Source organism: Cnephaeus nilssonii, assembly GCF_951640355.1.
Source record: "Cnephaeus nilssonii genome assembly, chromosome: 4".
Lineage (NCBI taxonomy): Eukaryota > Metazoa > Chordata > Mammalia > Chiroptera > Vespertilionidae > Cnephaeus > Cnephaeus nilssonii.
Genome location: NC_137075.1, coordinates 35002265 through 35074353, shown reverse-complemented (window position 1 = coordinate 35074353; position 72089 = coordinate 35002265). Strand labels below are relative to the sequence as shown.

The following is a 72089-nucleotide window of genomic DNA, read 5'->3' as shown; positions in this document are numbered from 1 at the left end:
GATCCAGATCATATATGTGAACAATGAAACCTTGGTCCTGTTATGGGCAAGAGTAAAAACCACAGACATCAGAAAAAGGCCAGCTTTGGGACAAAGGGCTATCCTTATCAATATCAAACATTGCCTCCTGGAACAAATCTTTAATCCACTCCAATGGGTAAATATTTGATCCAGTCATGTCCAGAGAAAAGGTGAATGACTCTTCTTGTTGTGCACAAGCAGTGTCCTTAGTTTTCCTATCTCTGCCAGGATTAGGGATCTTTGGAACTAGTTTCCCCACCCAGTTCATTTGATCACTATATAATCAGAACCAGAGGGGTCCAGTCCACACAGCTGGAACCCATCTCCAGAAACAAAGAGCTAGAAGCTATCTTCAGTTGGAGGGATTCTTCCAGATTTTTGTAAGATTCTTACCTCTAAGTAACCTATTGCTGTACTTGTTTATATATACATACTATTTCTAGCCATCTAGTCACTTCAATGAAACATCTTTTTCTCCCTTTAAAGATTCTGGATCCAAGCTTATGAATTAAGAAAAAAACAAATCAAATTCTAAAGTTTAAAATGAAAGCAGATTTCTTTTGGGATTGTCTATATATGTGTGTTTAAAGGGAGATTAGTGAGACTGGGAGCAAGTGGAGGTTTAGGAGGAATTCCTGAATTGTGATAAAATCCCCAAAGACCTGGGGAAACCATTTGCTGAAGGGCATCTGGATGGCCCCAGGGAATAGGCATTAAATGTGGCAGAGCAAGTAAAGAAATCAAGAGTATGCTTTTTTCTGTTTTCTTCTAATCTTCCATACTAATTTTTTCCTTTAAAAAGTTTTGATAACTCCTTAAGAGCCAAGTGGAAGGCATCCAACATCAAAAGAAGGTACACTGGCAGGTTGAAGGGAAGAAAGAAGGAAAAGAGATAAAGGGAGGAGTATGGGTGTTCGGCTTTCACTTTGAGGGGTATTGCCCTAGAATATATAAAATTGTAAAGTTACATGTATGGAAATTATAACCATAGTTACTCATTATAGACTGTCAAGTTAACTCCCTAGTGTGTAAAGTTGGATGGATCTCTTGAATACAAAACATTGCCTGTGGAAAGAGGAAGAGAATATTAATTCTTATGAAGATTAAAGAATTGTTTTGAGACAGATGATAAAGTTAGTCTGAAGAACAGTGGGGACAAATTTCACTAACAAAAAGTTGACACTATGTGCTTGAATATGGAAGGTATATGTGAGTGAGTGAGTTTGACCACCAGATGTGAGGCTCTAAACCAGTGATGGGCAACCTTTTGAGCTTGGTGTGTCAAACTTTCATAAATTTAAGGATGGAATTAGATTGGCTCTTATAAAGGTGTAGCTGCCTGGAAATGGATTCCTTCCTTTCATCCTCACTTTTTTCCAAGAGCTGGGAATGATTAGTTTCAAAATGTCTATTTATATTCCATGTTCTGCTTACTACCGTTTCAGTACATAGAACACAAAATGATCTGCCATTTTTTTCTATAAAGCCATACATCTCGGTCCATGTCTCTTGAAAGGGTCGGCCACTGCTACTACCACTTCCTTTACTTAACCTTAGTTTTTTATTTTTTGGGTTCTCCATCAGGGGGGCAGTGACAGAAGATAGAATTATAGATAGCTTGTTAGGCCTGCAGGCAATTAGGGGTTAACTAGCCTAAGTAACCACAAAATGGTGCATATAACTGTCTTTTAGGAAAGGGCAGGGTTAATAAGCAGAAATAGGGGTTAATAAGGATGCACAACAGTAACAGTGGTGAAATGGAGTCTGCACTATGGAGCAAGATGGTGTTCCTTATGTGAATTAAAATGGCTGCCGCTATTTCTAATGGCGGGAAACGGCACCCATAGCACACCACAAACCCTCGCCTCTCCCAGCCTCCCCGTCACTTATCTCAGTCATGATGGATTAGAAATCCATGACACCCCAGAACAGTAGATAATGGTTGCTGTGGTTAACTGTTATTTGGTTACTGGTAATGGCAGGGCCCCCAGAGATGCATTCCCCCGCTGCATTCCGCTGCTCCCTGCTCTGCCGGCGGAAGTGAGGGCAAAGATCCCGGCTTAACCGGAAGTCCCAGAACTAGACGCTCTGTGCCAGACTTCTGTTGTTTTGGCCTACAGACCTCTGGCACGGAGTGTCTAATAGGGGAGGATGAAACATTTGCGACTAGAGTCTTCGAGTTAACTCCAAGACTCTAGTCGCAAATGTTTCATCCTCAGGAGCAGCAAGTTTCATCCTCGGCATGCGGCCGCCTCAGCGGCTGCGTGTCATCAAAAATGGCTACACGTGTCAGTGCTGACACGCGTGTCATAGGTTCGCCATCACTGCTCTAAACCCTTGGCCTAGGCAGATTCACTTCCACACCAAAAATAATGTCTCATTCTTTTTTTCTCCCAAATTCATTTTACCTCTTTTGGGGAAATTTAAGATTGAATATATGAGTGATCAAGTTATGAGTGGGAGAGAAGATATTAGATACTGGTGGCCATGATGTGTACTAACTGGGATTTACTTTCTGGATGTCTTGGGAAGTCAAGATTACAGTAAGCCTGAGCAAAATTTAGTTTAGTTCTTACAGAATTAATGTGCAAGTTCTTCAAATTATAAACAAAGATTTTCCTTTACCTCTCCAGACTGGGGTGGGAGGCCTTCAACCTCCAGCCAGCAAGTGGCTTTGTAGAATATGAAGCCCCTGTGTGGCATCAGTCCAGGGCCTTAATTAACCCTTTGCACTCGCTTGCTTTTTTCTCGATTCCTTTATTCTAATGCTAACCGTGTCGAGTCACACTCGACATCCGAGTGTAAAAGGTTAAAGTTGGTCTGTGGGCTTGGATTATACACTAAGCCTTAAGAAATGATACATTTCAGTGAGATTGGATCACAGGTTTTCTTATCATCTACTAGAGGCCCGGTGCATGAAATTTGTGCAGGAAGGGGGTCCCTCAGCCTGGCCAGCACCGGCTCCAATTCAGGACCCCTTGGGGTATGTCTGCCTGCTGGTTTAAGCAGTCAGACATCCCTCTCTCAAACCGGGACCACTGACTCCTAACCGCTCACCTGCCTGCCTGCCTGATCACCCCTAACCACCTCTGCCTGCAGGCCTGATGCCCCTAACTACTCCCCTGTCACCCTGATCACCCCATAACTGCTCCCCTGATGACCTGACACCCCTAACTGCCCTCTCCTGCCTGCCTGATCTCCTCCTAATTGCCCTCCCCTGCTGGCCTGATCGACCCCTAACTGTCCTCCCGTGCTGGCCTGATTGCCCCCTAACTGCTCCCCCATGCAGGCCTGATTGCCCCTAACCAACTCTGCCTTGGCTCCTGCCACCATGGCTTTGTCTGGAAGGATGTCCAGAAGATGTCCAGAATATGTCTGGTTAATTAGCATATTACCTTTTTATTAGTATAGATTTCTTTCACAAAGTGCCTTATGCTACCTACCAAATAAACTTATACAACCTTGTCTCTATAATTCCATTAGACTTTTGCTAGTAAAACTGGAAAAGATTCTCTTATGCTTAATGAGAACCATGGAATTTCAGACTTTAGAGTTAGCAACTCTCTCATTCTATAGATGAACAAACTTAAGCCTTGAGAGGAAAATTAAGTCAATCACTGAAAAATTTAAAAATATTGTGGGTCCACTGTGAGGCAGGCACTGTGATTCAAGGTGAATAACATGGGCTCTGCCCTCCTGTAACTTATACACCAGTAGGAATCACTGACAAGAAGACAGGTAATTGTTTGTCTGGAATACATGGATAAAGGCTGGGAAATTACACCCATGAAAATTGGCAATAGATATATCTTTATTTTGTGATATCCTTGTGGGCAGACCCTGAGTTTTGTGACTTTTGCTTTGACACTTGTATCTAATGGGGTGTCCTTGGTCTTTATTATTTAACCATAGAGTGTTTAGACAGAAACTCCAAACAGACCCAGCAGCACAGACCCCCTTCTTTGAACAACAAACCTGTACAGCACGGGCACCTCCCACAAGGACCCCTGGTCTCCACTACAGCATGGAAGACATTGGCAAAATTTCCATCCACCACTGCCACCTAATGACTCTTTTGGCTACTACACCTCTGGTTCTACTTCCTGATTTTGAACTCTGGGATTCTGGCCCCAGGCAGAGAGGTGTTGACTTGGTGACCCTAAGGTCCTGTTCCATCTTGGGAGCCTGAGATTCTATAATTGCCTTTGATGTTAGAAGGCAATATTTGTCTATCGGAGAGCAAGAGACCTAAAATCCTAAATGAATCCAAATCAATAAACCTTTGATGAGGTCTTCCACAAAACTAGAAAAAGAAAACACACCCAGAAGACTAAAAAGCACAGTGTAAATGTAAAGAGCTTGGCAAATGGGGAGCCTGGCAGGCCAGCAGCTGTGTTGAAGCAGTGGCCATGTATGAATACTTGTTATTCTTTTAGGGCTGGCTTTTCCCTCTTTAGTCATGTATCATTTTTTTGCTCAAGTCCCAAGAACATGCTTTCACTTGATTTTATTATAAATTATAATTAATGTACTTAATGGAAATTTTTTCAGCTGCTATTCATTTCAGTATCATGGAATGACCAAAAATGTTCTTAGTGTATAATTTCGTATTCTTCAAAAGTGTGCCAAATTTGTGTATCGTTATTATGAAACAGACAAGATGTATCAATGCCAAATGATGATGAGAAAGAGTATTCACTTTGCACACTCTCTCAAATGCCTTCCCAGGAAACCATCAGAACCCTGGATTTACTGGTCTTTCTAGATTTACAGTCATACTCCAAGGGCTGTTTAGTAATACTACAGATTAATGCTAGAACCTGTGCCATCTTTAAGTGTGTAAAAATATTTGACATAAAAATGTTTATTGATGTACATATAAGTTCAAAATAAAGATTACTATTTAATTTAATGTCTATGAAAATGTACCATTTATTTTATTTTAATTTAGGATTTATTTGAATTACATCACACTTGAGATTAACTTGAAGGTCAAATTTTTCTTCCATTGTAAGAATTTCTTATTATGTGTGATGGTTGCTAAGAAATCATAGCCAATCATAAAGTAAATGAATTGCTCATTCACAAACAATTTAAAAAACAAAATTATAAAAATCATTTTCAAATTTATAGTGAAAAGTAATTTTTATTATTGGATGTGGGAATACTGACATATATTTGATATAATGTGGGGGAAGATTTGATGGTTTTTAAACGCTCTAAATGTTCTTTAAATTTTTCTCCAAAGAACTAAAAATATTGTCAGAAACTTCCAAATATTTTTCTGAAAACACCAAATATTCTTCAATTCTCAAATCTTCACATTTCTTTTTTTTTTAATATATTTTATTGATTTTTTACAGAGAGGAAGGGAGAGGGACAGAGAGCTAGAAACATCGATGAGAGAGAAACATCGACCAGCTGCCTCCTGCACACCCCCTACTGGGGATGTGCCCGCAACCAAGGTACATGCCCTTGACCGGAATCGAACCTGGGACCCTTCAGTCCACAGGCCGACGCTCTATCCACTGAGCCAAACCGGTTTTGGCTCAAATCTTCACATTTCTTAACACATAAAGTTTTTAACATTAATATGAAATTTGTTTTCTATTTTGTTATAATCTACTAGCAGCCCTGTGCACAAATCTGTGCATCAGTAGCTCACTTCTGCTTGCCTCAGCTGGCCGCCCTGCTCACCGCTGCTCGTAGCTCTCGGCCGCACATAGCTTGCTGCCCACCCCCTCCTGTAGCTCTCAGCTGCTTATAGCTCACTGCCCCGCCCTCCTGCTGTACGGTCGTTATGTGACAGCATCCCAACCAATTTGCATATTACCCTATTATAAGTATAGATATTTGTTTAATTCTCTTTTTAATAGCTATCATTGAGATAAAATCATACTCCAGAAAGAAGCATTTTGTTTACTTGATAGATATGTTTGAGTGTGTGTGACACACTGCCCATGGGAAGTGTCATTTCCACAGTTTAGACAAAAAATTCTTGAGAGATGATGGCAGCAATCCCCTTCTCTTTCTTATTCTTCTTTTGTGGAAGATGTTACAAAATCATTACAGGAAACTGTAAGGACTTTGGCTTGACAAAAGTTCTGAAGAGGTTTTCTTTGTTGTTGTTGTTTTATCACAGAGTAACATCACTTGCCTTTTGTGTCACAGTGTATGTACATTTATTGGGGAAACTAGAAAATACGAGTATTCTCTGAGAATAATCCACCTTTTCCTAAGAATAAGCTTCAATTCCTCTTCCTCCAGTCTTCTGTAAAAGTTGACCCAGACCCACTTCCAATCATTGCATCAATTCTCCCATGCTCCTCTCTGTTTTTTTCTAACTAGTATATAATCATTCCACCTTTAGCCACAAACCAACTAATTCTTAGGGAATTGCATCTGTATTCCTTCACCTCAGGGCAAAACTGCTCTCCTTATAGCCAGCTGATTTATTGACTTGAATACTTACAATCTTGTCTTTCACAAACCTCTGATTGACCCTTCCCTGGGCTCAGAAGACCCTCTTTGCCCTGGCCAGTGTGGCTCAGTTGGTTGAGCGTCATCCCACACTCCAAAACGCTGCCAGTTTGATATCTGGTCAGGGCATATACCCAGGTTGTGGGTTTATTTGGTTTTGGTGCACACAGGAGGCAACCAATAGATGTTTCAGTCTCACGTCAATGTTTCTCTCTCTCTCTCTCTCTCTCTCTTTCTCTCTCTCTCTCTCTCTTCCCCCTCACCCTTCCTTTCTCTCTAAAGTCAATAAAACATATTTTTTAAAGTCCATCTTCTTCATAGGTCTCCTATATTACTGTTTCATCTCAGTGAACTGGAGCTTCTATTCTTCCCTATGGATGCTACATCTCCTTTTAGGGAGGACTTGGTATGTCTTAATGGTCTCTGTGTGCCAGGACCTAGCACAGTACCTTATACCCAGAAGAGGTTATATAATGTTTGTTATTAAATTAATAAATAAATGGATTAGAGTGTGAATGGATATTTTAATGCTATGACTGATAGAAAGGTAATTACTCAGAGTCTTAAGGGATATGAAAGAATGGTTGGGCCAGGAAGTTGTGTTCAGGAAACTTAGATTGATTTTCCAAAAGAATGGATTGACAAGAAATATGAGATTAATGAGAAATAGAAAAGAAAAAATATAATTTAGGTGACTGAGGATACTGGACTCATGATGCCCTGTCACTAGTCCAGCAGTCCCTGTCCTTTTAGACTCATTTGCCCTTTTAGCCTAATTTGTCCTACCATACCTTTTGCCCTGGGCAGGAGCCTTGTTGGAAGAGATGATGATGGGCCTGGGTCCCCTTTTGTTGGTCTTCATGTTGGGGCTCTGTCTGACCCCACCAACCCTGGCTCAGGATGAGAGGTACAGACACTTCCTGGACCAGCACTATGATGCCAATCCACGTGGCCGGAATGACAGATACTGTAATACCATGATGAGGAGACGAGGCTTGACTTCACCCTGCAAAGACACCAACACCTTTATTCATGGCACCAGTAACAACATCAAGGCTGTCTGTGAAGATGAGAATGGAATGCCTTATGGGGCAAATTTCAGAATAAGCAAGTCTCCTTTCCAGGTCACTACTTGCAAGCACCATGGAGGGTCCCCCCGGCCTCCCTGCCGGTACAGAGCCACAGCAGGGTACAGAGACATTGTTATTGCCTGTGAACATGGCTTGCCTGTCCACTTTGATGAGTCCTTTTACAGACCATAATCAGCAAGCCACTAGCCCAGAGTTGGCTCTGCTCTCTATTCCTGGCATTTCCCCTACACACTCTAGAACAGTGGTGGTCACATTCATTGCCAGGGGCCCAGAAAATGAGCTGCCTGGATCTTTTGTTTTCTGTTTTACAATATGTAATAAATAAAAATGTCTCTGAAATCAGTAAGAATCAAAGTCTTCTCATCAATTCTTGGCCTATGGATTTTTCCCCATTTTCTCTACTCAGCTACCCCAGAGAGGATGGCATGGAATACAAATGCCTTTTCCCCTATCAGTTACTTCCTTCTCAGTCAATAGGGAGGTAGATTTTCCCTTTTTGTGAGTGTAAGGATGTTAAATTCATCTTACAGCAGAGCTGGGAAATTCCAGGGCACACGGCTGCTAAGCAAAATTTTCAGGAGGGACAAATTATTTTTGCTGTCAAATAAGTCAATATTACTTTTACTAGTACAAATGTTAAACTTTGAGGAGTAACATTTAGAACTAAATACCAACAGATTAATTAAACTTTATCTACTGCTCTCTTAAATTTTTGCATTTTTAAAGATATATTTCAAATAACACACAAGGCATATTCATTAATAGATTCAAATCTATCCTCTAAATTATCTATAAGAGGCAAACTAGATTAATATTTTAGTATCCTGTTATTCCAAAATACCTAGATATTTAAATTTTTTTACTATTTAACCCAGCAAACTCCAAAGTTTTAAGTTGCCAAAAACTTTGGAAAACTATGTTTAGGCATATATATCTATCACTGACAAAGCTTTATCATAAACCCTTTATTTTAGTTACATCTACTTATTATGTTTTAACAATGTCGTGATTTTAAAGCTGATTGTTTTTACCCAAGGCATTTTATTGGCAAATATTGTAACAGGGATAATTCACTGGACTTCATTGGCTTTAATGTGAAAGTACCATTTTATTTTATTTTCCTTTATAAAAACAGGAGTTCCCCCTCCCCTGCCCACCTTCACTTCTTTTTCTGCAACTTAATGGAGGGTTTTTCTACAGAGCTGTTCCTCCCAGTGTTATGGGCAAAAAATAGAACATTGGGAACTAATTATGGTTGAAAGATGAGACAGAGGGCCGAAAACCAGGACTACAGGCTTTATTAGAGGAGAAGGACCCCTGCCAGGCTGCCTGAAAGGGGGAATAGCAGCACGTGCAGAAGGGAACACGCCTTTTGAGGGGAGGAATGGGAAGGGATGGGGCTTAGGGTACTCGGCACGTGCTGATTGGTGGTTTCATATAAGGTTCATGATTAGGCACTTAGGTACTTAGGAATCGGGGACTTAGGGTATTTGGCAGGTGCTGATTGGTGGTTCAATGTACAGTCCATATAAGGTGCCTGGTTAGGTGCTCAGGAATGTCCAGCCCGCAGGTGCAGTTTATGTCATACTCCATCCATCAGTTGGGGGAAGGGAGGAGCTATCATTCCAGGCTTTTGGTAATATTAAAAAAAATTGAGAGTCCAGGCAAGGTCAGGGGGTGAAGGTCCATCTTCCATAGCTACTTCCTGCTGAGAGGGGGCGTCATCAGGGGCATCTTCCTGGGGTCTCAAGGATTCTGGTGCTAGGTTCTGAATTCAAGGCCAGATAGATCTCTCTCACCTTCTGGTTGGCGAACACCTTCATTCTGTTCTGCAAGAAACTAGTGAAACAGCTCATGAGACAGGGGCCAAAGAGCAAAATTAAAAGAATAAATACCAGTCGGCCTAATAGTGGGAGGAGCCATGGGGTAAGTGTGCAAAAAACAGGTAGTGTTTTCTGTGCTGAACAAGGGGTGCAGCAGCATGATTTCCCCAAGAGACTGGTTGGTGAAGTCTCCAGAGCGATCCTGTTGAGTCACTTGGGAGGTAAAAGCTGGTCCTGAGGCTGCCACAGCATCACTTGTCTGGTTTTACTGCTTTTCTGGGCCTGGAACTGAAATACAACTGAGACTTAGATGTTATTTTTAGGGGGAAAAGAGTAGGGCTCTCAGTTGCCTCCCTAATGAAATGGAAGGGGAGAATAGGTTACCCTGGGGGTGAGGTTCTTGTTTTCCCGGTTTTGCCCCTTGCTGGGCATCCACATGTTTCTTGTAGGTGCTGAGACAGGGTTTCAAAATAGGTAAAGCAGTGGTTATACTCCCTATGGCAGTTCCAACCCCTGCTGTGATGCCGAGGGTTAGGAGGAGAGGGATTATCTGGACTCCTCTTTTGTGTCAGATATGATGGGTTATGGGGACAGGTAAAGACTGATCATTGGGGGCTACATCTACATTGGGTGAGAGATAGACGAGAGTACAGGTTCCTGTCCAGCTGATGGGGAGACAGATGTATGTGTTTTCCCCACAGAGGAAGAAAAATCCTTGATCATGGAGACAAGCTGAAAGGTGTAAGGAGAAGAGGTGGACTAAAGGGCATGAGATTCCCTTTTTCTAGTTCCGCACTCCAAGCTGAGAGGATGGTCACCATGGCGCTACCCATAAAGGGTGACAGATGAGTGATTGAGATTGTGTTGCAGTGAAAGTGGGAAGGAATATTAGAATGGGCTGTTATCCAAGGGAAAAGAGAAAGGGAAGGAAAGGAGCAGTGGAAGATGAGGCTGGAGAAAAGGCAGGGGGAGGAGGGAGTAGGGTCCAAAGCCTGTTCCCAGGCCTCTAGCCGCTTGAATCCCAAACCGCCTCATTTTTCCTAGAGATAATGATCATAGAGGAGATAAGGAGATAAGGCGTTTACAGTCCAAGGAATGGCTCGGCTTTGTGGGTCGAGAGAGTGAAACTGAGGAAGGTGACTGTGGTTTGGAACAACTGGGTTTTATGAGGGGATGCATGGTAGCCCTGGCCGGGCACTGAGATAGAATGAGAAAAGAGTGAATGGGGGAATTTAGTAAGATGCACTGTAGACGTGAGGTGGCTAATGGCTGTGAGACTAATCCGTCAACCCCCATAATAGAGACTGAGGAGTGGACAAGGGTCCCAGCGAATTCAGAGAGGGCAGAATAAGTGGCCCTAGTGTCAATTAAAAAGGAGATCAGCTTACCTGTCACCACAGTTGTTACCTGAGGCTCTGTCCTGGTGATGTAAGTCTGTGGGGCCCTGTCAGGGCCTGGGCAGCTTCTTAGGTGGCCAGTCCCAGGAGGTCTGGGAGCTCCAAACCGGATCCAGAGGGCGGCCATGCTGGACTGCCTGAGGCCAGACCCAGAGGAGCCAGACTACAGTTTGATTTCCAGTGGCCTTCCCTCTGCACCTTGGGCAGGGCCTAGGTGGGGGTCTCAGGTTTGAGCAGGACTTGGCTCAGTGTCTTTCCTTGTTGCATTTGAAGCATGGGCCCAGAGGAGGTTTAGCCCCTGACTTACCCGCGGTTGGAAGACCGGCACTTCGTTTGGGGTTCGTGAGAGTGGTGGCTAGGAGCTGGAAGGCCCCCTACTGGGCCTCAGCCTTGGCCTGATCTCGCCTTTGATTTTGGATTTGGGTCTCCTTGTCTCTATTATTAAAGACCTTAAAGGCCAGGTTAATGCGGTCTTTTTGAGGGTTTGTGGACCTGTATCTATTTTTTTTAAATTGCGGCATATGTCGGGGAGTAAAGGTGGTCAGGTCAGTGGAAAAAGAAACCTGAGATGCCTCTCAATCTGTGAGGCTGGACATAGAGAATGGACGTGGACTCAGACTATGCCCTCAGTCCTGCTACCTCCCTCAGGGGTAGAATGGACGTGGGAATAGAAGAAGCTGTTGCGGAAGGCAGTCTTTGGGTGGCCTGAGAATGAGTGTTAGATGGGAAAGGCTGTTTTGGAGCTCACGTTCTCAGGATTTGGGTTCTCAGGCAGATCAGAAAGGGAGAAGGGAATGGCCAGCCACCTGTGAATTCGGTTGCTGGCGGTCACGGGGGCAGAGATTTGGCGGAGAGCACAGGGAAAGGCGGGCGGTTAGAATTCTCAGAGGTAGAGCGTGGGGTGCGGGTTCTTCAGCAGGGTTGTAAGTGGGGTGGCGGGAGTGAGACACGTGGAGAGGAGTGATTGGCTGGGTCGAAAGAGTCAGAAGACCAGTTTGAGAGGGTGAAGAGGACTTTGCAAGGAGGATCTGATGGGTGGAACATGAGGAAAGCGAGGGGCGAGGGTGGGTGTCGGGGGAGGGAGGCGGGGTAAGGGGGGAAATCCTGTTCTTAGGGATCTCTGAGGCCTCCCTGTCCAGTGGCAAAAATTATCTAGGTCTTGGAGGATATTGGAATCGAAAGTGCCGTTTTCGGGCCACAGAGAGACATTGTCGAGTTTATATTGTGGCCAGGTAGAGCTTCTTTGTTTTGATGTAGCCAGAAAGACCAAGGGTCCAGAGATTGGCGAGGAGATACCCTAAGGGTGTATAGAGGGGTTTCGGACTGAGAGGTCCCCATGACCAGAGGGAAGGGCCACCAGGAAGTTGGGTAGGAAAGAAGGAGCATCCTCCTTTTTCCTCAGCCAACCAGTAGAGAGAGAGAGATACAAGAAAAGGTTCCAAGGTCGTCACCCCGAGACCTTTCCCGTGGAGTAGAGCAGAGTTTTCCTGGCCAGGCACCTGGGCTTTTGTAGAACGTAGAACGTGTAGCCAAGTAGATGGGAAAACTCTGAGGCCCTTCCAGGTCAAGGTAACAATGGGTGGGGGGGACATAGGGAAAGTCCCTGAAGCCTACCAGTGAGAAAGCGATGAGATCCCCATGTGTCCTGGTACAGCAGGGTTCAAGAGGTGTCCGGAGCGGGCCAATCAACTCAGAACCATGCCAATGAGCAGAGCCAGAGCAGGAGTCAGAAGCTCGGGGCTAGGTTTGAGAATCGTCCATGCTCCTGTGTACCTCTCCCAGACTTTGGCACCAAATGAAAGATGAGACAGAGGGCCAAAAACCAAGACTACAGGCTTTATTAGAGGAGAAAGACCCCTGCCGGGCTGCCCCACAAGGGGCAGTAGCAATATATGCAGAGGTGAACACGCCTTTTGAGGGGAGGAATGGTAAGAGATGGGGCTTAGGGTACTCGGCACACGCTGATTGGTGGTTTCATATAAGGCACATTATTAGTCACTTAGGTACTTAGGAATTGGGGACTTAGGGTATTTGGCAGGTGCTTATTGGTGGTTCAATGTACAGTCCATATAAGGTGCCTGGTTAGGTGCTCAGGAATGTCCGGACCACAGGTGCAGTTTACGTCATACTCTGTCCATCATTTGGGGGATGGGAGGATCTATCAATGGTTATGGGAAATATTAATCTGTTAGCCATGATTGCCTAACCAGGACATACCACCTGGTTGGGAGTCATACATCCCCTTCCTCCTTGGAATGAGGTACATTCTTATTCAAGAACTGTCCATTATCATGGAAACTTATAGCTCAAACAATGGAATCCCAACCCAGACTGTATTGCTTACTTCCCCATGCCCATAATCCCTACTTCTCCATGCAATTTTTGTCCCTATATTCATAAACTAGAGAACAGCAAACTAAAGTCCCCAAAAGATGGAAAGCCAAAATTACATTAGACACACAGACAGAAATCTCACTAGCTAAGAGTTTCTGGTGACTGACACCCTGAGAAGGAGAGCAGGAAGAGTACATTCTGATAATCTCTGTCCCATGTTCAGCCTCAATGCACATAACTGGGCTTCTCCAAAGCAGATTAAACAAATTAAACAAATTAAACCAAACAACAAAGAAATTAAACCAATTAAACCAAACAACAAAGAAACACAAAACATCAACAGAAACGCTCATATACAGGTGTGCACAATGCACTAAAATTTACACCATAGAGTGCCCTGCATTAAAAAACCACCGAAGCAGAGCAGTATCTCCTGTCCCTGGTTTGGGGACTGTCCCTCCCCTGAATCTCAGCATTGGCCCAAATAGACTATTTGGGGAAGAATTCTACGTAGGCCTAGAATTTTTGTTTCCCATCCTCGGAAAGTCCTTTGTGACTCTGTTCCTGCTCAGTCCCCCATATTGGAGATGTCTCGCACTGTGCTCAATCCCCCATTTTACAGATGTCTCACACTCCCCGAGATCTGTTTTGTCCCTCTCTGGCCATTTCCCTTGTGGGAGAACGGAAGAGCAGATCAGAACTCCACACTCGCTTCATATGTCAGACATTTCCCAGTCACATATACCGGACCTCTGAGGATACCCAACCACCAAGATGGTATTTCCACCTTGGCCCGCATGAGACTTGCCTGGTTGCTGGGCATGTACCCTCTTTGTATCATTTTCGCCACCTTCCAAAGAAAAACAGCCTTGGATTTATCTATGGCACCCGCAAAGAGACAGGGCCCAGGCAAAGGGCCACCCAAAATTGGGTGGGACGTGCCTACCCTTCAACCAGGGTCCCTCCCTAGTCTGGGCACAGAAATCCCAGACACGCCCCCAAATTTTGAGAAAAGGCTCACCTGTCTGAATTTCAAAAGATGGACTAAGAAACAGAAACATGGCAAAAATGAGACTTTTAATAACACTCTCAAGAGTGGGTGTCCATCATATGGCACACAAGTGGGGAGGGAAACATAGACTATTTATTAGTCCCTCCTTCATTTCCTCGTTGGCTGAATCCTATGAGGTCACCTGTTTCTTCATACATCGCCTCGGTCTTCTTGTCTCCCTTTGGGCCATTTAAAATATTGGCTGAGACCTTCTTCTTTTCTTTTTTTTTTTAATTTTGGCTGAGACCTTTCTAGTTGACTACACCTCCCTTTGTTTAGGGGAATCTTCTTGGAAAAATGTGCTGTCAACCACGTGCACAGCTCTCATATCTTCTCCCCACTGCCCACATTCTGTTTGCTCTAGGGAAATTCAGTATCTGCCTGGCCACATGATGTTTCTTTTCTATAAAGTTTGAATCAGAGGCATGTTTCTTGCACTGAGCACCTCCATGTACCTGGCATTATGATAGGCACTTAACATTGATTTTATCCTTTATTCTTCCTAACATCCCTAAGTGAAAGGTATTATTATGCTCACTTACTTAAGAGTAATAATGCTGAGAGAGGTTAAGTAATTTCCCCAAGATCATATAGTTAATGTGGCAGAGCTAGGTCTTTGGGATCACAGTATCAAAAGAAGTTCTTATTGAGAATCAATGTTGTAGATTGGAGAGAGCCTTTGGGGCAAGCTCTGACCAAAAAGTATGTGTTGGGATGGTTTGGGGATCATTTCGTTATCTGTTGAAGCTACAGTCTTAGGATACACTCATTGATGTCTACATTGGACATCTGTTGGCAAATATTTGTTGATGTCTTATTAAATCAGTTTGTTATGGTGGCTGAGACTGTGGGTTTGTTCTTGCGTGAATAGTTTAGGTCTTCTCTGTAGCCAGTTATCTTTCTAAATCATATCTTGGACACAAAGAAGCAGGATGAAAAAAAAGTAGATAAAACCATGCAAAATCAGAGGTGAAAGATTAACCATGCAAGATTAGATTTGGGGAAAATAACCCAAAGTGTATTATGATGAAGCTATTACCCACGTGCTAAGTGTACCTTCAGAAATTCTATCCATTAGTCTAAGGATGAGAAGTTAATCAACCATCATTTCTTACTGCTCTCATATCTCATATCTACAGCTATAGGAACTGGTATGTGACATAGAGCTTTCTAGACTTTTGTATACAACCAAAAGGTGGCTGTGACTATAGGAGATAGCATTTTAAAGAATGAAGTTATGTTTGAAACTGGTATGCAGGTCCCTCATCAGCCATTTCAGTCACCCAGACAGTGTGACCTGCCATCATGAAGCAGCATCTTTGAAAACAAAGGACAGTAGTACCCATACATATCAAACCAGGACTTCAGCTACAATCAGCCCTTCGACTGCATATGTAGAAATGGGCCTGTATGACCCTCAAATAACTGTCCTTTCTGTTTTGGGTTTCTCACTTCCTCTTGAGTCATAAATTAATTTTATTTGCTCTAGTACAGCGACTTTCAATGGGTATGGCCCAAGTATTTTTAAAACATGTAATACCTGACTATTTAGTCAGGGGCACTGACCTCCTTTCCCTTAGATTGTCAAATTAAAAAAAAAAATGACAACCAACACAATAGCTGTCTTGTGTGAATGAATCAAAATTATACCTATTTATTTTGTCATATTAAAAAATATGTTTTTTGGTGTGCTTCAGAATTTAATAATTAGTTTATGTGTGCCATGAGATGAAAAAGGTTGAAAATCACTGCTCTAGTGAGTCAGCCCTGCCTCATTGCCAGGGTCAAGGAGATTCAGTTCATGAGTTCATGCCAATCCCAGGAGTGACCGTCATGTGGCAGCACCTAGCTAGCTGGTGTTGGTGAGCAATTCCCACTTCTACTGCTACCCTATTTCACCCCTAATTAAAATCTGTTTCTTGACAGAAGCAACTCTGAACATAAATGTCTTGATATCCTGAATATTTGGGGAGTGGAAACAGAGAGGCACTAGAAAATGTGGGAAAAGCACTGATTTTAGAGCCAGAGACGTCTGGGTTTTCTTTCCTTGGTCAACAGAAGCAATGTTCTGACACTATATAGCAATGCTTCCTTCGTTGCGGCTCTAAAGGTTTTTGTTTAGTTTTTGTGTTGCTGTTTTTAAACTCTATAAAACATATGTTTATTTTCCACTGTCAAAAGTGCCAACAAAATGAGTCTGCAACTAGAGACGACAGAAAATTAGCAACAGCTATTGACAAGACAGACACAGCATCAATGATACATGCATGATGATGGAATATATCACCAGGACCTAGTTTTTAGGTTGTGCATAGAAACAGCAAGAAAAAAAAAAGGAAAAAAAAAGACAGTCCAAGTTCTCTTTTGTGGAGATTGCACTGTTGAGATTTATTTTTAAAATTTCTTTTTTCAGTCAATTCCACAAGCCTGGGAAACATCTTCATCCCCTATACTCATTTCATTTCATTTCATTTGTTCATTAATTCCCTCATTTTGTTGATTAGTTCACTCAACCAATATATACTATTTTCCCAGCCCTTTGGCTGGATACTCTAATTTTTACTTTGTAGGTTTTTATATAGAACTAGAGGCCCAGGGCACAAAATTCGTGCACGGAGGGGGGTGTGTCCCTCAGCCCAGCCTGTACCCTCTCCAATCTGGGACCCAGTAGGATCGGGCCTAAATGGGCAGTCGGACATCCCTCTCACATTCTAGGACTGCTGGCTCCCAACTGCTCGCCTGCCTGCCTTCCTGATTGCCCCTAACCACTTCTGCCTGCCAGCCTGATCACCCCCAAACCACTCTGCTGCCAGCCTGATTGATGCCTAACTGCTCCCCTGCCAGCCTGTTTGCCTCCAACTTCCCTCCTCTGCCAGCCTGATCACCCCTAATTGCCCTCCCCTGCAGGGTTGATCGCCTCCAACTGCCCTCCCTTGCAGGCCTGGTCCCTCTCAACTGCCCTTTCTTGTAGGCCGGGTGCCTCCCAACTGCCCTCCCCTGCTGGCCATCTTGTGTTCACATGGGGGCAGGATCTTTGACCACATGGGGGCCGCCATATTGTGTGTTGGAGTGATGGTCAATCTGCATATTACTCTTTTATTAAATAGGATAGAGGCCTGGTGCAGGAGTGGGGGCCAGCTGGTTTGCCCTGAAGGGTGTCCCAGATCAGGATGGGGGTTCCCTTGGGGCATGGGGTGACCTGAGCAAGGGGCCTGTGGTGGTTTTCAGGCCAGCCACGCCCCCTGGAGGCCCAAACGGAGGCCCTGGTATCTGGAATTCATTTACCTTCTAATATTGAAACTTTGTAGCCTGGAGTGGAGCCAAGCCTCCTGCTCGCTCCGTGGCTGGCAGCCATTTCTTTTGAGGTTAATTCAGCTTCTATAATTGAAACTTTGTAGCCTTAAGCGGAGGCCTGAGCCGGCCAGGGTGTGCAGAAAGCTTTGCTTCCTCCGTTGCCAGGGGCAACCCTGGCCTGCTATCTCCAGCTCCGTGGCTGCCGCCATTTCTGTTTGAATTTGTTTACCTTCTATAATTGAAACTTTGTAGCTTGAGTGGAGGTTTAGGCCTGCAAGGGCAGGCGGAAAGCTTGGCTTCCTCCGTTGCCTGGGAAACCTTGCTCTCTGTGGCTGTAGCCATCTTGGTTGGGTTTTTTTGCATATCTGCTCCTGATTGGCTGGTGGGTGTGGCTGGTGGGTGTGGCTTGTGGGTATAGTGGAGTTAGGGTCAATTTGCATATTACTCTTTTATTAGGTAGGATTAACAAGATTTCCATAAAGACTTGATTTTAATACCATCAAAAAAATAGCCCCAAGAGTGAAAAGATCAAGTAATTAAGAAATACAAATGTCCAGTTTTTAAAATAGCCATGGGGATGTAAAATAAGCATAGGGAATATAGTCAATAGCATTGTAATAACTATGTATGGTGTCAAAGTGGAGTGACCACTTTGTAAGATACATAAATGTCTAAGCACTCTGTGGTAAACCAGAAACTAATATAATATTATATGTCAACTGTAATTGAAAAAAATATTTAATTTAAAAAAATAGACACATGAGAGGAAAGGCTAACCCTAAATGTTACTCTATCCTTTTTTCCACACCTTCTTCAATTCCCAGATGTCAGGAATTAAAACCAGTTCATAAACTCTCATTGGCATATCCTGTCTGTCCAAATTTTTGGCAATCAGAGTCTCCAGAGAACCAAACACTCTCCAAAGATCACATGACTAGAGAATTTCCTCAAGAGACAGACAACTCTAGCTTCATTTAGATCTGCCTTTTCTCCCTTTTCACACCCTGACCATACAGGACACATACACCTGGACATCCAGCCCATCAGTCTCTGCCCTGAGTCATTGTACTGGCTACTGCACCATCTCTCTATGAAAGAAAAGCTCTTACTTTCAGAGAAGATCCTGTTTGCAAACTTTATACTCTTGGGGAAGCAGTGATGAGAAAAGTTGTGAGCAGAGAAGTGGAGAGGAAAGAGTAGACTATAGAGTTGAGGAAATATCAACTTGCCATTCTCAACACCTCTCTCTGATGCCCATTTGTTACCTTCCTTTCTCCTACCCCTTGGTTTCTCTCCAGGCACCTCCAAGGTAGTGATGGCTCTCCAGAAGACCCTTTCATTGCTTCTGCTCTTGCTGCTGACTCTGCTTGGGCTGGGGCTGGTGCAGCCCTCCTATGGCCAGTCCATGTACCAACGATTCCTGCGGCAACATGTGGATCCTACGGTGACAGGTGGCGACATTAAATACTGTAACTTGATGATGCAAAGACGGAGGATGACTCAGTTTCATTGCAAGCAATTCAACACCTTCATCCACGAAGACATCTGGAACATTCGTAGCATCTGCAGCACCACCAATATCCGGTGCAAGAATGGCAAGATGAACTGCCATGAAGGTGTAGTGAGTGTTACAGATTGCAGAGATACAGGAAGTTCCCCAGCCCCCAACTGCAGATATGGGGCCAGGGCCAGCACTAGGCGTGTGGTCATTGCCTGTGAGGGTAACCCCCCGGTGCCTGTGCACTTTGACAGATAGATACTACCCTGAAGGGGTTATGGCCCCGTGGTTGACCTTTAACTTACTCCTTGAATAGCAATGAGTAATGCATTTGAGCTATCTCAGGCTCTGTCTTCTCTGCTTATGTATACTTCTTTTTCTCTATATAATCCATTCTCTTAAATGCATCAAAGAGCAATGGATGCATAAACCTATAATGGGACTGGGCTTTTCTATAATAAACTTTTCAGTAAACTTTTCTGCTTCCTTTTATAATACTGGACAGCTTAGCTCTCTCAAATCCTATCCTCTGGAATGTAGTCATTATATGTATGATATAACATTTCAAGTATTTTAAGGTGCTTCCAACTCAGTTATCTCATTTTAATACCACACACCCCTGTGATGCTCATGTTCCCACATACACTAGTGGGGCACAAAGTTAAAGGATTTGCTGAAAAACATAAAGTTAGTGGAAAGCTGAAGCAAAAAAATCCACTTCAACTGACTACTAATCCAGGACTTTTTCTACTTCATCACAAGGAGTGTTTTGAAAGTATCTGCTTTTTGGTATTCCCAGCAGTCAGCTGTTGGGGAAGCATTAAAAATTTGAAAATATGAACTAGCAAAATGAGAGCTCTGTCCGTGTAATTTAGCAACCTTGTTATGTTTGGGTCAGTGGTTCAGCATCAACTTATGAACCAGGAGATCAACAGTTTGTTTCCTGGTCAGGGCACATGCCTGGTGGCCGGCCAGTCCCCTTTATGGGGCATGCAGGAGGCAACCAATCAGTGATTCTTTCTCACCATTGATGTTTCTATCGCTCTTCCTCTCTGAAATCAATTAAAATATATTTTAAACAAAAAATCAAACTACAGCCGAAACCGGTTTGGCTCAGTGGATAGAGCGTCGGCCTGCGGACTCAAGGGTCCCAGGTTCGATTCCGGTCAAGGGCATGTACCTTGGTTGCAGGCACATCCCCAGTGGGGGGCGTGCAGGAGGCAGCTGATCGATGTTTCTCTCTCATCGATGTTTCTGACTCTCTATCCCTCTCTCTTCCTCTCTGTAAAAAATCAATAAAATATATTAAAAAAAATCAAACTACAGATATCTGCGAAGATGGTGCTATGGTTCTTGTGTGAGATTTTTTTTTCTTCTACCCTCTTAATTATTTTCTAGTTTATAAACATGCACCAACACCTTAATACCCTCATAAACTGGTCCATGACAAAAAGTCTATAGGATCAATGACCAGGACACAGAAACATTTGTGTCATTTACTAAAGACAATTCTCACACCCCTCCCTTTTCCCTTTGAATATTTTGAAACAAATTGGAGAACAGAAATGTATGGCGACACCAGCAGCTAAAGAAGGGAAGTATGAGTGTGTGAGCGCATGTGTATATGTGTGTTTGTTTGCCTGTGTGTGTGTGTGTGTGTGTGTGTGTGTGTGTGTGTGTGAAAGGACTAAACTGAAAATACTTAAATTATAGCAGATATACATTGTTTATATTTAAGGTATGCAAACTGATTCAGTATACATATGCATTGTGAAAGAATCACTACAATCACGCTAATTAATGCATCTGTTAACTCACATGGTTATCAAAAGTGACTCCATTTTGGACTGTTTTCATCTCCATTCTTTTCAACACTAGTGAACAGCATAGCTTACCCCAGACAGTTTCTACTGAATGCATATTGCTTTCATACCATTGTAAAGTCAAAAAATCATGAATAAAATTTTGACTCATTTTTGTTAAGCCATGACACCAAACAAAAATGTAATAAATAACCAAATTTCACTTTCAACCTCTTCCAGAGATGGAATTGTAAACTACTCAATTTGGAATTTCCTGATCAGCACTGCTGAGGTAATCTACCTGATAAGATTCCCCGCCTTCCCCTGAATGAAGGTGTCCTTGTTTAAAATAATCCAGTCTTTAACTACCTAGTCCCACCCTCTTTCTGCCTATAAAAACCTTCCATTTTGTACAGCTCACCAAAGCGCCTTTCTAGTGCTAGATGGCATGCTGCCCAATTCCTGAATTGCTTAATAAAGCCAATTAGATCTTCAAACTTACTTGGCTGAATTTTGTTCCTTAGCTCCTGCCCCCAGGGCCTTGCCATTCCTTTGTACCCAGAAGACTGTCTTTGATGTATGACCCCTTTGCTCCAGGCTCTTCTCAGAGTGACCCCCGGTGTTCTAGATGAGGAGATAAACAGGTGCACAGAGTGAGGCTGTCTCCTCTCCTCCCCTCTCCCCGCCACCACTGCCAATGAATTGGAACACTGCCCCTCTCACATCTATTCCTTTCTCACTGCCTCAGACTTCTTAGCTCTAAGAAAAGGGAAAGGACACTGACTCTGCTCGTTAGATTCACACACTAATCCCCACGGACCTGTGAACGTGAGTATGGGATCTGAAAAGGGCAAGTTAGAGTTAGAAGCGTTGGTACTGAGCATGGCTGGGGAAAAGGCCCAGGAACCCTGGAAGGGGCTTGCTTGACCTTCTAGGTGATAGAGTTGAGAATGCAGAGATCCAACTTGTGAGAAGCAAAGACCCGAATTTAACTCAGCATTAATCTTACTAATTAAACCTCCCTTCCTCCCCAATATTTTCAAACATAATACATTGAAGCAGCTTAAATCTTGCTCTTCTCATCCTCTTTAGGCCATTTGAGCTAGGGATAGGGTGCCACAAATGAGAACATGCCTATCCCTTATTCTGTGTCTGATAGAGCACTCGAGACCCCAAAAAGTGCTCTCATGCAAATCCCATTAGTCTCTCACAGGTCTGTAAAGGAGCTACTATTAGGCTCATTTGAGGACACCAATTCTGAGATATTGAGAATCAGGTAGAGTTTCTGTAGGGCTAGGTAACTCCTTGTGGTAACTGAGGACAGGAAGCTGGTTTAAATGCGAGACTTTTTCAAACATCTCTAGGCCCTGATTTTGACCAGAGTAGCTCCTGTAAGAGCAATTTCAATCTTGGTATTTGGTTGCTTAGAACACTATTTCAAAACTGCATTTCCTTTATGATGGTATTCTTAATGGCAAATCAAGATGATGATAATTAGGGAAATGGCCTCAGAGAAGGCAAGTGGGCAATCAGAAGTGCTACCATGTTTCAGGCAGGCATTGGGGAAGTGTTATGAGGAAGTCAAGATGAGATAAGCCCCACTTGCAGAGTCCGTTTTAATTGCAGCCTGGGATTTCAGGGAGCCAAAGCCTTCCTGCTTGGAAATGTTTCCCAAGTCTACTCATCTTCTACATTCCCTTAAAGGGTGACAACCTTTTCTACTTCACAGACATAAAACTTAAAGTCCCATTCTCTTTCAGACACATTCTCTTATGAGAACCCATCTGGACTGTAAAACAGCTAGCCAGAACGCTCCTTGTTTTGGGTGAAGAGGTGTTTGGAATTCTCAAAATAAAATTCATCTATTTTCTACAATTTTGTGCTTGTCTCACTCAGGTTCTAGCATATTTTCAGTTCTTGGAATTTTTATTATCTAATGAGATTTATCATCTTCTAGTTTGGAACCAAATGGTAAAATTGAGGCTAAATATCTACAAAGGAATTTTAAGGTGGAGCTCAGCTCAAGGCGTGTTGCAGTTATGTTTTCCTCTCTCCCATGTAGACCCTCAGGTGATCCTGGTGACTGAGATGTCCTCCTCTCTGAAGGTCCTAGGTGCTCTCTTGCTCCTGCTGTTCCCCTTTTGTGGGCTCCATGTACACAGCGAGAACCTTTCCTGGAGGGAATTCATGAAGCAGCACCACCTGAGCACAAGCTGGGAATTCAATGAGTACAGATGCAATGACCTCATGAGAGGAAAAGAAGCTCCAAAAGACAGGAACTATCACATCTTCATCTATACCTTCTGGCACAAAATCGAGCATGTATGCATCAGGAACTGGAGAGATCGCTACAGAAATGTATATATATGGGCCCAGTATCCCTTCAAAGTAATCAAGTGTTACCGGAGGAATAACAAAAAGGGCTACAAAGAGCACAGGAGTTACAGCTACATTGAATTCCATTGTGGCACAAATGGGTTTGTTGATAGCATAGAGGACATCCGGTTGTTAGAGGTCATCAGTAACCTCTAACCACACTCCTGGTTTTAGTAGAGTGATGAGTGTTTCCCAAGTGGTGAGCCCTGCCCACATCAATAGTCCTTGCTAATCACTACTTTGCATTTATGTACCTATGTTTTCCAACTACTTAGAGTTATGTATCACATGGTTTCTTGATATCATAACTTTACCTATTTGGTTCTCTGCCTGTAATACCCTTCTGTTGTCATTTACCTGCTCTCATTTACCTGTCATTTAGCAGGTAAATGACAACAGAAGGGTATTACAGGCAGAGAACCAAATAGGTAAAGTTATGATATATATACTATATATATATATATATATATATATATATATATATATATATATATTAAAGGCCCAATGCACAAAATTCTTGCAAGAGGCTCGGCCCTTGCAGCCACAGCTTCATCTGGAAGGTCGTCCAGTTGTTCGGTCTAATTAGTATATTACAGTTTTATTATTACAGATAATAATAATAGCATATATAATAATATATACTGTATATTATATATACTATATATGCATATATATATACATATATATGCTGAATCATATATATGTATGCTGAATCGCTGAATCATATATATATACATATACATATACATATACATATACATATACATATACATATATATATATATATATATATATATATATATACTGTATGTGATTCAGCTCACATGGCATCTCTTTTTCACTAACCCAGAAATTTTCCTGATATTGATTTCTTATACCTACCCAAGCTGAATGATCCTCCCTTCACAATAAATTATATCACTCCAATGTGCGTGACATTTATATATGTTATATGTGCAGAGTATGTGTGGTGATTGGTATAAGTATTAGATATTAGATATACTTGGATGAGATTTGTGCTATGTGTAGTTTAAGGTGTTATATGTGTGTAATATGCTTATGCGTATGATGAGAATGTAAATGTTTATGTACTAGTTGGGGAAAAGTTGTGACCCAGCCATTGGTTGTGTTGACATGCTGAATTTCACTCAGATTGGGAATGTGGGGGTGGGCAGAGCTGATTTAGTATAACATATACTATGGTCCTAGCTCATAGTGTGTTCTCTATCTACATTGGTCTTCTTTCTTTCCCATCTTTTGACTTGGTACCTTCTTTTTGACTTAGATAAAATCAACATCACAAGTGCCCATCAATCATCTCTTCTCCCGGGTTTCAGAAGATAGAGTCTTCTAATATACAAATACAGGCTGTCATCTGTATGAAACCTATAAATTCCCAAGATTATAAAGAACCTTCCCCATCAGCTAAGGAATGACGGGGATTCCTACTGGACTCATTTATTAAGAATATCACTAAGGCCCACCTGCTGTTGCTCAGTGGTTGATTGTGGACTCACAAACCATGAGTTCACTGTTCGATTCCTGCTCACATGCCAGGGTTTCAGGTTTGATTTCCACTAGAGGGCCTTCATGAGGCAGCCAACCAATGATTCTCTATCATCATTGATGTTTCTATTTCTCTCTTACTTTCCTTTCCTCTCTCTGCAAAATCAATAAAAACAAATTTTAAAAAATATCTTTAAGGAGGCAAATGCAATTTAGCTGGGATAAGGCAGTAGTTTCCTGAGGAATAATACACTCTGCAGAAGTTATTAGCACAATTGAGTTTATCCTCTCTAATAAAAGAGTAATATGCAAATTAACCATCACTCTGCTACATAAGCCACACCCACCAGCCAAGCCACGCCCACCAGCCAATCAGGGCAAGTATGCAAATTAACCCCAACCAAGATGGCTACCAGAAGGGAGGCTTGGGTTTCCCTGGCAACAGAGGAAGCCAAGCTTTCCACACACTCTGGCGGGCCCAGGCCTCCACTCAAGGATACAAAGTTTCAATTATAGAAGGTAAACAAATCCAAACAGAAATGGCGGCAGCCACGGATCGAGCAGGAGGCTTGGCTCCGCTCCAGGCTACAAAGTTTCAATTGTAGAAGGTAAATAAATTCCAGATACCAGGGCCTCTGCTTGGGTCGTCAGGGGAGTGGCTGGCCTCCAAATCACCACAGGCCCCTCCCCCAGGCCTCTCCACGCCCCTAGGGAACCCCACCCTGATCCAGGACACCCTTTAGGGCAAACCAGCTGGTCCCCACCTGTGCACCAGGCCTCTATCCTATCTAATAAAAGAGTAATATGCAGATTGACCATCACTCTAACACACAAGATCAAGATAGCTGCCCCTATGTGGTCAAAGATACTGCCCCCATGTGGACACAAGATGGCCACCACAAGATGGCCAGCAGGGGAGGGCAGTTGGGAGGGACCAGGCCTGCAAGGGAAGGCAATTGAGAGGGACCAGGCCTTCAAGGAAGGGCAGTTGGAGATGATCAACCCTGCAGAGGAGGGCAGTTAGGGGTGACCAGGCCAGCAGAGGAGGGAAGTTGGGGGCAAACAGGCTGGCAGGGGAGCAGTTAGCCATCAATCAGGCTGGCATGGGAGTGGTTAGGGGGTGATCAGGCTGGCAGGCAGAAGCGGTTAGGGGAAATCAAGAAGGCAGGCAAGCGAGCAGTTGGGAGCCAGCAGTCTTGGATTGTCAGAGGGATGTCTGGTGGGATCGAGCCTAAATGGGCAGTTGGACATCCCTCGAGGGGTCCCAGATTGGAGAGGGTGCAAGCTGGGCTGAGGGACACCCCCCCCCCCGCCCCCGTGCATGAATTTCGTGCACCGGGCCTCTAGTCTGATAATAATCATTTTCACTTGGCAGAGAAATAGGGTGGGATGGGCAACTCTTCTCAGTAATGAGGCTCCAGACTTAAATTTTGTTGTAAGGAAGTAGAAGTAAATTGAGGGATGAAATGTTGAGGACAGAGTAAGTATAGTCCACTAGAATTCTGTTTACTAAGTGAGGGAGAGAGATACAGAATAAGAGAAATATTGGCTTCATGTAATTTTACCTAAGGCAGGTATGGGGAGAAGAAATACCAAACATTAAAGCATAGTACCTTGTGTTCTTTAGCCTCCTGTATTATGAAATGATCCCAGCCTTGGAACAATTAGAGAAAAGGCCATGGTATTAACATTTTCAATTAGGTGACTACCTGGAACTCAGATCTCAATGAATAACCAGTAAATGTAGCTTGGTCATCACGTTTCAAGGGCCGCTCCTCATCTTTGCAGTTTTTCAGTGCACCTGGGGATGAGCAGACACCTGAGAGGTGATGACCTATACCAACCAAACTCACAAGAGACTAGTGACAACCCAGTAGTTCTTCCTCAATGATCAGTTCACATATGGAGAATACTGATTGTTTTTCTCACTTGATAAATGCTGTTTCAAAATGCACTGGCATGTTTTGGGGTGACATATTCTGGTCTCCTATAGGGAAGTTTCACAAATACCTCATTTAAAAAACTCTTTAAAAGATGCTTTTATGAAAGGGTGAAAAGATGTTGGTTCAAAACAGGAAGAAAATGTATTTAAGTGTATTTAGTATAAATAGCATGTGTGGTTGTTGTTTCTTGAACATTTTCATATCCACTTACCCCCATTTGGATAGCTGCATATTCACTTCCCTTAGGGCTGTGGTCGGCAAACGGCGGCTCGCGAGCCACATGTGGCTCTTTGGCCCCTTGAGTGTGGCTCTTCCACAAAATACCACGGCCTGGGCAAGTCTATTTTGAAGAAGTGGCATTAGAAGAAGTTTAAGTTTAAAAAATTTGGCTCTCAAAAGAAATTTCAATCGTCATACTGTTGATATTTGGCTCCGCTGACTAATGAGTTTGCCGACCACAGCCTTAGAGAATTATCCTTTCCCTTTCCATGTGCAGTTTGGTGAAGCTGTCCATACAGGTTTCCAATGTCCTCTACAGAGCCAAGTGGGGATCATGAGAGTCAAGTGAAGCTAACTGGACACTCTTGTAGAAGAGCAGAATATACCACCCTAAAGTATGCCTCTTTGGCTTAAGAATTATTTTGAGAAACAGCAGACAAAGAAGAAGTTCTGAAAGCAGAGTATAAGTTACTCATGTTTGAATAAAAAAGAGGGTCTATGGAGAGTAAACTCCTATGGTGATCTGATCATAAACTCCTAACTGGGAAGATCATGGTGGGTAGTCAGCCCCAGGCATTAACTGTTTGGTAAAAAGTCACTTATGTAAGCCCTGTCCATTTGTATGTGTCTGTGTGTGGGCATTTACCTTTGAAATAAGAAGTAACCACCCTCAAGAAGGCACATAAACTTGTTAACTATCCTGTAATCTAATCCCCACCTTGTTTTCTCCCACCTCTTCCTTATTTTCCTTTCTTAATTGCAAATGCATAAAGGAAGCTATTATTCTCCAGATATTTGAGTTCTTGCTCCCCGGCATATGTTGTCAATTTGGCTCAAATAAAATAAAAATTGTCCACAGGTGTGGATGTTTATTATGTAGACACTTTTGCAAGGTAATTTAGTTACATGCATATATATATATATATATATATATATATATATATATATATGAAAGATGAAACAGAGGGCCGGAGATCATGGGATACCAGGACACAGGCTTTATTGGAGCTCACCCCTGCTGGCTCCCTTCCAGAGGGAAAAAAAGAGAGAGAGAGTGCCAGGGTGGAAGCACCTTTTAAGGGAGGAAAAGAGGGGACGGGGCTTAGGGCACTCAGCACACACTGATTGGTGGTTTCATATAAGGCACATGATTAGGCACCTAGGGACTTAGGAATCAGGGGCTTAGGGTATTTGGCAGGTGCTGATTGGTGGTTCAATGTACAGTCCATATAAGGTGCCTGGTTAGGTGCTCAGGAATGTCCGGCTGCAGGTGGAGTTTACGTCATACTCCGTCCATCAGTTGGGGGAAGGGAGGATCTATAATATATATACTGTAAATTATATATATATATATTTGTAAGGGTGTTTCCCTTTCTGTACCAAGAAGAAAAAGATGACTCTAAGTCACAAGAAAACTCTAATTAATGGAGAATGCAAGAGTTACATAAAAAAAACACACACCTATCTTAGTTTACTGTGCTTTTTCCTTGTCACTGATGCTATTCCAGATCTATACTAGTTATCAGCCCCTTCCTCAATCACTGACTAATTATGGATAACTCTACATCCCACCTAAGCATGAAGAAGCTACATAAAAATGAAATCAGCCAGCCTCCATCAACCCCACTTTACAGAAACGCCAGCTAATGGAGGGGAGGGGGGAGGGAAGGAGGGGGGATGCTGGGATGTTAGGCATATTTTCTACTTTTCCCCTGGGCTCAGTACTTTTCCATTATACCCCATTGGGGTGCGCGCCCTCCCTGCGGATTTCCTGTTACTCTCATTTCAGATTTTGCAAGATATGACTAATGGCTTCCAGTTTCCAGTACTCAGCCTCCCGCCAGCATTCAGTCCAAACTGTTTATCTGACCTGCACAGGAGATACATATACCCCGCCTTCCTTACTCTTGCTTGCTGACACTGATACACTGGTCTCAGCCCACTGTGAGAGAATGCAATTTCTTAAACTCTCACCATGTCTCTTGGCCTGGCTCCTGTCAGCCCAAACCTAACAGTGACCTTTCCATAACTTGCCTCTCCCACACTCTTCTTCCTTTGTTTCAGCTAAAAATGGTATGTAACTTCAAATTCTAGCAACCTCTTTGAGTTACTCATCTTTGAGTTTTTCTCATGTATGGATGAGATATACATGCTAATAACTTGTTTGCTTTTCTCTTGTTAACCTGCTTTCTGTTAAGGAGGCTTTAGCTGAGAACCTAGAAGGATAAAAGAAAAAGATTTTTTTCTCCTTTATACTGTCCTCAGAGTCTGAATTTCAAGTAGTGATGCAGGGTTAAAAAAAGAAAGTGGATTTATGCCCATTAAGCCCTGATCTCCAGCTTATCTAAGCTTGTTGGGTTTCAGCTATTTCCAAAGACCAATTCTGCTATTTTTTTTTCATATTATAATCTCTCCCACATTCTTCCAATAAATCCCCACCCTACTCTCACCACCATTTACACTTTTTTCCTCTTAAATTACCTCAAATTGCTTGTTTGCTTGCAACCAAAACACTAATGAATAAAATTAATTTGCAACATCTGTGACCTTCATGATCACTAGCATAATTATGCCATCCAAATTTTGGAATTTTTCATGTATACTAGATGCATATCCTACAAGAAATAGCTACTTTCTTTAGTACAGCATATAATCTCCTCCATAATCTGACTTCTGCTCACCTCTCTGGCCTCATCTCCTATCATTCGCTTTACTTTTCTCTTAACAGCAGTCATACCTAGCCACTTACAGATCTAGGAATATACCATACACATTTCAGCCACTGAAACTCTTTTCTTACTTGTTGCTACTATCCTATGTTCCATGACCATTGAGAAGCCTGTAAGCTGCAATTCATGGTGATCCCTCCCATCTGTTAAAAAACAAAATTCAATGGAGTAAATTTGAAGACCTAATTGGTTTTATTAAGCAATTCATAAATCTGGCAGCATCATATCTAGCAACTAGAAGGGTGCTCTGAGGGGTTGTACAAAATGGAAGCTTTTATAGGAAGTAGGATGGGGCAACAAAGCTAGTAATGAAAGAAAAGAAAGGATTATTTTTGGTCTGGAACAACTTTTCTTTGGGGGAAGGACAGGGGAAGGGATTTATTATGTAGACTTAGAGGCCCATGCACCAGTGGGGTCCCTCAGCCTGACCTGCAGGGATCAAGCCAAAACTGGCTCTCCGATATCCCCCGAGGGGTCCTGGATTGCAAGAGGGTGTAGGACAGGCCAAAGGACCCCACTGGTGCACAATCAGGGCCAGGGAGGGATCGCAGGAGGGCGATCCAGCCCATCTTGCCCAGTCCTGATCCGCCGGACCCCAGCAGCAAGCTAACCTACTAGTCAGAGCATCTGCCCCCTGGTGGTCAGTGCATATCATAGCAACTGGTCGAATGGTCAAACGAAAAGTTGGACACTTAGCATATTAGGCTTTTATTATATGGAATTGTCTCTTCCTTCTATGGGGGATGAAGAGAGCCTACTAGACAGATTATCTTACTGGGTTTGCCCAAAAATTCCATACTGATTGATTAAAATTATGCTTATGGGACAAGTTAAAATTGCAATTAGATCAGGCATTAGCCCAAGGACTGAAGGGTCTGAAGGGTCTCAGGATGCATTCATGAGGCAACCAACTGATGTGCCTCTCTCATGTCAATATTTCTCTCTTTCTCCCTCCCTCCCTCTCTCTCTCTCTCTCCCTCTCCCTTCCACTCTCTCTAAAAATAAATGGAAAAATATCCTTGGGTGAGTATTAACAACAACAATAAAAAAGTATTAGGCAAGAGTATTCCACTATTATACTTATGCTGAAGGGACTATTCTGCAAGTAATATGTTGAATGGATTGTGTGGACGAAAGGGCTACATGTTAACCTGACAAGCTAAGGGAAGGGCTGCATGGCAGTCTTGCAAACTCTAAAACCTAAAGTAACCACAAGGATGGTCTGAAATTAAACTAACTAACAGCAGTTATGGTAGGTAGTCACTTCCTAGGCCAGTATCTTCCCTGTCAAGGTCAACCTTTACCTTAACTGAACCTATCTTTCTCTTTGCATCTATGATAACACATCATTGAAATGTCAGGGTAACTTGTAACTTCCCTTTTCTCTGGACCCCTCAGGGCACAACCAAATGCCCTGGTTTCCAGGACAGATACTGTTGCAGAATTTACCAGGTGACCGAAAAACACACAACAGGTACTCAGGAAAGATTCAGGAAAAACCCTTTATTTGCAGATATACTAGTACGGTGACTCAGGGGAGTCCATTTCCAAAGCCTGAGAGATGAATATGGACGAAGCTTTCCCTTTATACCCTTAGTTTCTTTGTTCCCCAAATATGGATCAGGCTTCCTGACTTTTCACATGCTTTACACCCGCCTCCCTCCCCCTGCTGCTCCGTGAGTTGGGATGGGGGAAGTGAGTTTACACTCAGAGGCTTGGCCTGTCTGGTGCCAGCACTACCAACCCCCTCTGGAGGTTGTAAATGGTTCATGGTTTATGGCCTCTGTAAAATGGGAGCATCCCGGGGAAACAGGTTCTGCAAGGCAGGACAGGCATCACAGATAAGAATGGAGTTAATTATCTGCTAGCAAGAGTGTGTGTCAGAATGCAGGTTACTGGCACAGATTCAGATAGTTAGCCCCAACAAATGTCTTATTTTCCCTTTCAATATCACAAATTCCTTCATTTTTATTGTTGTCATGTTAATTGTTGACTGTTAACCACCTAAGTGATGTGTCTATCATTTCACTTTTTATCCAATCCCAGAGGTTTCTCCCCCCCTCCACTTTGCTTACTCTGCCTCCTTAATCTATCACCAGTGGATTTCATGTAACCCACTTTCCTCTCCTCCTTTAATGTAAAGTATAAAAGAGGGTGAAAAAACACCGTTCCCTGGAGCATTATCCCCATTCGTTGAGATTCTGCTTCCTGGCAATTGTCGACAGTTTGGCTCAAATAAACTCACAAAAACTCTTTACAGGTTTGAATGTTTTTTCATTAACAGATGGAAGGAAAAGAGGCTAGAGGTAGGGAGTCCATGTAGGAGGCTTTCTTGTGAACCCTCCATGAGACAACAAGATTCTGAATACGGGTATTGCAGCATCAATGGGAAGGTAAGCATGGATTCAATAGGCAATTACCCCAAATTCCCCTTCTTCTTCATGTGTATGGGTCTCTTCACACAGAGTTTCCTTCTGGGGATGCCCTTACCATCTTCTTCACCTAACTTCTAATATGATCAAAATTCAACTCAAGTGTTGTGCCCTCCAATGATCCCTCCTCTCTGCTGTCTCCTCACACTCCCCTGTCATTTCCTCTATCAGAGCTGTCAGTGATGTTTATATTTATTAATGTAAAATGTATTTGTCTGTTCACCAGTCTCTTTCATTAGAACATGAAATCTGAGTAGCTCAGTATCTGTTCTAATGAATGTCCACATAAATGAATAATTTATTCAAGTCTGTTGTTGGGACTTACAACATTACCAAGTATATGGCAGCTATTATATCAGATTTACTTGGTATATTTTCTCTTAAGAAACTGAAATCATAGAACTTTAAAACAGTGAAGCTTCTAATCAGGAAGGAAGCATGCAACCCACATCAGGAAGTGATCAGTTCCTCAAAACTGAGTTTTGAGTCACACTGTTTCTTTAAGTAAGCTTACTCTTCCTGTGCCTCTGGTGATATTGATACAATTTTAAACGGCCGAGTTTGAAGGTCTACGTACCTCATCCACATTGCACACAAGAAGTTTATCTGCCACGCCCTCCTCTTTCTTAAGGGCTCAGAACTTTCCCTTGAGAAGGCAGGCAGCTCTGAATGCCTGGGGAAGAAACAGCCTACAAAAGCCTGTGAACCTGGGAGTAACTACAGCTTCTATTTCCAGTGGGAGCACCAAGGTGGAAAGCTGGTAAGAGAAGCCTCGGGGCTGGGGAGGCTAGGACAGTGAAGGTGGCTGGCAGGTCCAAGTCAAATAGATAGAGGGTAAGTATTTCAGGCAGGAAGGGGGAAGAGACAAGGTTTCTGACATGGAGCCATCAAACCCATGAGCATAGGACAGAGAAGAATCAGATCAGGCCATTAGAGGAAAGGTCTTCTTCAAATTCCTTCTCACTGGGCTTCAAGCTCATCAGAGAATTGTGTAAGACTCAAGTGAGAAAGAAGATGGTTAGAAGAAAAAAAGTACTATGAAATCTTTAAAAGCACAATAAAAATCTAAATGGTTATAAATAACAATTTTACTCTTATTGCTTACTAGAGGCTGGTGCATGAAATTCATGCACTGAGGTGGGGGTTCCCTCAGCCCAGCCTGCCCCCTCTCACAGTCCAGGAACCCTCAGGGGATGTGTGTGTCTGTTGGGGTGAGGGCCATACCGGTCGTGACTGTTAAGGCTTGGAGTCGGTCATGACTGTAAAGGCGTCCCGGACAAATTTGTACATTTCCTCTTTATATATATAGATACTACTACTGTTATCTTCTCTCTTCCTACACAGAAAAGATGGTGCTAGATCTCCTGGGATGCTTTCCTCCCCTCCTATTGCTGCTGGGACTTTGGGGACCAGTGTATCCAGTTTATGCTTTGCCTAAGAATCTCACCAAGGCTAAGTGGTTTGAAATTCAGCATATACAACCAAGCCCTCTCCAATGCAACATGGCAATGCAAGGTGTCAATAATTATACTCAGCGCTGTAAGCCTCTAAACACCTTTCTGCATGACTCCTTCCAGAATGTGGCTGCTGCCTGTAAGCCGCCCAAGGTTATCTGCAAGAATGGCCAGAACAATTGCTACCAGAGCCCAAAGCCTGTCAGCCTCACTAACTGCAATCTCACTGGAGGGAAGTATCCTAACTGCCGCTACCAAGATGCTGCCCAGTACAAGTTCTTCATTATTGCCTGTGACCCCCCTCAGAAGGGAGACCCTCGCTATAATTTGGTTCCTGTACACTTAGATAAGGTTGTTTAAAGTTTTTACCATTTTGCCTCGCACTTGGTACAGGTTCCTTTATGCTCTCCTGCCTTCTCTTTTGTTGATTCCCTGGTTCCCATAGAAGAAAAAAGGAGGGTGTTGGGAGAATTAAAGTGTCAAGGACACCAGACCAGAGTTGGGACAAAAAGAAATTATGATTCTTTCCTGCTTTGGAGCTCTGTGTGTTTCAAAGGAAGACAATAAGGAAGAAGGAAAAGAAGGGTCCAGACCTCCCTATTTTTTTAATCTGGGAACTTCTGTCAAGCTTTGTTACACTGCATTAACAGCAATAAAACCACTTTCTGCTGCATTCTAATGAGAGTGAGAACTCTTTTGTTACCAGAAGAGGACTGACACCAAGGTGGGTCTGTCCCAGCACCCTTTGGAAATAGGCACTACTAGGTGTCACGGGGAAAGAATTTCAGTATACTCACAAAGGCGGAGTTTAGCGATAGTGGCAAGATTTATTTATTTATTTATTTTTATCTTTATTGTTGAAAGTATTATAGATGTCCCATTTGTTTGTTTCCCATTGACCCCCTCAACCCCGCACCCACCCCTCCAAGGCCTTCACTACTCAATGTCTGTGTCCATGGGCTATGTATATCTACATATATAAAAGCCTAATATGCAAAGTGTCCCCTCAGGAGTTTGACTGTTCAGGAGTTCAATCACTTGCTATGACATGTGCTGACTACCAGGGGGTGGTGTTGAATGAAAAAAGGCCCCAGCCAGCAGCCAGGGAAGGGAGGCTCCGGATGGCAGCTGGCAGCTGTTAGGGACCCTACCTGTGCACAAATCACTCCCCACCATCCTCCCAACCCCCACCTTTCCTCTGAAATTCATCAGTCTGTTCCATGCTCTATGTCTCTGGATCCATTTTGTTCATCAGTATATTTTGTTCATTAGATCAGTGGCAAGATTTTTTAGAGTGACAAGTGACAGTAAGCTTTCAGAGAGGCAGAGAGAGCAGGCAGGCTATAGGGGAGTAGCTGCGTGGACTCAGAAAAGGAAGTTACAGAGGCAAGAGGAGCATCCTCTGTTCTGTTTGCTGCTCCCCAGATTGCAAGTCTCGCCGGGACCCTTAGAGTTTTGGAGAAAAGAAGGCAAAAGTTACGTGCCCAAGAGAAGGAAGGGCAGGGGTCTGCTCCAAGGAGGACACACACTGTGTTCTTTGCCTAGTTTCCATATATGCCCTTGGGTTCGGGAAAGCCCAGGCTTTCTTTCGAACCACCCAACCCCTTTCCTGGCTTTTCCGGGCTCTTTGTGCCCTCCCCCATCCACTGTCTTTTTTGGATTCTCTGCGGGCTGTGCCCTTTCCCAATCCAATCCTTTTCCTAGACTTTCCCAGGTTAGTGCCCTTCCCTTGTATGGTCACCATTTTGGCTCCTCCTATACATGCCTCACAGTTCTACTTCATCACTTGGCTTCCACTGGACATGCACTATGTAAAAGGATTCCCTCTTGCTGCTTGCTCCCCCCCAGCCTCCTGCCCCTTATTAATCCAGTAAAATTATGCCAGTTACCCTTTGGGGTGACTCGAAAGCTATCTTTCCTGCCTGGTCAACTAGGCAGGATGTTTTGCTCTGTTTTGGCAGAACAATGCCAATTACTCCCCAGGGTGACTGTTCCATTCATCCCCTCCTCTTTTGTTATTATCTAACTAACTGCACGCTCTAATACTTTCACCCCATTGTCAGCCTAGAGAGAGCTAGGCTTGCATTTGCCAGTTTTCCAAGGAGAACAATGTTAGCTGTAGGTCAAGCATGTCAAACTCAAAAGCAAACACAGGACAAATAAACAAGGTTTAAGTTTATGTGGGCCACAAAAGAAGAAAAGCTTCAATTTTCATAGAAATGTAGGTTTATTTCAATAAAGACATGCTGAATACAAAGGGCTGAAATAAATGAGTAATCGTTAACATAAAATAATAGAACATTTTAATAAAAATTAATATTTTTCTTGAACATTAACTTACCAGACACTGAATAACTGCACAAATTAATAAGCATGACACAAATAAACCTACTTTTTCTTGTTCTCTGAAAGTGAAGATTTCCTATTGTGCACACCAAACAAGTCAGTCCAAGACTAATGATGTGGCATTTGGCTGCTAAAATATTCACTGCTAGAATTAGTGGAGAGAAATGGTACGCCTGTGCGTAGGGCGCATAAGGGAAATGAACGCAACACGACGATAGTAATTAGTGATTAGTGAACATTGTAGTTCGTTATTAGTAATTATGTATAACTGGATATTATAAAAATTAAGTTATGAAATTTTTATTAAAATGTTTCTTGCATACTCTTATATTGGCTGGGCCGCAAAAATATTTGCTGTGGGCTGCATGCAGCCTGTGGGCCACAAGTTTGACATACTTGCTCTAGGTGTAGGAGAGGAAAAGAATTTTTTTCTCTATTCTTCTAGGTTCTTGGCTGAGAATGCTCTGTAATAAAAAGACAGATTAATAAGAGGAAACAATTTTAATTACATAGGTACGTATGTGAGCCCCACAAAAATATGGGACTCAAAAGGTGGCAGAAGATTGAGCCTTATATACCATCCTGAGCTAAAAAACTGGGTAGGGGTCTGGGACTTCAAAGGAGTAGTAGACAATTCACAGGAAGGTGAGAAGAGTAAATGTATGGTAGACAAAGGCTGCTGTGTGATATAGATAAGTCTCCCAAATGAAAAAGGAATCTCCGGTAATAGCTTTTTCCTGGAACAGGCCCGCCCTTTTTATGTAAATTTCCCTTATAAAAGGGTACCTTCTACTCTGTTTTCAGAGCTTCTTCTGTGTGTGCAGTTCCTCAAAGTAATAAACTAAAAATAATTTTTATTCCAAAGAAGTATATTTTGGGGTGGCATACTCTGCTCCTTTTCACAGGTGATTTTCACAGAGTTTCAGTTTCTTTGTCAATTTCTAGAGTTATTGGGCAATAACCCCGGTGGTTAAAAGCATAATATAATTCAAAGTGCTTTGTGGAGTGGTCAGTCTTTGAGTGGCACCCAAAGACAATGCATATTGGAAAGGCCAAATATTGAAGTAGTTACAAGTCTGTCAATTACCAGTGCTGCAGAAGGTACTTTCCAAACCACACTATTCCTTCATAGTTGTCCTAATTGGGCTCACCTTTCTTTATGGCACACATTTATGTCATGTCTTAGGGACAAAGAATGAAATATGACATTTTAGGTTTCAGGTGCCTGGGATCCAAGGATGATGGATATTCAAGGGCTCAAAAAAAACAGGCCAGGGCCACTTGACACCTGAAGAGGTGGATACCCAGTAGGTGTGATAGCAGAGAAGAGTGTCGGTCTATTCTCCCAGTTGTTGCTGTGATATCCCAAGAAAAATAATTTTCTGAGACTAGCATGGGAGAATGAGTGATTTTTATTTCTGTGGAATTAACATCACTTGTTTTCCAAAGTCCCATTTCCCTTAGGCCTGTCATAGAAGAAACATCATAGATGAGAGAGAGAGAGGGCGAGAGAGAGAGAGAGAGAGAGAGAGAGAGAGAGAGAGAGAGAAAGAAAGAAAGAGAGAGAGGTATAGGTATAGGTATAGGTATAGGTATAGGTATAGGTATAGGTATAGGTATAGGTATAGGATAGATAGATGGGGTTTCATTAGAGCTAAAATCAGAGTCACTGTCCTGAATGTCCTTTCCATGTTGGAGCCTGGTCCAGATCAGCATCATTGTGTGTGTGTGTGGGGGGGGGGGGGTGTCCACATGGCTATTGGCCACAAGGGAGAATGCCAGGAAGCCAAGCATGAGTCATGAGCCAAGCATGCCAAGAGGAACCAAGAGTGAACTTCTTTGTTTAGGAGATTACAAATCCCAAATCTTCGTGCCCTGTCAGTGGCCATGTCCGTTCTGACCAATGATCTCTGTTCCCAGGTGTGACTAGTAGGAAGTATCTTCACTTTGTCAGCCCAACTTTACTGGGCATGCATCTATCTTCCCTATGTGGTTCCCTCCCCGGTGCTTTGCAGGGAATATGCCTATAATGTCTGCCCTTCCCTTTGCTCCTCCCTGTTATTAACAACTAGCTAAATACAATGGTTTCAGGGTGAACTCAATGGTGTGACTTGAGTTCTCCAATTTAGAACAGCCCTTAATAGTATTGACCTATTAGTCTTTGAAAAATTAGCCTTCAATTTTGTTAAATTTCTGGTCAGTTATTGAATCCTTTAAAACCTATTCAAATATAATTCTCATAACCTTTTTATTGCAATAACCTTTTAAATTTTCCACCTTAATGGGACTGTCTCTAACTTTTCCTTCTACATGTAAAAAAAAATTATCCTGTTAATTAACCTAATTAACACTTGTAACACCAGAAAGCAAAATAGCTAATTCAAAAGTCTGAAGTTATATTTCTGTATATCCGTTTTTGTTCTTCTTAAGTGCTAGGCCTGTTAATTAACCTAATTATCACCTGTAACACCAGAAAGCAAAATAGCTCATTCAAAGTCTGAAGCTATATTTCTGTGTATCTGTTTTTGTTCTTCTTAAGTGCTAGGCAATTGCGCTGCCAGTGACCTAATTTTTACAATATCTACAAATTTCTGAAAGTAAATAGGAAGGGTCTGAGTGCACTTTGATTTTTGTTCTAATTTCTGTCCTTCCATCTTATTAAGGGTCTCTTAATGGCTAGTTATTATACCAATATGAGAGCTCTCTAAAATTTTTCATTTAAAAGTTTTTCGATTCAAAACAAATACCATCTAGTCAATGACAGTAGGATTTCAATAGTGACCCCAACAATAAGTCTTTTACAGCTTAACTAAGGAAGCAGAAAGGCTTACACAGAGAGAGTGCAAAGGTGCAGCTCTCATAGCTACACATGTTCACTTTCAGAGAAAGCACAGCCCTTCGTTACACAGAAAGTCAGAAAGATGGAGTGTATGCCACAATATGTGAGATGCCTCCAGCCACAACCCGCTCATTTGTGGCACCAGGCAGGAGCTACTGGAATGGGATTTTTACAGCACTAACAAGTAACAAAGGTTAATATGACAAATATCTGTTTGGGAGTGGGTGTGGGAAACTGCCTATTGTCTTCACTAGCAGAGAGGTGTGGACAAGGAGCCTGGAATGCTGGTGACCCTTGAGCCCTGGCAAAGGTCAGAGCTATGCACCCACTGTTTAGTTGAGACAATGGTAGCTGAAGCAACTTCTCCATCAGACAGTCATGTAAATCCTTACTGATAAGATAGTCTGCCTGTTACTGGAAATTGCCTAAGGGCTATAGGTGTAACCCAAATTCAATAAAAGGATGGCAAAGCCTGAGCCCAAGGGAGTCCTTCCTCTAGGGATGGGCTACCGCCTGGCCCCCCAATTTCCAAATTATTATTTCTTGTCTCGTCTTTTTCATTTGCATGCGGCCCCTTCTTCATATCCCAAACCCTGAACCAAGTGGGACGTGGGTCATTCACAACTGGGGCCCCTTCTGACAAACTTCCCTGAGAGCTGACATAGCCATACAGAGAGACACTTTGAATGTCACCAGTTGCAGCTCAGTAAGGGTCTTCCAGATGATGGAGACCAGAGAAAATATTTTCCCTGGTCACAAACCAATCTCTTAGGACATAGAATATTAAGGGAAAAAACCTCATTTGAGTCTTATATAAAGACTCACAGTGCCCTAACCGGTTTGGCTCAGGGGATAGGGCATCGGCCTGCAGACTGAAGGGTCCCAGGTTCGATTCTGGTCAGGGGCATGTACCTTGATTGCGGGCACATCCCCAGTAGGGGGTGTGCAGGAGGCAGCTGATTGATGTTTCTAACTCTCTATCCCTCTCCCTTCCTCTCTGAAGAAAAAAATCAATAAATTTTTAAAAAAAAAAAAAAAAAGACTCACAGCAACATTTGTCTGGATGAGAATCATCAACTCCCCAGCCTGTGACACCAGCTCAAAGAACAGGCTTATTGGGAGTCTGTGCCATGTTCTATCCTTATGCTATTTCCTTTTTATGATAAAATGCATAAAAAACAAACATAGAGAAACAAAATAACCATTTCAGGGAGGAAAGGATCAATAAAAAATAATACTTAATTTTAAAAAACTGTCTAAGATCCTCATCCACCTCCCGCTTCCCTCCCTTTCCTTGACAAAGAACCTGGGTTCTCTTAACATGAATTTGCGGAAGCTCTAAGGCACCCCTCCCCCTCCATCTTCTTGAGCTGGATCTTCTTGTCTAATGACTATTTGCTTACTTCAAACTCTTGTTAACGTAAAAAACCATTGAAACCTGTAAAGAATTCTTGTGAGTTTATTTGAGTCAAACTGTCGACATATGCCCGGAAGCAGAACCTCAATGAATTGAGATAATGCTCCGGAGAATGGCGGGTTACATCTGTATTTATACATTGCAATCAAAGGAAGGAACATAGGTAGGTTACATGAAATCCATTGGTGATAGATTAGAGAGGTGGGAGAAAGCAAAGCGGGTGGGGTGGGGGGGAACCCTGGGATTGGATAAAAAGTAAAATGATGGACACATACTTAGGTGAGTGCAGGAACAATTAACATGATAATGAAGAAATTTGTGGTATCTGTCCTGGCACCCAGCACATTTGGTTGTGCCCCAGAGGGTCCAGAAAAAGGGAAGTTACAAGTTACCCAGACATTTCAACAGTATGTTATCATAATTGCGAAAAGACAGATAGGCTCAGTTAAGGTAAAGGTTGACCTTGTCAGAAAAGATACCGGCCTAGGACGTAACTGCACACCATAACTGCTTTTAGTTGAACTTTAATTTCAGACCAACCTTTGTGGCTACTTTAGGTCTCTGAGTTTGCAAGACTGCCATGCAGGGCTTCCCTGAACTTCTCAGATTAGCATGTGGCCCCTTTCATCCACACTCTGATGTTTTAAATATTTTCCTTTTGTGTTTTTTTAAGCATTGGGCACACAAACCTTTTACTGGTGACAAAACTTCTAGGTAGGATATCCATCATAAATCATGAATTATTCATGTGGAGAGCTGTCCCACATTCATGATCAATTCCCAAAAAAACAATACTAAAGTGCTTTCTGCTATGAGTGAATAGATTCAGAGCCCCTAGTGATCCCACTTGTTCTGTGAGGCCTGACTCAGACTAAGGAAGGCAAGCTTGGGGATTGGAAGCAGGCCTTCATTTGACAGAGAGAAAGCCCAACATGCAAATACTGATGAGGCAGCTCTGGGAAAGAAGGAATCTGATAAGATGATTGTAAGGTTTGAGGCACAGGAAACAGGAGTCGGAAACCAAGATATATTAAAAGGGAGGTTTATTCCGCAGTAATGAGCTAGATTCATTATGGAGGAGGTAGGGAACAGGAAGGGATTGGGCCCAGGGCAGACCGGGAAGGGGTGGGCCCCAGGGCACTTGGCACGCGCTGATTGGTGGTTCAATGTCTTGGGGATGTCTCAGCGGCAGACGCCGGTAATGTCATAACTCCGCCCACCAGTTGGGGGAGGGAGGATCTCACATTGATCACTTAATGTTAATTGAAGGACTCATTTTAGTTGTGAATGTAATACTGGACTGGGGGACTATTGGCTGCTGGAAATAAGGAAGAATTTACCACAGAGAGAGGCAGGAGAGAATTGGCAGAGCAGAAGACAGTATGATTTTATGGATATGTAAACAGTGAAGGACACCAGATGTTGCACCTTGGTCCTTGAGTTGGGCTAAGAAAAAAATTCAGAACCAAGGAACTGCAGTACAAGCAAAAGTTTATTTAGAAAGTCACAGGGGTAAAAGAAATGAGCCATGGAAGAAGTGAGCCATCTAGGCTGCATGGACTTAGGAAGCAAGTTACAGAGGCAAAGAAGGGTCCTTGAGGCTTAGGAGAAAGAAAGCAAAGATAATGCACCTGAGGGAAGAAAGAAGGAAGGGAAAGCTTAGGCATGGCAGTGATGGCGAACCTATGGCACGCATGTCAGCACTGACACACGTAGCCATTTCTGATGACACGCGGCCGCTGAGGCGGCCGCATGCCAAGGATGAAACATTTGTGAAATAATGTTTTTTCCTCAAAGTGACACACTACCCGAGTTATGCTCAGTTTTTTTGGTGAAGTTTGACACACCAAGCTCAAAAGGTTGCCCATCACTGTTCTAGAGAGAGAGTGCACCTGAGGGAAGAAGGGAATAGAAAAAGGTGTGGTTATATATATATATATATATATATATATATATATATATATATGAGAGAAAGAGAGAGAGAGATACCTGGTCCTTCATCTTGAGGGCATCTATTTTACAAAGGTATGGTTTTTAAGGGAGGTCTCAGGGGATGATTTGGTCCCAAAGTCAGACATGTCATTGCTTCATCTGGTTTTGCTATTCTGGGTCTGGAGCCAAAACACATCTGAGGCCTAGATGTTATCTCTAGTTTGACCAAAACTCTCTCTATGGTCAACAGATCCAAGGCTTTGTTCCTAAGATTATTAGATGTGGGTCAGAATCTTATTGTCCTGGGGCCTTAATGCTTAAGGGACTGGTCATACAAGGGCTTGTATGGGAGTTGTATGATGCTGTCCTCTGGCCTCCTTGTTCTGTCTCCCTCATGACTAGCAACATTCCAAGGGATGAAAGTTCAGGGGAGAATCTGAACTGCATGACCAGCGATATGAAAGGTTAAGACATGTAAACTGCATGACCAGTGATATGCTAGGGGTGGAAAGATCACCCTGGGGGTGAAGTCCCACCCTACAATATTTGTTTATGAAGTTTTCCCTGTTACTAGGCACCCAGGACTTCTTACCCTGGTAATCTTCTGTAACTGGCCTGTAGTTTCTACTCTGCTCATGTCTGTCTAACTGCCTACAATATCAGATACACTTAAAGCTGCAGGGGTAAGAAAGAGCTGGGATAATAATATGTGTTTATCTGTGTACTGAGAATGTAGAATTATTGAAGCTTGTTTGCTTTAAAGAATCTTCTGAAAATTAACATTATTCTTCATTGAATATGATTATCTCAGCCTGTAAGTAGATACCCATGTTAGTACCTCCATTTTAATGTTAATTTGCCTGGGTTAGTCTTCTGGTGATAGAGTAGGCATCTAGGCAGGCATGAGCAGAGCAGGAACCAAAGGCCAGAGAGAAAATTCCTGGGTGCCTAACAAAGAGCAAAACTAGAGAAAACAAGTATTATAGGCTTGGACCTTACCCCCAAGGTGACCTTTCCTCTCCTAGCACGTCGCTAGTCATGCAGTTTAGACCCTTTGACCTTTTATATCATTAATCATGCAATTTAGCCCCCCTTTAGAAGAGTAACAAGGGGGCCAGAGAATAGCATCATACAAATCCCATACAAGCCCTTGCATGACCATTTATTGAAGCATTAAACCCCCAGAACAATGAGGTTCTGACGTGCATGAAATGTCTTATGAATAAAGCCTTGGATCTATTGACCGCAGAGAGAGTTTTGGTCAAACTGCAGATAATATCTAGACCTCAGTTGAGTTTCAGCTCCAGGCCCAGAAAAAGAGCAAAACCAGATGAAGAAATGACATGGCTGACTTTGGGACCAGATGTAATTACCAATGATCTCCTACCCTAGCACCAATCAATCAATAGAGATCACAACCCTGAATGGACACATTTGGGAAGCTGATGCATATTCTATTGAGATCCTCCCCTGAGACCCCCCCTAAAATCCCCACCTTTAGAAAACAAATAAAGCCCTTAAGATGAAGAACCCAGCAGGTGCTCTCCTTCACTTGAGTACAACCACACCTTTCTGCATCTTTGGTCCCCAGGCACATTCTCTCTAGCTCGCCTATGCCTTTCCCCATCTTCCCTCAGGTGCACTATCTTTGCTTTCTTTCTCCTAAACTCCAAGGGCCATTCTTTTGCCTCTGTAGTTTGTTTGTTCATTCAAGCAGCCCAGCAGGCTCACCTCTTCTACCCCTGTGACTTTCTAAAGAAACTTTTGCTTGTACTTGAGTTCTTGGCTCTGAATTCTTTCTTAGCCAATGTAATTACTAATGATCCCTTGTCCCCTAGCACTAATCAATCAGTAAAGATCACAACCCTGAAAGGATTGGGTGTAATTCTGCCATTACCATCAGGAGGGACCGGTTAGTACTCATTTTTTTGTGGGGTAGCAATAGGCTCCCTACAGAAAAGAGACCTCTGATTTTTCTCCTGATGACTGTTTCTCTTCTTGACTGAGCCTGACCCCTCCAGGACAGGACCCCATCTTTCTTCTCCCAGTCTCCACCTATTCAGACCACTTTCCTTCCCATTCGCTCCCTGGCTGTGCAAGTCTGAACCTGGACCATTTGTTGTCACCTATCACTTTATTCCACAGATGGAGGTCCCAGTGGTCTTATGACCCATGTGAAAGATAACATGACTGGAGCCATATTAAAATAGAGCCTAAGTAGCCATTTCAGAGGAACTTCTCTGAACGTCTTATTTTTCTTTATTTTACAAGCTGGACCAAACCACCATAATTCCAAGAATGCCAACACTATTCTATTTGTAAAGACTGATGAAATTGAACTTTGGGAATGACCAAATTTCTAACCAACAAATTAAATACAATTTCAGGTGAATCTCAAGCCAACCCATGAAGTACAAATCTAACCCTACCTCATCTAGTACCAATAAGTCTTCTTTAATACAACTTACCTCATCTTTCTCCCTTTTCCCCATAAAACCCTGAGCCCCTATAAATGGAGAACACTATTTGGGTTTCTGCCTGAATTTATTCTCCCGAATTGCAATTCTTTTGGATCTTAAAAAAAAAAAAATGCTTATTGCTCCTCATTTTTGCTTTCTATTTTTTCAGTTAATACCCAGAAAGTACAAAGACCCAGAAACCCAGCTCTGGTGATGTACAGATACAAATGCAGCAAAACCCCAAGTAGGCATTCTTAGAATCTCCACCAAAGTGTTAGCACTAGCAGGAGAAAAACTGAGGAGTTTCAAGCTTGGAAAGAAGAGTGAGAAAAACTTAACAAAAATTTTATCTAAAGAAAACAAATCTAAAAAATTAAAGTTTCCTTTCTCTCCCTCCACCCCCGACTCTCTGCATCCTCACCTCTGGTAAGGAGTGAGACTCCCATTACCCCGGAAATGTAGGGATGTCTGGCAGCTCTCACCTGCAGACCCTCCTACTTATACAGAAGCTCCCAGGGCTAAGAATTCAGTTAAAAAAAGAAAAATAGACACTTCCATCATTTTTAAATGCAGTATATAAGGACAATGACAGAAGTGGTGAAACTGGTTGGAATTAGGGCCTCTCTCTCCCTATGACCTTGTCTAGAGTCAGATGCAGCTGTAAACAAAGGGACAAATAAAATGACTAAGTGATGACAGAAGCTGAGTCTAGTCTGTTCAAGAAATGTAAGGAAGCTTTGCCAACAACTAAGCAGACTCACAGGCCAGGTACCCTGGGAATCTGTGAGAGCCACCAGCTCAGGAAGAGCCACAAGTCCACAGCATGTAGTGAAGCAGGAAGACTCGGAGTTTTTTTCTTGAGTTGACTCTGGTGGCAGGAAGGATGACTGGGAAGCAAGGAAACCTACTCCCAGCTGTGCCACAAACTAGCAGCAGCCCTGAGCAAGCACTTAACCTTCCTGAGATTCAGGTTGCTCCTCTGTAGAAAGCAGGGGTTACAATAGAACAAAGGGGCCATGTACATCCTTACTTCTCTCATGCCTTCTGTAGAGGCTACTGTGAAACTACATCATTGTTTAGAAGTTCTGCTACAGCAGTCCAATGAAAGTTTGTACACAGTTGAAATCTACTTTTTTTTCCTTCTAAAATCCCTTCTAGCTCCTAAATGGACAGTTCCAATTTTCCAACTAAGAGATGACCATTTTTTTAATTTGATAATAGCTCACTCAAAAGAAAAGAAAAAAGAAAGAAAAGGAAATTTAGTATTATAATTTCATACACTCCTCCTCCTCCCCACCCTGAGGCTGGGCAGGGTCTTCCTGATGTCATGCTATCCTTCCTTCTGTGTCAGAGATTTTAGTGTTTGACCTTTTCCTTCTGTCAGTTCACCCAGCATGAGTGTCCTCTGCAGCACCCTTTTATCTAACCAGCCCACACTTGTTAGTACATGCAGACCCAGGGGAAGGTCCTGGGACTGAAAACCTACTTCCCCAAGGGGTGGGCAAGGAAAGGCCAATGAAAGAGGCTGGTCACACCAGTCTGCTAATTAATAGAATTCACTAAGGGAAACTTACACACAAGGCACATCTTGGGTGGCTGTGAGATAGAGTGGATCCCTGGGACACCTGGCAGGTGCCAATGAACTTACTTAGGCTAAAAAGAGGTGGGAGATAATCTGGGATAATAATACGTGAATGCTACCAGGTACAGAAATTACTGTACATGCTTGACCAGATCAGGACAATGGCCTGTTCCAGGAAGGAGCAAGTCACTGGAGGCGGGGGAGGGGTCAGAAAGGACATCAATTATGGTCTGACAGTCTCTAAGGGGGATTTATGGGAAGCAATCTCTGTTCAGGCCCAGGTCCTGCTCACAGGACAGGAATCATATCATGGAATAGTCTTTCCTCCACACTTAAAATTTTATGTTTGGCATCAAGGAATCTACTTGAAAAGGGATTATCTCTAAAAGGAATTATCTCTAAAAGCCAAGAGTCAGAAGAGGGGGCATTTAATGATTCTACTTGCTGCTCACCAAAGTTAACCAGATTTACAGTTCTCACCTTCTGGCAGGAAAGCAATCACATTAACAGTAACCTGATTGAAGACAGCTTCAGGAAGTCAGGTAGTTGCAACTGAGTTTTATTGAAAGAAGCAGTAAAGTGGTTCTCATGGGATGCACCTCACAACCCACCCCTCACCCCCCAAACCACACAGGCTCAAGTCTCAGGCCAGGGAAACACCTTTGTGTTGCATAGGAGCCCTAACTTGAGTCATTTCCCTCAGCGCTAGCAAGGAGGAGGGGGAGACAGGTGACATGATGAGGTGGGGCATCTCACTGCTCTGGTCTCAGGTGGAGACCTCTACTGAAGTATCAAAGTGAACAGGCACGTACGGGTTTCCCTCACAGGCCACGATGATGTGCCTCTCCTTCTGGCTGGTCCGGTAGGCACAGTTGGGGTACTTGGAGCCACTTGTCACACGACAGTCCGTGATCTTCATGCTGGAGCTGCTCTTGTGGCAGTTGGGCCTCCCATTCTTGCAGGTGATGTTTCCCTGGAGGCAAATGGCCTGGACAACTACCAGAGGCTCGTGCACAAAGATGTTCACTGGCTTGTACCGTCCCTTTGTCATATTCCGGCGCCTCATCATTTGGTTGCAGTAGTTGGAGTTGTTGCTGGGGTAGCCGTCTGGGTCCATGTGTTGCCGCTGGAACTTCATGGCCCGTGATTCCTTGCCCAGGGAAGGCTGGACCCACCCCAGCACTAACAGCACCAGGAGTAACAGTGGAAACAGGATGAGGGACTTCTCCTGAGCCATGGTGGCTTCAGTGCCCTGGAGGAGCCTAGCCAGTGAAGAGAGAGGGGAGGAAAAGCATCACTTTAGGAGAGAACCCCAGGTCCCACCTGTGGTCTCCCCTGGCTTACAGTCTCCCTTCAGGTCAACCAGAAAGACACCCTTTTTCCTGCAAGATTTTCCAAGTGATGCGACACTCACATGTATTTGACCCCTACTAGTGACAGAGAGGTGGGTCTTCCCCTCTGGGTGGTGACCTCCAAAGTGACCTAAAATCCCAGGGGTCTTGTTTTTGAATACTGGAGGGTCTTTATCTGAAATACATTTGTACTCGGTGTTCTAGTGGGTCAATAGAAGATCTTTTTGTCTAAACCATGAGCCAAATTGTATTGTGGTTACTGCCATGACATACAGGGTCTTGGCGGACAGAGCTCCATTGTCCTATAACACTAGGGATACTCAACCGAGTCCCTGGCACTTGGCATCATAAAGGGATGACATTGTGTTCCAAAGAGAGATGCTTGCCTCCCCCATCCAGGGCTGCTCCTTCTCCAGACCTATGTGTTCTCTACATCCAGAATGATTGTTCCCATCCCAGCTCTGCCCCCAACTACATTTGCCTAGCCCAAGCTTAGGATTTAGCCTTACCCACCCTGCCTCCCTCCTCTCCAGACCTCAATCAGAAGCTGCTCCCAAGACTACCTCTTGGGCCCCTTACCTGGGACTCTAGCTTGGATCCCAGGCAAGAGCAAGTGGAAGGCCAGTTTCTGCAGTCACTGGATCCCTGGGGAGTGGAGTTTATGTAGATTACAAAGGGGTTTGGCTTCCAAGGTGAAAAAGGTAGGAGGAGCATTTGGATTTCAGTCCAGAGGAAAACAAAGGCACCCTGAGGACTGTGGGAATGGCCCAGGCTCCCCTCTTTTCAGGATTCCTGGGGAGGAATGAGTCTGCCTATAGGAGCCTTTATTGCCAGGCAAATCTCATCTCTCTGCTGGTTCACAGGGATAGCAAGGAAAGTCACTAAGGCCCTGATGCTCAAACCCCAACCAAGTCTTTATGTGTCTTTGGAAACCATTTCACCAAATAGCCCTTAGAGATTAGCAAAGGGTACATAATATGTAATCAAGGGAGAGGGAGGAAAATGGAGGTCCTCTTTCTCCCCAAGAGTCTGGCTTTGACCAGAATTACCAAACTCCTAACAGCAGCTCTCCTGGAGGAAGTAGCTGGCAGGCTTCCCAGATCTGCAGAAGGAGGGGAAAGTGCCTGAACAGTTTGGGTAAGAAGGAAGGCTCTACATCAAGCATGTCAAACTCAAAGGCTGACACGGGCCAAATAAACAAGGTTTAAGTTTATGTGGGCCACAAAAGAACAAAAGCTTCAATTTTCATAGAAATGTAGGTTTATTTTAATAGAGACATGCTGAATACAAAGGGCTGAAATAAATGAGTAATTATTAACATAAAATAATAGAATAATTTAAGAAAAATTAATATTTTTTCTTGAACATTAACTTACCAGACACTGAATAAATGCACAAATTAGTAAGCGTAATGCAAATAAACCTATTTTTCTTGTTCTCCAAAAGTGAAAGATTTCCTGTTGTGCACACAAACAAGTCAGTCCAAGACTAATGACATGGCAATTGGCTGCTAAAATATTTGCCGTCAGTATTAGTGGAGAGAAATGGTGCGCCTTCGCGTAGAACATGTAAGGGAAATAAATGCAACACAATGATAGTAATCAGTCATTAGTGAACATTGTAGTTCATTATTAATAACTAGAGGCCCGGTGCACGAAAATTCATGCACTCAATGGGAGGCTTCCCTCAGCCTGCACCCTCTCACAGTCAGGGACCCCTCAGGTAGGGTCCCTAGGCCTGGCCTGAGATCAGGGTCTATTGGGGCTTTCCTTCCTCCAACTGCAGGCAGCTATTTCCCCCCACCCCACTGCTGCCTCCACTGCTTGCCTGCCTCGCCCTTCCCTGCCACTGGTGGCCTCCCTCTGCAGGCGATAGGCTGGGGTGCGATGGCTTGGCTGGCCTGGGCCTCCCTCTTTCTTTGCTGGGGGGTGGGGCAAGCTCTGCAAGAGGCCATCTGCCTACCTGACCACCCCTAACCTCTGGCCTGCCTACCTGGTCACCCCTAACCACTCTGCCTGCCTACCTGATCTCCCCTAACCGCTGGCCTGCCTACCTGATCACCCCTAACCACTTGCCTGCCTGCCTGATTTCCCCTAATTGCTTGCTTTGGGGTGGGGCCAGCCCTTCAAGGGGCCATGGTGGTTTGGTCTCTGGTCGTTCTGGTCGTGGTGCCTCTGGCCTTTTATTATATAGGATTATGTATAACAGAATATTGTAAAAGTTAATTTTTATTAAAATGTTTCTCACATACCATTATATTGGCTGGGCCACAAAAATATTTGCTACGGGCTGTGAGCTTGACATGCTTGCTGTACATGGCCTCATCCAGTTCTGGTCACTTCAACATTCCTGAGGTGAGTGTGTGACAATTTTATCTACAGTGACAACTCATCCTGTAGGTCAGAGTTGAATAGAGAAACTGAAGATAAATCAAAACACAAATTCCCTTTCGGAGAAAAAATAAATAAAGAGCATCAAGTTTCTTAGCAGCAGAATTCCTTCCTAGGTAGAGGTCTCTTTTTTTGTTGTGATAATTTTTATATCATTTGAGTGAGGAATATCAAAATTCCCTCTATACTCTAGATTTATTATTTGTTCTAGGAAAATTATTTTATTCAGTTATAATATCAATCTTCAAGAGCTTGAAATAAAAATGTCCATGGTTTTCCATTGAACGAATGACTTTCTTTTTGAATGTCCTATTTTTCACTAAAATAATTTCTAAACCACTCAATGTGTTCCACTTTCTGTTTAACACTTAGATATGGGTTTTTGGAAAGACCACAAGTCACCAGCTCTGTGAAGTAGTGAACTGGTCTTTGTTCTGGAAAATCCTTCAGGTATTTATCCAGAAATTACGTTCATTAAATTCTGAACCATCACCAAAACCTGCTTCATTGTTAATTGGGAACTCCCACAGTTTCCCCTCTTTCATTCACTGGCTCATCTTTTCAAAACCATTCCAAAAGGGCGTTCATTCACTGCAACTAACTGTTTAGAAATTCCACATCCCAACGTGAAGGTGCTGTTTCTTTTCCAGGTGCCTCTTCAGTAACTGCTTTAACATAAAAAACATTAAGTTTCTTCCCTTTGAATATATTTTTCCTAAAATAGCTGACAGACTCACTGGCTCTGAACTACAGTGCTGGGGCAATAGCTCCCGCACCAGGGACATTCAGGGAGGGACTGGCTTCAGGGTGAGGGCTGTCCATGCTCTGGATTGAGACTGTTTCAATCCAAATTGTAGTTTAGCACTTTAAGAGCTGGGCAAGTTACAGATTTATTCCCCTGTGTGAGAATAAGCAAGTCATTGTTTCTGTCAAAGAACTGTATAGCCAACCACCATTTTGACTGCATGACTTGCAGCTCACCTGGGGGCCGCCATCTTTAAATGGCAAAGGCCAACCCCTCCCTTTGAATTAGCCAATAGCAAAAGACTGTGTGCCTGAGGTCCCATGAAGAATGTGGAACAGGTCATGCGCATCAGGGTTAAAAAACTGAGCAGACTGCCTGCTCAGTGTGCATGTGCTTCCAGACCATTTGTGGTCGCACCCTCCTGCAGGAGTCAAGAAATTTACCTTGCTGCCTGGCTCCTGAGTATGCTTTACGTTATACCAGGACTCCTGAATTTGGGGGGTTGCCTTATTTCTAACACCTGCTCCTCAGTTTCCTGGTCTCTAAAATGGGGATAATATGTACCTTTACGATTTGTTATTACACTGAAATGAGGTCCGATGTGCAAAGCGCTTCAAGCAGTGCTTAGAAAGCATCTATAAATGGTAGGTCAGTGATGGTCATAGGGAGTGGTGCTGAGGTTCTGTGCAATGGGAACTGTTTAAATAACATTGGGTGATCTCTGAATTGCTTTTTACAGGGCGTGGGGTCAAGTAAATTGCAGGCCTTGGTTTTGCTAAAAACCTGAACTTAAAATAGCAGGCAGTTTTGAAATCCTTGGGAGAGGAGGAAAGAGGTAGAGGAGAGAAGAAAGGGACCTTGGTAGAAGAACAGAATTCTTTTCAATGAAATTTTAAAATTGTTTTGCCCATGATATCCAAGGCATCTTTAATCAAATCAACTCCTATCATCTTCAGTGGTGTTTGGAGGAAAAGTTTTCCACTCATTTAGATTCCTGTTTCCCGGCCTGGGAATTAACTGATGAAAACCAGATTAACAGGAGAGACTAGACAAAGTTTATTCATGTGCATATGAAGAAACACAAAAGGGTGGAAAGAGGATGAACTGGAGTGTTCAAGGCAGGCTCCCAAGACCACGGGACATTATGAAACTACATCAGTGACTGGCCTGATCCCAGGTGCAGGTGGAAAAGTAAAGGGAAGTACATTTTGCCCCTTCCAGAGATGCCTGGAAATTAATCTCTGAAATCCTCCTAGAGCCAACAAAAAAAAGGGTAAAATTCCTGTTGATGATTCCCATTTTATAAGACTTCTCATTCCTCTTTCCAAGCCCATTTCACTTCCATCCATCCAACAGTGTGAACTGGGAAGGAAAGGGGTTCCAACACCTGAGCCCTTCTTTGAGGCCAACCAGGTACAGGTTGCACTTTCCCAGAGGGCGGCTCTGACCTGTGTGTGAGCCCACCAGGTGCAGTCAACAGCCTGGTCTCTGGAACACACAGAGAAGGGCCCCAGTCTCACTCTAAGTCTCCAGGCACTATCAGTTTTCCTCAGCCCCAAGGACAGAGTGCATCTTCCCTATGACCTTTTCCACCCCAAGTGCCACCCTGGGTCTTCTTAATGGAAGTCAGATATTGGTCAATGTATCCGATGAAAGACAGAAACTTGGGAGAAGACCTAGTTGCCTTTCAGCCTAGGTAGTTCAGTGGTCTCTTTGGTTCTATCCATTTTAGGAGAGTCTACCTGCCCTTCACTTGTAGGGCCAGCACCAGTGCCTCCATTCCTTATTTAAGGGTAACCCACTTGTGCCAGCCCTTGTGATAGCTTATCACAGTGGCATTAATTATTGACCTGGATTTTTGAGTGAAAGAAAACAACTGATAGCCCTGCCCTGGTGGTTCAGTTGGTTAGAGCATCATCCCGTGCCCCAAAAGGTTACGGGTTCAATGCCTGGTCAGGGCACACACCTAGGTTGTGGGTTTAATCCCTGGTAGGGTTGTGTGTTGGGAGGGGAAAATGGGGGAACGGCCAATTGCTGTTTCTCTCTCACATCAAGGTTTCTCTCTCTCCCTCTCTTTGTCTCCTTTCTCTCTCTAAAAAAATAAATAAATAAATAAACACATGTTTTCAGGTGAGGAAAGAAAGAAAACAACTGATAAGAGAGGAAAGCAGGACACCTGAGGGAGCTGGGAGCCTGGACTCCGCAGTCTCCACCAGAGTCACAGACCTTGTCTTCTCCTTAGAAGAGCTAAGCAGTTAATTCAAGGATTTTATTTTAGATCCAAGTGCTGAGAATTCTCTCTGCAGAATCAGCCCCCACAGTTGTAATGCAAACTAGACCTTGATAAGAGCTCAGTACTGGTGAAGATGGGGTTATCAGAAAGCAATGGGAGAAAAGGGGTGGAGTGGGGAAAATTGGGGAAGGTTTCAGAGCAAAAATTACCTTTGGGACTACTTTTAAAGATAAATAGGTGTTTTGTTTTTTTATTAGGCATTGGGGAAGGGCAATTCAAATTAAAAAAATAATAATGAAAGTCCAGAAAGAGAAGTAGAAGCTCATGGTAAAGCACTGTGTATTTTGAAAATAACAAGTTCTTCCATGTAACTGGGAGGAGGTGAGGGATGGCACAGAAAGAAAACTGTAGGCCCATATAGAAGTATCTTCAATACCAAGCAAAAGACTTCAATATGGAAAAGATGTAGACCATTGCTTTGGAACTCAAGGAATGGAAGGACACAAGCAATGGAAAGGAACTCCCATCATTTTCCCATTATACACACAAGGAGACTGAAGGTCACAGCAGTCCCAAGGTCAGACAGCACCTTGGCAGCAGAAACAGAAACCAGCCTCAGGTCCCCAACTTCCAGAGCAGCGTCATCACTACACTGTGCTGCCTGGTGTGCCCTGGGTGGGGAACATGCCCCCAGGATGTGCACCCAAAGGACTGCAATATTTTGTGAAATTGATCTCTTCCAGTTCTGATTTCCCAGAGAGTTCTCCCACTGCCCTTCCTGCTGTGAAGTGTGGTGGGAGAAGGCAGGATAGATTTGCTGCTGTCCCCACCTGTGGAGTTCTGGGGGCTGGGGATTCATACTGAGGTATTTTCAGGGGTACTTCCATTGCAGCAGCTGGGGTGAGGGAGGCAGGGAGGGAATGAGTGGCTCGGGGCTCCCAGCTGCAGGCTCTGAGGGCATTGGTTGATTCTACCAGAGACGCTGGAGGAAGGGGAGCCAGCTTAGGAGGAAGAGGTCCCCAGGAGAATATCCACTCCAAGCAGTGTCTCTCCCTCTCTTTAAGAAGCCTCACATGCTGGCTCCATCAAGGTATCAGAGTCTTGAGAACACTCATTTGCTTAGAACTTTTTGGGGTCTCACATCTTCCATCTCCTGCTTTCCTCCTTGAGTTAGTCACCAGGACTGGTACAATGAGCACAATAGTGCTTCTTTTCCCAAAGCTGGGAGATATTGTCAAGAACAAACCATGTGGCTGAGGAAGTCCATGCAGGCATATCAAGTGAAGAGAGTTCAGCTTTAACCAGTTCAGGGGACAAGTCTCACATCTCATTAAGTGGAGCCTTTTATTGACTCATTAAGTCCAACCTTCTGACCTACTGGCTGACCTGCTTTCAGTTGTGAATTAAACAGTCCTGATGCCTTTTTTCATTACAATCTGATCTGGCAGGAGTTTCCTCTCTGAATATGAGTCTCACTTCTCCAGAAAGGCTAATCCTTAATCCCTCTTTGCTATTCTTGGCACTGCCCCAAACTCAACTCTACTTTCCCCCACTTTTTCCCAGTTTAGCTCTCACAGAGGATCTAGAAAAGCAGGCCTCAGCAGTACTATGGTTGTGTTACATGAGCAGGAGAGAGTATCCCACTGTCGGCAAGTGTGTGTGTGTGTGTGTGTGTGTGTGTGTGTGTGTGTGTGTGTGTGAGGACACCCAACCCCCTCGACCAGCTGGGACACAAGGCCTGTCAGCAGGTCATGCAGTGACTGTGGCCAAACCATGTGACTTCTCTGAGCCTTAGAATTGTTTTCTGAGAAATGAAATCGTGAAGAATGATGATTTCTAAGATTGCACTCAGTCAAAACAATTTTTCAGTGTTTTCTGTTTCTAAAGATCTTCCTCTCAATACTTCCCAGGAAGAAAGATTGGATCTCATATAAGATCTATTTCCATAAGACCTTTATGTTTTTCTAGGAGCCATAGTTGCTTTTGTGGCAGTATTCACCAATTAACTGCCTTCAGTTTAAATAAAAAACAAATATCATTCACATAGAAACACAGAAAGGGAGAGAAAAATTCTTATTTACCCCCACTCCCACCCTCCTGAATTCTTGTAAAAATACCAGCAAAAAAAAATGAATTTTTACCCCAATATGGATTTTGTATATTTTCATATTAAATGAAATGCACAAACTCTTATCTTTTAATGAAAAAAATTAAATGTCTTCAGAGTAGAAGTTTAAAACTTTAATTGTATAGCTGAGGTGGCACAAAAAATAAATAAGTATTGCAATTTCATACACTAATTTATTATATGTTGATTTCTAGGAAAAAACGATGTCAGCCTGTCTGTGGTTCCATCATCAATTCATTGGGTAAATGAAAGTTTCAGGAATACAGTCTTATCAGAGACACAGAAATTAGAGATAAATCTAGGAATAGAGTTCATAATATAGAACTAGAGGCTCTCATTTATTAATTTTGGGAACAAGTCAATAGTAAATAATTATTCATTAGAAAGTTCCAGTATATATTTATCTCTAAGTTATCAAGTGCATGGTATTTTTAAAGACACAAAATAATAAAATTCCTGATAAACAGAAATGTGTTATTTGTGTTTTCTTTTTTTTAATTCTTTATTGTTGAAAGTATTACATGTCTCCTTCCCCCCCGCCCCGACCTCTCCCCAGCTACTTCCACCCCCCAGAACATGCTCTCACCCCCCTACTGTCTGTGTCCATTGGCCATGCTTATCTGCATGCATGCAAATGCTTTGGTTGATCTCTCCCCTTACCCCCACCCTCCTCTGCCTTTCCTCTGAGGTTCAACAGTCTGATGCTTCTCTGTCTCTGGATCTATTTTTGTTTATCAGTTTATGTTGTTCATTATATTCCACAAATGAGTGTGATCATGTGATGTTTATCTTTCTCTGACTGGCTTATTTCACTTAGCATAATGCTCTCCAGTTCCATTCATGCTGTTGCAAATGGTAAGAGTTCTTTCTTTTTTACAGCAGCATAGTAGTCCATTGTGTAGATATACCACAGTTTTTTAATCCACTCATCTGCTGATGGGCATTTAGACTGTTTCTAAATCTTAGCTATTGTAAATTGTGCTGCTATGAACATAGGGGTGCATATATCCTTTCTGATTCGTGTTTCTGGTTTCTTGGGATATATTCCTATAAGTGGGATTACTGGGTCAAATGGCAGTTCCATTTTTAACTTTTTGAGGAAACTTCATACTGTCTTCCACAGTGGCTGCACCAGTCTGCATTCCCACCAGCAGTGCAGGAGGATTCCTTTTTCTCCACATCCTCGCTAGCATTTGTTGTTTGTTGATTTGTTGATGTTAGCCATTCTGACAGATGTGAAATGGTACCTCATTGTTGTTTTGATTTGCCTCACTTGGATGACTAGTGACTTTGAGCATTATTTCATATGCCTCTTGGCCTTCTGTATGTCCACTTTTGAAAAGTAGCTATTTAGGTCCTTTCCCCATTTTTTTATTGGATTGCTTATCTTCCTTTTGTTAAGTTGTATGAGTTCCCTATAAAATTGAGAGATTAAACCTGTATCTACTGTAACATTGGCAAATATATTCTCCCGTGCAGTGGGCTTTCTTGTTGTTTTGTTGATGGTTTCTTTTGCTGTGCAGAAGCTTTTTATTTTAATGTAGTCCCATTTATTTATTTTCTCCTTAGTTTCTGTTGTCCTAGGAGATGTATCAGTAAAGATATTGCCATAAGATATGTCTGATATTTTGCTGCCTATGGATTCTTCTAAGATTTTTATGGTTTCCCGTTACTTGTATTTTCATTACCTATAAAATCATTGACGTTTTAGTACATAATTCTGCACACATTTGTCTATGCTATGTACATGCTTTTATAAAACATGGGATAGTGTATAATCTATATAATAAAACCCTAATATGCAAATCAACTGAACGTGGGAACAACTGGTGTCTATGACGTGCACTGACCACCAGGGAGCATATGCTCAATTCAGGAGCTACCCCCTGGTGGTCAGTGTGCTCCCACAGGGGTAGCGCCGCTCAGCCAGAAGTCAGGCTCATGGGCAGCAGCAGTGGCGGGAGCCTCTCCCGCCTCCAAGGCAGCACTAAGGAGCAGTGAGCAGGCAGCAGGCCGTGGTAAGGAGCAAGGAGTCCCAGACTGCGAGAGGGATATTTGCCTGCTGGCTTAGGCCCACTCCCTGGGGAGTGGGCCTAAGCCAGCAGGTGGACATCCCCTGAGAACTCCTGGACTGTGATAGGGTGCAGGCCAGGCTGAGGGACCCCCTTCCCGCATTGCACGAATGTCACCAGGCCTCAAGTGTATATATATATATAGCTTCAGATTCTGATTTTTCTTTTAAAATGCATCTGGGCTCCTGTTAAAATTTAGTTTCTTTGCCTAGATAGTAGTGAACAAATATATGCTCACTTTGGATTAATTTGTTAAGTTCTATACTTAAAATTTGTTCATTTTTCTGCATACATGTTATCCTTACTAATAAAAGCCTTAGTGGTTGTCACGCTGTGATGCCCTCATGCCGCCACAAGATGGCTGCGCACACAGCGGGCATGCGCAGGTGGTCAGGGCTGGGTTTGACACTGCATGCGTGGCATGGAGGCAGGTCCCCTTGCTCTACATGGCAAGGCCTGCCTGGTGGTCCTGTGGGTACTGCCTCCTGGCTTCATGCGGCACAGAGGTGGGACCCCTGGCTCTGGCCTACCTCTTCGGCGCAATCCATCGAGGAGCCCTGAATGGGTGGGCAGGGCCTACTTCTTTGGGGTGTTCGGTCATGGGGCTCCCACACTGTAACAGGGCACAGGCCAGGCTGGGGGACCCCCCCACCAAGTGCACAAATTTTGTGCACCGGGCGTCTAGTATTATATATAACAACAACAAAAAGCTTATTAAAAATATGCATCCTAAACATTTATTCCAAGTCAATAAATATCTATAGTATTCTGAATGGTTCTGTAGTATTTCATGTTAGGGATGTGGCATGATCCATCAAACAAATTCCTTATTGTTGGATATTCATAATATTTACAACTTTTTACATGTATGCATTCTAAAATAAAAATCCATCTCACCCAGCCAGTGTGGCTCAGAGGTTGAACATGGACACATGAACCAAGAGATCACAGTTTAATTCAGTTCAGGGCACATGCCTGGGTTGCAGGCTGGATCCCCAGTGGGGGACATGCAGGAGGCAGCCAACGGATGTTTCTATCTCTCTGTCCCTCTGCCTTCTACTGTCTCTAAATTCAATTAAAAAATTTTTAAAAACAAACAGCAACAAAAAACATCTAGCCCTGCCCGTGTAGCTATTGGTTGGAGAGTCTTCCCACACACCAAAAGGTTATGGGTTGGATTCCAAGTCAGGGCACATACCTAGGTGGAGGGTTCCATTCCTCAGGCAGGGCACGTATGAGAGTCAGCCAATGGATGTTTCTCACATCAATGTATCTCTCTCTCTCTCTCTCTCTCTCTCTCTCTCTCTCTCTCTCTTTCTCTCACCCTCTCGCTCTCCCTTCCTCTCTCTCTAAAAATCAATAAAACCTACCCTCAGGTGAGAATTAAGACAACAAAACATCACATCTGCATTTATATTCTTGTGTCATAAGTCAGGTTCCCTGACAAACAGTCACTGAGATAAAGACTTGCATTCAGGAAGTTTACTGGGAAGTGGGCTTGGGATCAATACCTATAGATGGGTCTGCAGTGATCCTGTGTGAGCAGATGCTGATCTGGGCTGAGGCCCCTGGCCTGCTAGCCAGACAGAACCCCACTGTATTTCATTTCGTTCATGCTTTTTGCATATGCTGAAATTTTGTGGTTGGGTTAAACTCGGGACCTCTGCAAAGAGGACCCACTTATTATTTTCTTTCAAAAATGGCAGCCTCCGCTGTACATAAGTGTCAGATCTGTACCAGGTGATACTGAGAGGGAGAGAGAGAGAGAGGGAGAGAGAGAGAGAGAGAGAGAGAGAGAGAGAGAGAGAGCAGTTCAGCACCCACAATTACAGAACTTACTATCAGGAGGATAAGAGTGCCCTCCCAGAAAATAAGAATGTAAAAAAATCCTGTAGAAATTCAGACTAGGAGTAAAGCCAAAGGAGACCTGGAAATGATTCATGGACAGGTCCACATTGGCCAGCTAACTGTATTAGGCTGACAAGCTTATCACTGAGAATCAAGAGAAGCCCAAGACCTAAGGACCACCAGACCAGCAGCCTTGGACCACCTTCAGCATCCATTCTGTGCTTAAGATGGCAGCTCCCAACAGATCATGAGTGGCCTCTTACATCAGATTAAAATAATAGCCTCTTGCTCAGCCTGCCCCTTAGGAAATGATAAATTGAATGAGGTTTCCATTCTTCTGCAGCCTTCGGGGAAAAGGGTGACTGTCCCTCTTTGGTTCAAGTATTAGAATGAATAATGCTGTGTGCTACTGTCTCCTCTCCATCCCACTTCTCATAAGCTCATCACCACTTGTATAAAGTATCACCAGATTTTGTTTCTTGGTCCTTGACAATAAGCAGAATTATCTCCCTAAAACCAACAAACAAAATAAATAAACCTGTAATAGGGAGTGAAGGAAGCATGACTGAGCAGGAGGAGGAATTGAATTTCGATGCAGTCACAGCGAAGGTCTCAGCTAATCCCACAGGAAGCTCTGGAGCTAGAATGACCCTTCAGAGTTGTCCTGAATTAAGCTAAAGGGGGCAGGCCTTTAAACCCCCTCATTGTCCATTCACTAGATATGGACGGCTAGGGGTGGGGAGGGGAGGCGAGGAGGCTTTACTTTAGGCTGGATGGTTCTCGGGTACTGTGAGCACTTCCCTAAAAGGGGCTTGGCTGAGAGCTGTGTCTGTCACCACCACGCCAGCAGCTGAGTGAGTGCCTTGGTCCTGAAGTGGGGGAATGGGAACACACATCACAGCATCCACTACACCTTCTCCTATTACTTCTTAGGCATAAGTTCCTCAATGTGTTCAGAGGGCATGGGTTTTTAACAAAGCTTTAGACACAGCTACAAAACCTAGGGCAAGGATCATGTTTCTGGCTATTAGTGGATAATCTGAAGTCCAGACAGAACATGAGTCATTTGCTCTGAATACATAGCTCGTTAGCCATGATATAGAAGCAATCTAACTGTCTATCAATAGATGAATGAATAAAAAATAAGTTATATATATATATATATATATATATACATATATATATATATACACACACAATGGAATATGATTCAGTCATAAAAAAGAATAAAATCTTGCCATCTACAACAACATGCATGGACATAGAGGGTATTGTGCTGAGTGAAATAATTCAGACAGAGAAAGACAAATGCCAATTATTTCACTTATCTGTGGAGTCTAAAAAACAAAATAAACAAATAAAAACAAACTCATCAATACAGAGAACAGTTTGACAGTTGCCATATGGGAGGGGTGTTTGGGGGATGGGTGAAAAAGATGAAAGGATTAAGAAGTACGAATTGGGAGTTACAGAATAGTCATGGGGATATAAAGTACAGCATAGGGAACATAGTCAATAATATTCTAATAACTAAGTATGCTGTCAGATGGTATTAGATTTATCAGGTGATCACATCCTAAGTTATAAAAATGTCTAATCGTGGGGTTATACACCTGAAATTAATGTAATATTACACATCAATGATAAACATTTTTAAAGTCAGAAAAAGAAATAAAAAAGGGGAAAAAAGAAATGCAGGGAATATTTTGCATCTTTACTTCAGCAAAGTATTTGATAAAAGTCTCAATACAATGGCTGCCTTATAACTGGTTAAACCAGATTTTGTGATGCTATGACAGGAACTGCCTCCTCAGGCTTGTCTCCTTGTTCATAATATTTACAAATGTCGTGGATGAACATCCAAAATCTCATAACAATAGACAGATGACAGAAAGAAATTAACATGGGTGATAGAATCAAGATCCAAAAATCTCTTGCCAGGCTGAAACAATGGATACATCCACGAGGAAAAAAGACAAAATCTCACAGGTATGAATTTTTCCCCTTCAGAGCAGAAAACAATTGTATAAGTACAGGATGGAGGTGGGCTGACAGCAAGTAGCTTATCAGAGGTACCTTTGTTAGTGCTACATTAACTGAGTGAGTGCCCAGTGTAGGGATGTGCTAGGTACTTCAGACACAAAAATGAATCAGAGTTTCTGCCCTCCGTGACCTTACTGTCTAGTAGAAGATATAAAAAGTCAATAGGAAGCGAAATACTATGAGGCAAAGAACATACAGTGGGAGTGCTTTATCCTGTTCTTGTGAAATTCAGAAATGTTTCCCAGAGTCACAGCTGAGTGGGGACCCAAATGATGGGAAGGAGTAAAATAATATTCAGGGAAAGAGTTTTCCCAGGAAATGCAGTAGCAATTCAAAGATCTGTAGGTGAGGGAGGGCATGGCTTGGCGGGCCTTGAGAGCCCTGGAGAGCCTGTGTGGCTGGAATGTGAGGCTGGTGGAACTGGAAAAGACAGCAGGGAAAGACCAGAGGCAATTACAGTTAACAACCTAAGGGAAACGAAGATCGTCTGAAATGAACATTGGAAATGCAAAGCAGTAGACAGTTCAAGATATGATAGAGGTAAAATTTACAGAACTTAGTGACTGACTGGTTTAGGACAATGAGAGAAAGGGATACATCAAATAGAACATCAAGATTATGTTGTGTAGCAATTCAGTTTTTCATTGAGTACTTCCAACAACTCTAAGATATAGATGCTCTTATTATATCTATGTTATGGATAAACAAGTTCAGAGAAGTTAAATATCTTGGCAGAGTAAAGGCTAGAAAGTAATAGATTTGACATTTAAACCCAAAGGAACAAAAAGACAAAGAACTGGTCATTTATTTTCATGTAAGACATAAATAAGAAATAATTTTAAAAATAACAATTCTATTAAACCTTAAAAGTTTATGACTTTTATCTTACTTTCTGAATTTCAAGTTTTTGTCCATAGATGTTCATAGATGGCCAAAAGCATTGACATTTGAATGGCAGGTCATAGCAAAGGGACTAGTAAAGTGTCTCCCAGGTCCTGCTTTGTTACTAATGGAACATCCAACAGCAAAGAAGGTGCAGAAGTCCTGGGACATGATGAATCTAGGGGGTCTGGCTTAGGTGATTCACTTACAAAGACAAATAACACAAAAAGACTATCCAGTGAAAATTCAAAGAGTTAATCTTTTGGATCTCAAATAGATACTTGTTGCCTCTCCCTTTAGCCTTTTATTTTATGGTTAACAATCACATAAAAATTAGTCAAGAATTCTCTGAATGAACCCTTGGATTCCAAAAGTTCATCCATCAGTATCACCTACCTGGAGGAGGAGTCAAAAATTCTAGGTATCTTGTGGGGCTGGAAAGGACCTCAGAATGTCTGATTTAAAAAACCAATATTTTAAATAAAACTTTAAAATTGTTTTCTAAATAGAGAAGTAACACATTGAATACAGAAGCATTAAGGAATCTGGAAAAAAATAACAAATCTATAAGAAAAACAGTCAACTATAATTTCACAAACCAAAGGCACTCTTCACATTTACTAATTTCGAACCAGTGGGTATTTTTTTCCTAATTATATTTAAAACTAAAATGTGTGATATAATACATATTATTTTATGCTCTGCTTTTTTTTTTGCTTAGCATCCTATAAACTTTCTCCTGAAGTGTAATGTATATTGGCAGCAGAGTTTTGTATCCTAGATGGTTCATCATTGTTGAGTATTTCAGTTATTTTCTGTACTCGGGACAACAGCCTGAGACTGACAACTGGGTTTGAAATTTCGCTGTTTCAAATGCATGCAATTACCAAGGCGGGATTTGTTCTTAAAGTTCTTGTTCTTTGTTTTAGTTTACATCCCTCACTGATGGCCCAACAAAAATGCGGTTAAATACTAAAAAGCGCGAGCACAAAAAGGCTAAGATAAACTCAAAAATCTGTTCTTGGAAAGTTAGGCTCATCTCCCCTGTCTTAAGGGAAGAAATTCTGGTCTCCACTTGGCCCGCGGAGTTCAGGTGGCGCAGCGCCCCCTGCGGGCCAATGCGGTGTCCGCAGCCACCGTAGGCCGACTTCCAAGGCTCTGCGCAGCGTGGAGTTGCCAGGCTGGCCACCTCCTGTCCAAGAAGTGGCTCCTTCCTGTGCTTTGCCCCTCTATCCGGGTTTATTTCTATAAAGGAATCAGATTTCCCTCTCTGGTGTCGTCCCTAATCCCCTCCGCAATAGTCATTGGGGAAAAGGGAAATGAGAACCCGGACCAGTGCCACAGGGGGTTCTTATTAAAGCAACTCCTGGAAAAATCAGCCAACCCAGGCTTGTGTGGCCTCTGTGAGTGCAAGGCTTTTCCAGAGTATATGACTTAATGTAGGCTCTTTCCACCCTAACTTCTCCACTCTCATCTTGTCCTGAACCAAAAAATCTGGACACAGTGACAGGAATGTGTGGTGGAGAGCAGAATTGGGGTGGAAGGAGAGGCTATGAGAGAGATGTAGGAGCTGGTGACTGGAAACAAAGAGGGATCCCTACGTAAAGGAAGAAGCATTTACAGGGAAGGCTGGCAGGGCCTCAAATATTAGAAGGTATAGAGTGCAAGTAACTGAGCCTCCCATGTCAGGTCTGGGAGGGGCCTAGTCATCCAGGTGGATAGGTGTCCCCTTCTCACAGGCCGCAAGGATGGGCCTGGTGGAGTCCTTGTTATGGTAGTGGCAGTGTGTGTGTGTGTGTGTGTGTGTGTGTGTCCGTGTCAGGGGGCACGGGGGCAGCATCTCTGCACTGGCAAAGCAGTCAGTGACTCTGACATTGTGAAGACTGTTGTGACCGTTCTGCATGGAATAACTGTTGGTACAGGGCACACGTGGAGTTCTACAGAAATCTGCTATGGTGGCCAAATCCTCCTGAATAAGGTGTTGATCTGCTTGCATTTACACCTGTGGATCAGCCAATATCATCTCATCATCACATCACAGTACCTACCAGTGGTGTCCTCCAGGGACCCATGACCTGGGGTGGTCTACATGTTGTGTTGAGAAGGGAAGGCCTGGAGTGAAGACACTTTGCTCCAAGAAAAGGATGAGGAGAAGCAGGGTCCACATCAGATTCATGTTTCCTGTGAAAGCAGGTCAACAAAGAGCAGGGTCCCTTTTTAAGAACTCTTGGCCCAAACACTTAAAGTCATTGCCGAAACCGGTTTGGCTCAGTGGATAGAGCGTCGGCCTGCAGACTGAAGGGTCCCAGGTTCGATTCCGGTCAAGGGCATGTACCTTGGTTGCGGGCACATCCCCAGTAGGGGATGTGCAAGAGGCAGCTGATCGATGTTTCTCTCTCATCGATGTTTCTAACTCTCTATCCCTCTCTCTTCCTCTCTGTAAAAAATCAATAAAATATATATAAAAAAAATAAATAAAGTCATAAACTTTTCCCTCCTGCGCTATCTACAATTATTCTCTTGCACTCATGACAACTACTGTTTCACATCCTCCTCCCAGCTCACACTTCTTCTTTTCTCTAGGTAAGGGGTGAGGAGAGGAGAGAACGATTTGTCAGTAAAAGGAGGTTCCTTTCACTCACTCACCCCTTCTTGGGACTGTCATACAAGGTTATTTCATATTCAAAGTGATTTTTGCTCCTCACGTGAGCAGACCAGTTAACCTATAAACTTCCATTTCTAAAGTGTTTACATCCATCAGCCATCAGTATTACAGCCTGTGATGGACGTGAGTGTCACTGCCAACCCTTTCCTACAATGCACTGGCTGGCAGAGGAATTGAACGATCCATAGGCCTTGCATCTTACAAAATATTTCCACTTCCATAAATAGGTATGCCTGTTTTAAGTTTTATGAAGAAGAACAAATTGTGAGCATTTCAATTCAAACGGAGTATTTCATGTTTTCCCCACATATTTCTCTGACTCAAAATAAATATTCCAAACGCTTCCATGTATAGAGCCTGTCATTAGGAAACTTCCCAACTGGTGATCAGGTTAGCTGAATAATGACTGGGTGTCAGGTTCCTGTCTCTGGATCTAATACTCAGACTCCTTTTTTTTTTTAATACCTGGGAGTTCCAGGGAAGGGTTTTTGCAGAACAGAGGACATCCACAGAGACAGATGTGTCCCTCCCAGAAGTGGATAGTCCTAGCACAAATGGAACCTCCACTGCCTCTGTCCTTTCTATCCCATAGAAATCATATTGTGAACATTTTCTTCCCAGACCTTAGGGTGAAGGCCGTAAGGAAAATTCTCAGGCCTGTCAATCATCTTAAACAGATTGCCTAGTAGGACTAAGTAAATGTTTACTATTTCACATCTAGAGTGTTTAGCAGCATCACACAGACTGCCTATGACATTACTACAAACATGAAGACCAAAACCTGTATCTTGGGACCTGTCCCAGCTTGCTATAGAAAGTTTGAAAATCACCTCATTCTTCTACTCCTCATTTCTAAGGTGAACGGTATAGACTAAAGATCACTTTCAGCTCTGTCATTCTCTGTCTTTCACTCCCTAGTTACATGTTACTGTGTTATGTGTGTGATTATGTGTGTGTTTGCATATCCTAATATATAAAAACCCTGGGTTCATTAACAACCAGTAACGACTGGAGGCTCGACCGGACGCCAGACTAGGGAGCTGAGGGAGCTGGAGCTGTGGGCCCCTGGCCACCCGCGGCGGCTGGAAGGAGGGAGCTGTGGGCCCAAACAACCAAAGGACCGGTTTGGCTCTCACAGGCAGGGCTGCGGAGGCCGAGTAGCCTCGTGGTGAGGCGGAGGAGAGTCGCGGGGCGGGGCGGGGCGGCAAGCGTGGAGCTTGCAGGGCAGGGGCTGTGCGCCTGGAGCTTCGCGGGGCTGCTGAGGCAGAAGAGCGTTGTGGGGCGGGGGCTGTTAGCGCGGAGGTTCACGGGGCAGGGGCCACAGAGGTGGAGGAGTGACGCTGGGCAGCAGACATGGCCCTGATTGCAGCTAGGCCTAGGCAACCCGAACGATTTAGTCGTGCACAGGGCTAATAGTTGCTTTATATAGGTTCAAGTAAGGAGAAATATTTTGTTTCCAGTTGGATTTCTATTTGAGAATTGTTAATCCAATGATGGCAAATTTTTCATAAAATCGGTTGTTAGTGACTTTAGGCCAAAAAAGTAATCACTTTTGTGTAAAGATTGCATTGGTTTTGTGTCCACAATTAAAATTGAGTGTTCTTGATATGGGGAAAGTTGCCTGAGACTTGGATCTCTATAACAGTAAGGCAAGGGAACAAATCAGCACATATGACTTTCCAGAACTCAAAAATCCACTAGTTTAGGAAACTTGCTGTGAAGACACAGTCAATCAACAAGTTGTGAAGTAAGTAGATTTTATACATTTCTTTGGGTTTCCTGAGCAGATGGGCCTCAAACGCCTTTTGTCTAACTAGACAACCAGGCAAAAGCTGACTAATTTCTGGGAAGAAACAGAGTTGAAAACAAATACTTAGATTTCAATAGCCTTTAATTTCTAGCTGCTTTGTAATTGGACAAAAAAAGAGGAACTACCTCTTTTTGAACTTTACTATGCTCAGTTATTATTGTTTGATTCACATAACAATTCTGACAAGTAAGTGTTAACATTTACCAATTTCACAATTTCAGGCATTCCTGGCCCTGCATAACTGATCAGTAAAAGGGTCTAGTCCTCTGGAGTGCTCTACTTGGGCAGGTTGTATGTATTACTCAGAAGTAGCTGAGCTCTGATTCAAACCAATGTCCTTTATCTGACCTTAACTTTCTGAAGAGAGTATGTGGCAGGCAGCAGGACAAGAAAATATTTAGAAATTTATTCTTCATGAAAATAAAAATTCAGCTTTGTACAAATAGAAAGGCATTTTTGTACTTTGAGGCTAACCTAGTTCCCTGAAGACAATCAAGAATAAAAAACACGTTATCTAAAATTAGTAGTTGTGATTGGTGTCAGTTAATGAACAATGCATGGCTAACCCAACAAAATTTATATGAGGAAATTTAATTTTAGGTAAAATGATTGTTTATTTTTTAAAATATTTTAATAAATTGAACATGAGAGATGATGACTCATCATGTAGTTACAAATATATGCAGTGTTGCTGACTTCCATTTTTATAACAGATAGAAGAATAGATGCAGTCAAGTTAAGATAGAAAAATATAGACAAAGAGGTAGAGCAAACAGTTTTCAAAAATGGGTTAAATAACACCCGGGAACATTTACAAACCATTACTAATGACTGACACTGGTAACAACAATCTTACAAGAAGCAAAGAGGGGGGAAAAAGTCAACCACAAAACTGGAATTAAAACAGTTCCTTTTCTCATTAGAAAAGAACAGTAACATTAAAAAATACTACCTTACAGAATTTAATTTAGAAATATAGACCAGTGAAGTGGAAGGTGAGAATTAGGAGTGAGTTGTTGGCAGCCTAAGATAATTGGGCCTGGCTGCTCACAAGAGACTGAGTACCAGAAGACCGTCTATCAGGGAGGACAGTGTGAAATACCACAGGAGCACACATTTATGGGAGCCTGCTCTGTGCTTAGCAAAAAGCTAGAGTTGGGAACAAAGCACAGCCTCCTTTTTCTCAGGAACATTCACGCCAGTCATCCTGGTACCAGAAGGAAGGATAGCAGGGGTAAGGGGGGTAAAGTGGTGTGGAGAGGTGTGACCCACTGGAGGAGGGGCCAAGGACAAACCACAAGGTGGAGAGTATTGGTTGTTTGGGAGTGGGCCAGTCTTCACTTCGTCTTTTAGAAACTACATTCCAGTTTTCTTTGGAAAACTAACCTTCCACCTCACCCCAGTCTGTGGTGGGTGGACTGGCTCTACCACAGCTCCAGTGATGAGCTGATCAGTGCTTGTGCCTCATTTCCCAGACACAGTGGTTGCTTCTGAGATGGGCACTTGACCCAATTAGAGACATTTACTAGGAGTATCAGGGGATGAAGGCAGGTGCCATTTTCTGCTGGACTTGCAAGGTCTAGAGTAGCTACAGCCAACATACAAATATGTGAGAAATGTCTGACTGATAGTGGAGCTTTGGGGGAGGAAAATGGAGCATAAAAATAGATAAAGTGGGTTCTGTTTTCATCATCTGAGTTTTTTTTGTTGTTGTTTTTTAATTTCTTTATTGAATAAGGTGTCACATATTTATCCTCATCCCCCCATTCCCATCCCACACCCCTCCCCATGGATGCCCCAACCCCCTGTTGATCTTAACCATTGGTTAGGCTCGTATGCATGCACACAAGTCCTTTGGTTGATCTCTTCCCCCTCTCCCCACCCTCCCCTACCTTCCCTCTGAGGCCCGACAGTCCGATCGATGCCTCCTTGTTTCTGGGTCTGTTCTTGTTCATCAGTCTATGTTGTTCATCATTTCCCCTAGATGAGTGAGATCATGTGTTACTAGAAATATATGTATAAGAACCGAATGTGAGACGAGCAATAATAGTTATGCCGACAGGCAAATGAATCAGTCTGTAGTGAGTTTCTTTCTGGACCAACAGTTCTTTTGAGACCCAATATCAATGTCCACCAGTTCCTTATGTGTACATGTCGGCACTGACCCCTCAGCTCTGGATGGTGGACAAATGGTGGTAATGCAGGTCCGACTCTGGTTTGGTCTCGGCCGGACGCAGAGGCATGGCTTCACCCGGACTCAGGGGCGCGTGGCCTCACCCGGACCCAGGGGCGCGTGGCCTCACCCAGACCCAGAGGCGCATGGCCTCTCCCAGACCCAGGAGCGCATGACCTCACCTGGGCCCGGGACCCAGCCTCACCCAGACCCAGGGGCACGTGGCCTCACCCGGACCCAGGGGCGCGTGGCCTCTCCCGGATCCAGGGGCACACGGCCTCACCCGGACCTGGGATCTAGCTTCATCTGTACCCAGGGGTGCGTGGCCTCACCCGGATCCAGGGGCACACGGCCTCACCCGGACCCGGGACCCAGCCTCTCCCGGATCCAGGGGCACACGGCCTCACCTGGACCCGGGATCCAGCTTCACCCAGACCCAGGGGCATGTGGCCTCACCCGGATCCAGGGGTGCGTGGCCTCTCCCAGACCCAGGGGCGCGTGGCCTCACCCAGACCCAGGTGCGTGCGGCCTCACCCTGACCCGGGACCCAGCCTCACCCGGATCCAGGGGCACACGGCCTCACCCGGACCCGGGATCCAGCTTCACCCGGACCCAGGGGTGCGTGGCCTCACCCGGACCCAGGAGCGCGTGGTCTCTCCCGGACCCAGGGGCGTGACCTCACCCGGGCCCGGGACCCAGCCTTACCCAGATCCAGGGGCATGTGGCCTTGCCCGGACCCGGGAGCCAGCCTCACCCTGACCCAGGTCCCAGCCTCACCCGGATCCAGGGGCGCGCGGCCTCACCCGGACCCGGGACCCAGCGGGGCTTCCTCTTCTTGATCCCAATTCCTGTTGGTCAATTCCCTCTCAGCAATTCCTTCGGCCATTTTCTCAGAGCTCCGGGGCAGCTGCCGCAGGACTCGTTGGGCAGTGGGCTCGGCGAAGCTCCAGTGTGCCCGGTGCGCAGTGGCGGGCTGGTCCGGGGTCGCTGCGTTGGCACTTGGGTCTGCAGCGGTGGCCGGTCGCCGAGCGTGCGCACCTGGCCACTTCCAGGGCGTTGAGATTCTTGAAGGACTCGGAGGGCAGCAAGCGCGGAGTCTCCCACCCCATGTTTCCCAGGGGCTCGTCTGTCCGTGCTCGGCAGCGAGTGGAGCCGTCCCCTCAGCCGGAGACCGCTGGGGGAACCGCGCCGAGCACGTTCCAGGCCGCCATTGTGTCGCCTGAGCCGTAGTTCTTAAAGTGTGATCTTTGGGTCACCAGCATCAGCATCATCCCGCGTACCCCTCTCTTTTATTCTAGTTGTAGAGCATCTGCTCAGCCAGCCCTCCAGTGGTTCTGGATGGTGTCTGCTCTGTTTTCCCGTTGTAGTTTCAAAATTGTTGTGGTAGGCAACAATCAGGCGTCCGCCCTATGCCTCCACCTTGGTCCTCCTTTGTGTCTCATCTGAGTTCTGATAAGCAGCTCATTAAGCCATAACTACCCTTTATTGCTAACCATGGTTTAACTGTATATTTAGTTCCTTACGACACCAGAAAGACCACATAGTTGGAGAGAAGGGGTTTTGAATTGTTTTAAGTGGCAGAAAGAAAAGTATAGTGAATTTTAAATTAGAAACCAATTTACTCATTCTTGCAAGAATAGCATTTTTAAGTAACATAGTCAAAGTCGGTCTATTTGAAAAATGACTTACACACCCTAGCAGTTTGGCTCAGTGGATAGAGCGTTGGCCTGCAGACTGAAGGGTCCTGGGTTTGATTCCAGTCAAGGCCACATGCCCAAGTTGCAGGCTCAGCCCCCAGTAGGGGGCATGCAGGAGGCAGCCAATCAATGATTCTCTCTCATTATTGATGTTTCTATCTCTCTCTCCCTCTCCCTCTCCCTTCCTCTCTGAAATCAATAAAAAAATAAAAATAAATTTAAAAATGACTTACAAGCTAAGATTTGAGGAAGTAAGGAAGTGATCATGCACATAGGGGGTGGAGTGAGGCTGGACTGGCCCTAAGATGAGGATATGCCTGGTGTCTTCAAGGAATGGCAAAGAGGCCAGGGAACGAGAGAACACTGAGTGAGAGGGAGAATAGGGGATTCCTTCTGAAAAGTAATGGGTTGGAGACGTTAGATCCTGTAAGAGTACATGAGCTGTTGTAAGGATTTTAACATTTACTCAAAACGAAACAAAGAAACTCTACAGAAATTTGAGCCGAGTTGCATCATCTGAGTTGTTTTAAAATGATCACTCTGACTGCTTTTGCATAGTAGGGCTCAAGGGTGGAAGCCAGAAGCCCAGTAATGCCAGTGAGAGGTGATGGTGGATCAGATTGGAGGTAGCACTGAAGTCACTAAGAGGTGGTCAGACTCTGTATGTGATTTGAAGAAAAAAAACAAGAGACTTCACTGACAGGTTGCATGTGGGCTCTAAGAGAAAGGGTAATTATTTAAGAATTTTAGAGGATAGAATTACCTTCAACTGAGATGAGGAATGTTGAAGAGAGGAGCAGGTTGGAGGAAAGAGTAGGAAATATGAGAAATATTTCCGTTGGAAACGTGTTAGATTTGATATGCTTAATTAATAAGACACGCAAGAGGAGATGTTCAGTAGAAAGCCTAGGGTTCAAGAGCAAAAGCTGGACTGAAGGTTTGAGCTTTCTTAGAAAACTGGTAGTTTAGAACGTTGAGAATAGGTCATAAAGGGGAGTGCATGTAGATATAGGACAGAGGGAATAACTTTGCAAATCTCCAACATCATGGGGCCACGGAGAAGCAGAAGGCCTGACGAAGGAAACTAAGAGTCAGTGAAGTAGGGGAGAAAAATCAGAAAATGGTGCTGTGCTATAAGCCAACTCACATCCTTGACACAACTATCTCTCCTGAGGGCACCAGGACTGATCTCATGATGCTTTTCACCCCTGTTTTTGTCACACACAAAAACTCATTGCCAGGTCATTCTTATCATGGAGCAGGGCATGATCAACTCTGACAATGCTGTTGAGCGTGGAAAATAAATCCTGTCAGTGGGGGTGAGTCTTACTACAAATACAACGGCCACCACTATGATGGAGCTGAGGAGTATGGGGAATTGACTGAAGTGATGTCCAAATTTCTGGGTCTAGAAAGACTGTCTTCTTCAAGTGATGGGCAGGAATATGGTCCACACCTGTGCTATCTCCACCCTAGAAGAGGAAATGAAGACACGGTGAGTAACAGGACATTTGCATTTATTTCCACTGACATAGGGTTCTCTCCTTAACCATACCCCAGACTCACAGTACTTCACATTCTCTGTGTTTCTTCATCTCTCCTCATCCTCTAGGTACTGAGCTAATTACTCCATCACACCCTCCTTCCTTCTCACACATTCATCTCTACCTTCCCCTTTCTTTTCTTCCCTCCATCTCACTACCTTGACTCAGCAGATTCTCTTGGAGATCTCTATTGATTATAGATCAAACCATCTTGTTTTGGGGTTGCCACGTAGTACTAATAGAATCTTCAGAGCAAGAAAACATCATTTTTAATACCCCCTTCTACCATTAATTTTTTAAAAGAGCTTGATATATCACCCAAAATATACTATATCTCAAGTAGAAAATGAAAAGGTTTTTTTAAATAAATGTTTTTAGTTCTTATCAGCTCAGATTCTATCTATAAATCTAATACCCAGAATAAGAAATTAGGAGTGTGTGTGTGTGTGTGCGCGTGCGCGCGTGTGTATGGGAACTTTGGT

The 72089-nt window shown here is 43.5% G+C and overlaps 4 protein-coding genes across 4 annotated transcripts; 3 read left to right on the top strand and 1 right to left on the bottom strand.

Annotated features, from left to right (window-relative positions):
• Nucleotides 1–7325: 7325 nt before the first annotated feature.
• LOC307097511 (angiogenin-like) lies at nucleotides 7326–7763 on the top strand (the record flags this gene model as incomplete). The annotated part of the gene is made up of 1 exon (XM_079767656.1): nucleotides 7326–7763. One exon carries the CDS (start codon nucleotides 7326–7328, stop codon nucleotides 7761–7763), a length of 438 nt encoding a protein of 145 aa, XP_079623782.1.
• Nucleotides 7764–18794: 11031 nt separating this feature from the next.
• LOC307098495 (ribonuclease 4-like) lies at nucleotides 18795–19247 on the top strand (the record flags this gene model as incomplete). Its single annotated transcript, XM_079769340.1, has 1 exon — nucleotides 18795–19247. The coding sequence occupies exon 1, from the start codon at nucleotides 18807–18809 to the stop codon at nucleotides 19245–19247; it is 441 nt and encodes a 146-aa protein (XP_079625466.1). The 5' UTR covers nucleotides 18795–18806.
• A 13256-nt stretch (nucleotides 19248–32503) lies between these two features.
• On the top strand, nucleotides 32504–34118 carry LOC307098608 (ribonuclease K3-like). Its single transcript, XM_079769539.1, has 2 exons — nucleotides 32504–32756; nucleotides 33341–34118. The coding sequence occupies exon 2, from the start codon at nucleotides 33346–33348 to the stop codon at nucleotides 33808–33810; it is 465 nt and encodes a 154-aa protein (XP_079625665.1). The 5' UTR covers nucleotides 32504–32756; nucleotides 33341–33345; the 3' UTR covers nucleotides 33811–34118.
• A 12673-nt stretch (nucleotides 34119–46791) lies between these two features.
• On the bottom strand, nucleotides 46792–47283 carry LOC307098842 (ribonuclease pancreatic-like; the record flags this gene model as incomplete). The annotated part of the gene is made up of 1 exon (XM_079769969.1): nucleotides 46792–47283. The coding sequence occupies exon 1, from the start codon at nucleotides 47260–47262 to the stop codon at nucleotides 46792–46794; it is 471 nt and encodes a 156-aa protein (XP_079626095.1). The 5' UTR covers nucleotides 47263–47283.
• Between the last annotated feature and the right edge of the window lie 24806 nt (nucleotides 47284–72089).

Bases quoted from the DNA above. Each gene is read 5' to 3' on its own strand.
- LOC307098608 (XM_079769539.1), top strand. From the start codon at position 33,346: ATGGTGCTAGATCTCCTGGGATGCTTTCCTCCCCTCCTATTGCTGCTG.